The sequence below is a fragment of the Sturnira hondurensis genome, unplaced genomic scaffold (genome assembly GCF_014824575.4).
Source record: "Sturnira hondurensis isolate 20B ecotype Veracruz unplaced genomic scaffold, ASM1482457v3 Scaffold0014430, whole genome shotgun sequence".
Classification (NCBI taxonomy): Eukaryota; Metazoa; Chordata; class Mammalia; order Chiroptera; family Phyllostomidae; genus Sturnira; species Sturnira hondurensis.
This window is the reverse complement of record NW_028087061.1, coordinates 1,707,309-1,771,647: the sequence shown is the minus strand read 5'-3', so window position 1 is coordinate 1,771,647 and position 64,339 is coordinate 1,707,309. Positions and strand designations below refer to the sequence as shown.

Genomic DNA, 64,339 nt, shown 5'->3' with positions numbered 1-64,339 from the left:
CCTGAGACGTCCCCTGGCTCCCATCTCACTCTTTTGGAAAAGGACTGACTAGGCTGCAGGCTCTGTCCCCACCCCTTTTCCTGACCGCTCCTACTTAATCATGCCTTTCTCTGCCCCTCACTGGCCCCACTCCAGCTACAGTGGCCTCATGGGCCCCGCAGGCTCCCGTCTCAGGGCCTTTGTATCCGCTGTGCCCTTAGCCAGGAACACTTGCTTCTGGGTCCCTCAGGTCTCTGCCCAGATGCCCCCTCTGACCACACTGTCTAACACACTGTCTTGTTGCTCTCATCCTCCTGGTCTTCCTTCACTTTTCCTCATAGCATTATTCTTGTCTGTTCCCTCACCAGAACCCAGGATTATGCAGGCGAGGATGTCGTCTTATCCGCTGTCTCATTACCAGTTCCTAAGACGGAGCCTGACATGGAGTATGTTCCCAATCTGTCAAATAGCAAAATGAAAAGTCCACTGCCCCGGACACATGGACCCTTTCATAACAATTCTTCAAACAGGGCCTGAGTCCCTGCCCCCACCCCGATGCCTCCCCTAGCCTCCGTCCAGCAAACATTTATTGAGCATTGCCTATGAATTCAGTTGTTGAATTGACAACTATCAGGTAGAGAATCTCTGGGCCCTTGTGGCCAAGACCACAGACAAGGGAAGGGATTCTTATGAATTTATTTTTGCTTACTGAGAACCTCCGATGTCATAGGCACAGAGGTGAGAATGGGACATCCATTGCACATTTAGTGCTCACAGCAAGTCCATTCGACAGACCTGTACTTCCCCGTGCCATGAGCTCTGCTAGACGAACTGCGAATAGAGATGAGAGAGACCAGTCTCCTTGAAAGCTCTATCTAGTGGATTGGAGCCCTTGTTTTGAGTCTTCTTCTAGGAATCTGTAGAATAATGGGCATTATCTGCTCCATTTTATAGATAAGAAAAGTAAAGTCTGAAATAGTTCAGTAACTTAACTTGCCCAGGCTCACACAGGTAAGTGGTAGAGACGGGGTACAAACCGAGGCCCCTGTCTGTGCCCGACGCCTGGCTGCCTCCTTCCAGTCCTTGCCCGGGGCCTGTCCAGGAGCCTCAGTGTCCCCCAACGTGGCCTAGGCCCCCGCCCTCAGAGGTCCGCAAGGCCCAGTCCAGCACATGGTCTGTGCTCGGGGCCTTGACCCTTCCACTTTTCACTGTGTCCCACACAGACGGTGGATTAAAGATAATCCAACTCACCTAGATTTTACAGATTTGGAAACTGAGTCCTAAAAAGGAAAAGAAATTGGCCCAAGATTGTTTTGCCAAGCAGCAGCAACTACAGATAAAAGGGAACAGGACCTCTGATTAAAATCAGTTTCCAGGATCTTTTCTTCTCTCACTGCAGCTCTTTCAAGGGATAGGCCCCCTTAAATGTCTGTTCATTGATAAATGCCCACGTGCCACCTCTGGGCCTTCCACAAGGGCAGAGGTGACTATACATCTCCCATGCCATCCTTCCGGCTTTTACGCCCACCCACAGCCAGCTGCCCCAGCTGCCCTGGCTGTTACTGCCACTGCTCCCTCTCCACCAGGCCTGTCTTCCCCATCTCACACATACTGTCTCCTCTAGGGAGCTGGCCTGAGTTCTCCCAACCTGACTGTATTTCTCCTTCCACTGAACCCCCAAAACACTTCTCTATTTTCTCCTCTCCCCCCTAGCAGGGGGTATGTCTGAAGACCTCTGTCCTTGGACCTTGGTCCTCCAAAGCCTGGCCTTTCCCAGACTTCGGACTCCCGCTTTTAGCTGGATTTAATTACATCTGAAAACATTATCGCCCAGTCAGCTAGTCTGCTCTTGGGCTTCCTGAACTCTCTCTCCACTTGATATAAAACCATTTCCTCTTGTTTGAGCACCTTGGGAAATGGAGACTGAGTCTTCACATTTCTTCAGGAGCTTAAAAGTGCACTGCACCCCTCCCTGAAGGCCCGGCCTCCCACCAGCACACTTGATGCCTGGGTGTGGGGAATAGCTGGATTTTCACCTGAAAGGCTGTGATCAATTCCATTCACAGAAACCCCTCTCATCTCTCCCCTGCCTCAGTTGCCATGGGACCTAGGCCTCAGGACTCTCTGACCTCCTCACCTCAGGCTAATGCCCCTGACATTCTGTCACAGCTGCTCCTTAGCATCTCTCCTGGCTGTATCTACACTGGGACAGCCTGGAAAGCTACTGTGGGTGAAACAGGCTTTTTTAAGCTATAAAATCATTTTCATGCTGAGCTGCCTGCATTTGCCCGCCTGCCTGCTGAAGAAAACGGAAACGTGCACAAAATGCCACCAGCCTGGCTCTGTGCAGAAGCTGAAGTCCTGGCGGCCCTGCCCCTGGAGCTCTCCTGCATCTCCAGCTGCCTGCTGTGACTTCCCTGGGCTTCATTAACTCCGGGCCTTGCACTGGAATGGGGAGCTCATCAGACACACTTCACATATTGCCTCCTCCACCCCTGGCTAAGAAAAGTTGCCCTGATTACAGGAAGTATGTGTTCCCCAGTTCTCTGATAATTCTGTCAGGAGCCAGGGCCAGGCTCAGGTGTCAGGCTGGGGGAGCTGCTGCTGGCTGACAGCCTCTCAGAGGCCGCCTGCCCGCCTGCCTGGGGGCAAGAGGTAGAGTGCCGGTATCTCTCCAGTCTCTGGTTCATGTTGTGACCTTGAACCCCTCACTGTACCTCCGCTTCTCAGATTCCGCCAGCTTAAAATATGGGGTTACTAGTACCTATACTCCCATTCCCTCCAAGTGGGTATGAGATAAGGATGTGCTGGGAGTTACCTAGAAGAAAAATACCATCAGAAAATTGTCCAACTTGAGACTAGAGGGACCCTTCTGGCCAAGGCCCCTTGTTCTACAGATAGAAAAACTGAGTTGGGGGGAAGGTTGTCAAGGTCACACAGTGATCTGACTTGAAGACCAGTTTCCACACTTTTTGAGCTGGAGGAGGGAGGAAAGAATAGTAAGGAAGCTGTCCCTGTGGGAGTTTAGGGTATGGCAGAAGGCGACAGCAGACCCTGGGCCACCTGGAGCTCGCAGCCATGAAGGGGACTCATGTATGCAATGGACAGCACACTGCCTACGCACAGGCCTCAGAGGATCAAATGGAATAATGCATGTAAATCTCTGGCCCCTGGTATGTTCCCCAAACACGAGGTCCTTCCTTTCTTTCTCTGGTTTTATCTTTTACAGCATCACAAATGCTTTAAACATTTTCTCTTAGAACTGAATGTTGCCAAAAAGACAATCTTGAACCTTGGATTCCCTTTCCCTTGGGGACGTTCCTTACACAGTGAATGTAAAATGGCCATTTTCCCCATCAGCTTAATGAGGAAGCAGAAATATTGCTCCCCCCTCCCCTACTTCTGCTGTGTGGAGCTTCGTCACAGGTACGGGGCTAGCAGCTTCTAATGGAGCTGTGGCCAGGTCCTCGTGGAAAGGAAAGTGATTTCTGTGATTAGATGAGTGGTGAGGTGAATAGTTACGACCCAATAACACACTGATTAGGGCCATTTGCGGATGTCCTTCCCTTCCTCCATTCCTCCTGCTAGGCCTTGGCAGGCCTGGTTCAGGCTCTGCTTGGAAGGACCTTGGAGACAGCCAAGGCTGGGGCCTCCCAGCCAGCTTGGCCTGGGGACCCTTTAAGACAGGGCAGTAGGTATGACAGTGTCGCCTGTGAGGCAGGACATCCAGTTCTAACCTCTGCTTTCCCAGAAAGTCATCTTTCTTTCTTTCACTTCATCTTGCTCGTTTATATGTCAGAGGAGGTAAGAGGGCTGAACTTGGGACTGGAAGTTCCCAGTTCAAGTCCTCGTCCTGCCTTCTACTAGCCATGCGATCCTGGGCCCATTATTCCATCCACTGATCACTCTGAACAAGCCACTGGGCTGCCTGCTTCTGGTCTTCAGTTTGCTCACCTGCAGAAGGACACAATAATGCCAACCTCAGGGGCTAGTTTGGGGGATCAAGAGAAAGATATATATATGATGATTCCTCAAACCATGGAACAGAGAAAGGGCAACAATAACTTCTCATTTTCTTCTAAGGCCCCCTCTGGTTGACTATCTCTGATTCCATGAAAATATGTGCTGTTGCTGGGATTAAAAAGGGCTCCAAAATTACTTGTTGAATAAGGGAATTCGGCTGCAAAGTGAACTATTAAGTGGCCTATAGGGAACTGTCTATGAGGAGGCTATAGTGTCGGGCCCCGGTCACAAGGGCTCACCCGGCCTGACTGTGGAGAGGCTTCTCCACCATCCAGCGCCAAGACAGGAAAGGGGGCTGGTCAGACTTGCCGACAGAGCACCATCCTCAGCCTGCTCAGTGCCAGGCTGACACTTCAACCCTGGGCCCTCGCGGTCTGAGCAGTGGCTGGCTGGTTTTCTCCCTCCAAGGGTGGCAGGCCTGGTCTAGAATCATGGAAGGTATTGGGAGACCTACCTTTCAAAGAAGCCGTAAGGCTAAACTGTATTCGCAGTGGCCTCTAGTGGCCAATTTTCAGAATACCATATATGCTAAATGGAAATTGCCGTTGAAGGACTCTTTCCAGAATGAATGACTTAGGTTTAGAAATTCCAGGTTAAAAAACCACCTCGTTCTGATCTTCGCTTGACGAACCAAGAAACCAAGATCCAGAGGTAAAGTGATTCCCCAAGATCACACAAAAGCCTCATATCTCTCTGTCCCCAAACCTTGCCCGAAACTGGCCTTCGGTGATTTCAGATGCAGTCAGGGATCATGAATTACCCATGTGGAAGAAAAAAGGAGCCAGTTTCTAAACCAGACTGAGCCAGCCTTAGAACAAGTCCTTGTTGTCTTCCCCTCTACCTTGCTTCTCTCTTATCTGCAAAAGAAATATTGCTAGAAGACCCCCTATCCTGACACGCACCTAAAGAATTGTAATCTGCTCCATGCAACGGAGCTCTGAGGCCATGAAGTGATTTGTAGGCAGGAGACTCTGCTACTTAAACAAATGTTCTTTTCAATGTTTCCTCCCCCACGCACTGCAAGAATGTAGTGCCAGAAGAGGCCACAGGGACGGCTCAGACTGGCTTGAGGATCTGGGCATAGGAATCCTTCCCCTTCTGCAGGGGAAGCTATTTTGACATATTCTGGAGATACACTCCAAAAATAAATCAAGCTGAGGCCTTCCAGAGGGCTTAGTGGAAAGGCTTTGCTGCCACACCAGCTTAAGCCTGCATTTGGAGACTTGGGGTAAAGCTGTTCTGGATCTCCATCTTTTCCTGAGAGAACAATTTTTTACTTGATTCATTCAGCAGTGACTTCAAAGAACTGCATTAGGTGCTGAGGGGACATATGGAGGGGAATAAGACACAGCCTTTGCTCAGAGGTGGGCCCAGAGGGAGGGAGAGGCCAGGCTGCAGACACCTGCGGATTAAGAGGTGGGAGAGGCCCACGGCGGCTTCAAGGGCCACTGGTAGTAACAGTTGTTTTCTAAATACTGGTCCCTGTTCTAGCTCATTTTATCTTCACAGTAGCCTTACGAGGTTAGGACCATCATCCCCATTTTATGGCTGAGGGAACTAAGGAACAAAGAAATTTAAAAACTATCACTGCTGATAAGCAGAGAGGCTGGCATCTGACCCCCAGCAGGCTGGTTCCAGAGCCCTCGTCCTTCAATGTCATAATTGCTGGTATGTACCCTGCATTTTCTGTAATGCTTACGACCTGCACCACCTTATCTGCTCTGGCGCCCATGGTATACTAAGGTGGGAAGGGAACAAAAGTCACTTAGTCCTGGGAGCCCAATCTTTGCAGCCAAAGCCAAAAACAGTTAAAGCTCATGCTGGCTTTGACTTCTCTCCACTCTTCTAAGACCACTCCTGGTCTAGCAGGAGGAAGACCACATCCTGGGCCTGACTGGCCCATGCTCTTAGGAACCACGCCCAATTTCACATTGGACAGACATGACCTCTAGGATCTCGCCACCCAGAATGTGGTGTCTGAACCAGCCGTCACCACTCCTGGGAGCTGGAAGAAATGCAGAACCTCTGGATGGATGCTGAGGCTGGATCTGCTTTCTAGCACACTCCCCAGAGACCTTTGTGTGGCAGTGTGAGAAGCCTGGGGCTAGGGCCCTTGGGACCACGTACTTTATGGTCTGGGTGCCAACTTCTTACCCATCTGAGGGACACTTGTTTGAAGGCTTCTTTCATTGGCTCGTCTACTCACAACTTAATGCCCTCTCTAGAAGTCTAGAATCTCCTGCCTTCCCACCAAAGCTGTATTTCTCCCACCCCTTGATTAGCTCTGACGGTCCTACAACCTATCTCCATTAATCTCCATCAGAGTTATAGTCATCTTGGCCTTCTTTTCCTCCACCCTCACCTCGACCTGAGATGTGACCTAGCATCCCAGCTTTTATGAGACTTCTCCCAACCTCTTATCTTGAGAGGGTGTGTTGACATTCAGAGGACAAAGGATAACCAGGATTCCCTATAAAGAAGCTCCCTCTACACGGAAACAACGTCTACATCTCTGGCTAATTAGCAGCATCTTTAGAAACTGTGAAACAATTCAAGTTTCACTCTTTGAGGTCACATCCTTTGTGAAAACCAGCCCCGCTCACGGGTGAGATCACCTGGGCACGTTTGGTTCACTCCCCAGAAACAAGGACCTGCGCCAGTGCCACTCTCCCCCCGAGGGTGCTCACAACCTTCTCAAAGCAGCAAGTGCGCCCCACTGTGCTGACCTAGGTGAAAGCGGGATTTCCAGGGTTCTGATTCTGAAAGGTACCTGTGTGAGTGTATCATTCCAATTATGTTCGCCCTGTCCTAGATTAAAGAAATGCATTCCTCACTTCCCAGAACAGTACTTTGCACCCCAAAACCAGCCATGAGAAGTTACAAAGTCATTTACATAGTTTAGTTGTTGGGTTTTCCTTTTTGTTGAGAGAAAAGAGAAAAGGATGGAGAACAGTTAAACATGGGAAACGCTTGGGGAACAGAACCCCGTTAGGTCATTCCATGGGGTAAGTTGCCATTTCCAAAATGTATGGAGTGATAAGAAAACATATTTAAGCTACCAGTTTAAGAAAACAAGTATCACAACACATACTACTGCCTCTGAGCCCATGAGGACAGGCAGGTGTGTCTCTTGCAAGTTTGAGGGATGGTTTAGGTCTCTCAGCACCCCCACCTGGCTAACCTGCAGAGAATTCCTCCTTGCTCAGCAGTGCTAATCGAGATCACAGCTTCTTTTTTGGTTCTGCCTTTTTAAAGTCAGATTTGTCTTTGAATAGAAGTCCACTGGAGGTCCACAAACCTAAAATGATGTGAAATCTTGCAGATGATACTACAAGATAGTTCACAGGTTAAAACAGCTGATAGAATCTCATACAACACTTAAAATCAGACCACTGCAAAGATTTCAACCAATGGCATTTTATTTCGGAAGTTTCTATGTATTACATAGGTATTAACTTCCTTTCTCTCGTCACTCCTACCCAGTAAAAAAAATCAGAAAGATTTCCTTAAAAAACTTAACATAAAATCTGTTAGTTTCTCTACTCTTAGGTTTTGAAAAACTTAAGTGGTACTTCTCCTTTATAAGAATACTGTTTGTTTGTTTGTTTGTTTGTTTAAGAATTCATAGCCTGTCTTTATGCTCACTACAGATTTTTCTTCCTTCCTGGGGAAAAAATGGTCAATGCTTCTGCTTCCTTTAATAAATTCATTTCTTGATTATTACACATTATCATTCTCCACTTGACACCTTCTTAGAAACTTGATTGTTGGATGCATTTTTCATTTGGCAAAAATCCAACGTGGCTTTGCGTGGGATGTCTAAGTGTCAGAAACAGCAGTGTTGATGTTCTGGTTTTGAGAGGGAAAGTAGACAGGAAGATCAGACACGCCCAGGAAGAACAAATGTAGGAGACTGAAACAGGGTGTGCAGAGTTCAGAAGGCTGACAGACACTACTTGGTTTTGAATTCTGTGGTCGTCAGCCACCAAAGCCTGCAGTGTAGGCCAGAATATAAATCTTTGCAGAAAGAAGTTTGGCTGGACACTGAGAAATGACTGAGTTTGCTTCATTTTGTTGCAAGTGTATGAGAACAGATGCACACATGCAGGAGCAGTCTGGGAGGTCCGCAGTGAGCAGCAGGCTGTGTGTCACCATGCACGGGCATTTCTGCAAGTGCTCTGTCAACCTAGGCTCAGGGAGCCACGGACAGACATTTCCATCTCTAACTCACCCAAGACCCCGGGCCTCCTTAACTCCATGATTTGCAAGGCCAAAATCAAAGTCCAGAGTTATTTGTCATTTTAGGTCACTGGAAGCTGGTTTGCTGGGCCAACTCAGAAGACCTGGTGCGCCCCCCAGCGCGGCAAGACTACCCAGAAGGGTACGCCTTGATGATCTTCACATCGTCCACAGGGCGGTCCTGAGAGTTTGTCTCCACCATTCCTACTCGATTCACCATTCCTATACCCTGGCACACACGGCCAAAAATGGTGTGTTTGCCATCAAGCCACTGGGTAGGAGCTAGGGTCACAAAGAACTGACTGCCATTGGTATCTGGCCCTGCATTGGCCATTGCAAGAATTCCAGCCCCTGGTGGGAAAAAGGAAGAGAAGAAAAAGTATGAATAACCCCGACAGCTTTAATCTGGAGCTACTACACCATTTTAGGGATGAAAAGTAGTCAGTCTTTATTCTGGGCTCTATCATCAACCGCCCTACCGGGACCACCTCCCCCCAGGGTGCTCTCTGCCCTCCCAGAGAGCCCACCTGCACCACCCTGACTACCTTGCCTTCCCCCGCCCCGCCTCTATCCATGATGGTCTTCACAGGTCTTCTAATTGGACCATGTTCCCAATTACCCTAAAAAAATCCATCAAGGTCTCCTGCTTCTCTGAGGAGGCATTTGTTCCTATTGTTATTTTTAAGAGCATCATTCAACAAGTAGAGTCCACAACACTCAGACGGGCACTCTGAATCGCTCTGAGAGAGGCGCCACTTTGGCTAATCCTCCAGGCTCTCTGTGGCGCCGCAGCGGGGCAGCTACATGGCACCACGCCACCATGTCTGGCATTCACCTTGAATCACAACCAAAAGAATGAACTTTTAAAATCTACTCTCCTGCTCTGACCAGTGTGGCTCAGTTGGTTGGGCATCACCCCAAAAAGCAAAAGGTCACTGATTCGATTCCCAGTCAGAGCACATGCCCGGACTGTGGGTCTGGTCCCTGGTCAGGGCATGTATGAGAGGAAACCAATCAATGTTTCTCTCTCACATCAACATCCCCCCGCCCCTTTCTCCCTTCCTTCCCATCTCTCTAAAAATAAATAACATCTTCAAAATCTACTCTCCCTTCCTACCCAGTCCAGCCGGATCATATACTTACCTGTGAATTTCAAGTCTGGATGAAGTTCATCTTCAAACTGCTTGCCATAGATAGATGCACCTCCTCGACCTGCCACATTAGAAGATGAGAAGCCAATCAGCCAGTCCCACATTCTCCTCACATCAAGAACCACGGGCCAGGGTTAAAGGACTTTTCGGAGTACAACAAGGCAAAGGCAGAGAGCGCGCCAAGCCCCCGGCTAGGTATCTGCAACTACGCAGCCCAGCAGCGGAGTCGAGCGCTCAAATTACTGGTTTCACTCAGGTAAGATGTTTCTTTTCAAAATAACACCAAGAGTGTTTTTCTTACTTATTAAAGTAATACATGTTCACTGTCAAAAATACAGAAAACACAGAATGTTATCAAAAGAACATTAAAGGCCCCTGTAATCTAACCATCTACAGATAATCACCATTTATAGTTTGATGTGTTAAGAGGTTTCCTAACTTTTTAAACGTTTTCATGAGTACTTCAGATAGCAGGGCCACAGCCCACCCCTGCTGCCTGCCACAGCACTGCCAATCAGTCAGTACTCTTTCCTGCTGAGCTCGGACCTGCCCCTGGACCCCAACCAACCCAGAGCTCCAGGCAGCCGGTTTTAACGGATCAGAGATGAAACCCATTTGCTGTCCTTACCCTAGATGAAGGAACATAAAATTCATTTAACTCAACGACATCTAGCTTGTGGAGAAACAGGGGCAGTGGTAAGTGGCAACGTGGCAGAAAGGAGAGGCGGTATGCTGCAAGAATGTGAAGAAACATGGGATTGGGAGGGACTTGCCGCTGCCGTCACCACCTCAAACTGCTTGTATTACAGCACCACAAGAGCGTGGTGCTATGCTGGGCACCGGGTTTGGTTATCAGAGCAGAATGATTTTTGCTGTTTATTTAGTCTGCCATACATGTTGCTGAAGTGCTTTGGTTTCTCCAAGTTGACCAGCCAAGACAAACTGCCTAGAACAAAGTGAGCACTGGATTTACCAGCTTCCTCTGCCTGCCTTGCAGCCAGAAAACAGCCCGGCCGGCCACAGAGAGCTCGCCTCCTTTTATGTGGCCTGCTGTGCAAGTAGCATGTTAAAGCTCCATGTCCATCCCCAGAGGCCCCCGGGCTTGGGCTGTGGTGTTTCTATGGTAAAAAATCCTTTGCTTTACCTTTTAGGATGCTCCACCACAGGGAGCCTGTCACAGCCCCCGGCTCTTTGCAAAGAGGAGCAGGGATGAATCCTAAAAGACTCAGAGGAAACCTCCCACCTGGCCCACTCTTATGCCTCTGGAAAATTACCGAACTACGAAACTCTGTAAAAATCATTCCAGAAATTCTAACCTGCCAGTATACCTCCAAACAGCAATTATGTAACCAATCTGTTGCTCCCTCCGACTACGGAGTCAAGGCTCCTGACTGAGGTTTTGGTGTGTGTGGTGTGGGGGGTGGGATGTTAGTGAGTGGAAATGCTAGGGCTGAAGATGAGAGAGGTCTCTGTGGTGGCAAACTGAGGTCAGGCCCTACACCCAGGCCTTGAGTGAGGAAGGGGGGTGAGGTTAAGTCCATCTGTGAGCTGAGCCTTGGAAGTGTGATCCCTGCAAGCTGAGGGCTGCCAGAATGAAACCTCAAGGCTGCTGAAACTCATCACATAAATGGCAACAGAAACAAGAGGATTTCAGGAGGCACAGGTGAAGCCTGGGTGCTCAGCCATCAGAAGGAAAGGAGGCCCCTCTTTACACACGAGGCAGAGTTTGACCAAGTGCAACTAGTGTGGGCATCTGCAGCACCACTTACTCATAATACACTATCTCTTCATAACCCAGTTTGACTCGGTAGGGTTTGTAGCAAAATGTCAGCAAGACAAATGACTCCAATCAAAACATTCCTCTGGGCATGTCGAATAGGGGAGTGTTGGGAGGGGGACAGAGAGTGATTAAAGAGTCTCCAGCGCAGAGCAGCCTACACAGATGTCAATAATTACTTACAAAGCTGACAATTTGAAAGTGCTGCTGTCACTTTCTCTGTGCCTGGCCCAGCACAGAGAAAACAGAGAGGCACAGACCTGGTTCCAAAACTCTGTATTCTCAAAGTTCTTGTATCCTCCTGTTTTCTCCTTTAAGCATTTATTCAATGTATTTAACATTTCAGACATACATAAAATGAAAATAATAAGACGAACAACTGTACACCCTCTCCTTAAGAAACACAGTGTGGCAAACCCATCGCCAACCCCATGCACACACACCCTGCATCCCTCCCCAACCCCTCTTTCTCCAGAGTGAATGTGCTTCAAAGAATCACACTGTCTTCTCAGGTACTCACTAATCTGATCAGGAGTTTGTCACTTTCATGCATTTTCTTTTTTAGTACATATTTATGCATCCCTAAAGAATGTATTGTTGTTTAACATGTTTTCAGGTTTATATAAATGTGTTATACTCTATGCATTCTTCTGCACTTAGCTCTTTTCTGTTCACCACTGTGAGAGTCACCCACTTTGTCCCATTCAGCTTCCTTGAACGGAAAAAAAGAATAGCAGCACTTAAGCCCCTCAGGACTGCTCTGAGAGTTAAATGAGGTAACACACCAAAACCACGCAGTCGGAGCATAACGTGAAGCAGACGCAGTAGTATCTGTGATGATGAGCTTCCTTTAACAGAAATAACCTGAGCATTTTCCGTGAGAAGCAACTGTGTGTTGTGATCCCGGGTTTATTTCAATCCTTCGGTCCTCAAACCTCCGCCACTCCTCGCTGTGGATAACTTCCTTCTTATTTCACTGAGAAAAAGGCAGAAGAGATCCGCCCGTGTTCTTACCACCAAATCCACTTCCCTCATATATCATTACCCATTTACCTCCCTCCTCCATTATTAATATGGTATGAATAAACTGTTCTTATAACTGTCTTACCACCATGTGCTTAATGAATCCCATTAACCTCTAAGGAACTTTGCAACTATAATTTCCCCGTCTAACGATTTTTCTTCCGAATGGATCATTCCAGCAGCATAAAAACACGGTATGCATACTTCCCACCTTAAAAAACAAAACAACTCCAACTCCTACTATCTCCCTATGTTTTTGCATTTCATTCACAGAAAAACTCCTCAAAAATGCTGTCAATGTGGTGTCTCTGCTTGCTCTCCTGCCTCTTGAATGCTTTCCATTCAGACTTTTGTCTCCACCACTCCAACAAAAGTGCTTTTGTCAAGGTCATCAGTGACCCACGCCATTAGACCCAATCGCCAATCCTCAGGCCTCACCTTGCTTGATCCATAAGCAGCATCTGACAGTTGATGTCACCCTTACTGAAAACCCAGCTTGCTGACGGCTCCTCATTCTCCTCTTCCTCCCGCTCTCCTTTCACAGGTGTTGTACCTGCATTGATGTGTGAAGACCTCCTCTTCCAGCCCCTCCTCCCTCACCCTTGTATCATTCACAGGTGTTACCCCAATAAAGCTCTTCAGTGTCTAACTCTGTTTTGGCATCACCTTCCCAGAGGACCAGAACTCACAGAACCACTATCACCCTAGACCAAACTATAAGCTCAAGCTTTAAAACAATGAAAGCTTTCAACTGGTCTCCCTGCTTCCAGCCTTGCCTCTCCCTTTTCACACCAGCCTATTCTCCACCTGGAGGCCTGAGGGGTCCTTTTAAAACAACTTATACTGTGGCAGTCCTCTGTCAAAATCCTCCGGTAACATTTCAGCACACTTAGAACAAAACCCAAAGTCTTCACAACAACTTACAAGACTCTCCACAATTCAGGACTCTGCTACCCTTCAAATCATCTCCTGCCACTCTCCCCCTCACTCACCTAGCTCCAGCCACACTGTCCTCTGTGTAGTCTCTTGCCAAGCACATTCTGGTCTAAGGTCCCTGACTGCTGTTCCCTCTGGAGTGTCCTTGCCCCCGACAGTCTCATGGCTGACTACTTCCCTTTATTTAGAATTCTGCTCAAATGGCACCTTATCAGAGAGTTCTTCCCTATGACACTATCCCAAATAGCACCTTGCTCACTCTCTATCCGAGTGGTTCTCAACCAGGGCAGACTTTGCCCCTGGAGAATCGGACAATATGTGAAGACATCTTTGGTTGTCACACTGAGGAGTTCTACTGGCATCTAGAGGGTGAGGTCAGAGATGCAGCTAAACATCCTACAATGCAGAGGACAGCTCCTCACAGCAAACATTCAGCCCGAAATGTCAATGGTGTCAAGGTTGCAAGTCCCCGCTCTACCCCCATGCACAGTATTTCTTCCATGTTGTCTGCCATGACCTGGGAGCCCCTTATGTACCTACCTGGTCATTGCCTGGTAGGTCGTTCTCTCACTAGAACGACAGCCCCACAGGGGCTTCCTTATTCACTACCGTGTCCTCAGCTTTAGGACAATGTCTGGACCACGGCAGGAGTCTAACAAACATTTGCTATATGAACTAAAAAACAAAATTAATAATGACCACACTTTTTTGAGCTCCTACTGTGTCAAGCCTGTCTAACCATCTAATGACGATCAGCTCATCTGCTAATCGCAACACCCCCAGGAGGTGCATATAGCCACACTCCTCACTCATGGATAAGAAGGCTCAGCAAGGTTACATAACTAGTCTACATTTAACAAGTGTTCCTACGAAGCCAAGATTCAACCCCAAGCCTACCAGGCCACAAACCCTGCTGTTCACCCCCACACCACACTACCTTGCCATATCCCAGGGCTGGGTTAAATTTCCTCGCATGGGTTTCTTATCCCAGACTCAAGAGTTCCACATGGTCCGCAAATGATGCTAAATCAAATCTGAACTGCTGTTTGGGGTGGGGGGTGGGGTCCTCCATGACCTGGCCTTATCTAACCCCCCATGCTATCTCCTACTGCTCTGCACTCTGCCCCCCAATTCTCCTCCACTGTCCCCTAAACATGCAGTTCAGGGGCCTTAGAAACCGTATCTGATGCATTTGACCCAGACATGGAGAGGTGGCAGAGCCAGTCCAGCAGGTGAGCTGTGACACCTGGCATAGGGGCTCTCCTTCCACACCCTACATGCCTGTCACTTGCGTCTCCATTCTGTACTCATTCTTCTTCCCAAATCCACAATGCCCTTCCCTGACCTCCCAGAAGTTAAACTTCTACATTCCCTCAAGGCCTACCTCAGAATGTGCCTCGTTCCTATGTACTTCCTATGTACAGTACTCCCCTGTACTTTTTCTCTATTAGTTATTCCAACCTGTTACATAATACTCCATAGCATAGCACCACACATTTGCACACTGATTACATTATGACTTTCTAGATATTCCCTATAATATCTTGTCTTACTGGCAGCGCTAGGAGCTCTGCAAGGAAAAGAAAAATGCCTTGGCTTCTAATGCTTAGGTACCCTGCATAGGCCTTAGAATAGCACAAGATGCCAAGCAGACTCTTAGCAGATATTCATCAAATGAGTAACATTAACAATGAGCTTGCTGCTCAACATGTTACAATCAGGTGTCCCTGGGGCAAGAGGAGAGACGAGATCGGAGTGAGGGTGACACACAGCATCGGGAAACATAATTAATCACTGTAGTCATGGCAGCCAGTGAGCACTGCGAGGCTAAGGCAGAGCAGGGGAAGCCAAAGGAAGCGCTGGGTAGTATGTCTTGTCTCACAGGGAGGAGAGGAATGGCAGTTCTTAAAAACAGATAAAAGACATTCAGAGGGCTAAGAGCATAAAGTAAAAATTTAATAGAAGAAAATGATTTAAAATAAAGCAGGAAGTCAAAGGGTATTTGAATTGAGAAAACATCTGGAAAAAACATATCAGAAAGACACTGAAAATAGGTGCACCAGACTGAGGGACAGCTGGGGACAGAAGTGGTACACACACTGACTTGCTGAAGAACCCAGGATACCAAATGCTGCACACCTGAGATGTTTAGCCAAGAATGTACTGTATTACCGCATCAGCTAGCAGTTCATACTTGTGACCTGGGAGGACCTAACTCTGGTTTGTCTTCCACCACAGATCTGCCAGCAGGCTGAGCTCAATCATTCATTATACTTGAGATTGGATGCAATTATTTGCAGACCTTTTTAAAAAAAAGATTTTATTTATTTATTTTTTGAGAGAGGGGAAGGTAGGGAGAAAAAAGGGAGGGAAAGAAACATCAATGTGTGGCTGCCTCTTGTGTGCCCCCTACTGGGGACCTGGCCCATAACCCAGGCATGTGCCCTGGCTGGGAATAGAACCAGTAACCCTTTGGTTCACAAGCTGGCACTCAATCCACTGAGCCACACCGGCCAGGGCTGTAAATCTTCTGAGGGATTAATTTTCATCACAATTACAACAAGGAAATGTGACGATATGAAGGATTCAGAACTACAGAAATACAGGGAAACTCTGGCATGAGCAACTCACATGTGAATCGCTTCCAATTCTTTTACCCTAATCATTGATTCCTGCAGTTCACTGGAGTTATGAATTAAAATTTTATCTCATAGCAACAATGAGAGAGAAGAAGATGACAGGAAAAAAACATACCAAAGTGCTGGCAGGACACTTTCAGATAAAGAATGTGGACTCTTTCTCTCCCAATACCTGATGAAGCAAACACAAAATAAAAAGCACAAATTTAAAAAGCAAAAACTGCCCTGGCTGGTGTAGCTCAGTGTTAAGCACGGGCCTGCGAACCAAACAACCGTGATTTGATTCCCAGTCAGGGCACATGCCTGGATTGCAGGACAGTTCCCAGCAGGGGACGCACAGCAGGCAACCATACATTGATATTTCTCTCTCTCTCCTTCCCTTCCTCTCTAAAGATAAATAAAATCTTAAAAAAATAAGAAATGTTTAAAAAAGCAAAAACTTCACCAGCATCAACCAAATAAGAAAAAGTAAACAAACTTTACTCCAAGAATTCTGAAGAGTCAACCAGGAAAGAAACAAAAGTTTTGTCTGCTTGTACTCCCTAAAAGTTGTATCCAGGAAAGGAGGAGTCACCCACAGAATGCTCACAAGTACCCTCCAGTTTTAAGATGCCAACAGAGGAAATGGGTGAGTAGTCCTGAAAAAGTGAAGGAGAGGTCCACATATACCACAGGAGTGGTAGGGTGGGCTCCCAGCGCTGACCACCAGGGGGTGGGGGGAGCGCTGGGTTCCTGGGGTGGCCCAGGAACTCAGTCTGGGAGAAAACATAATCCAAGAAGGACTTAGTGGCTGTCTCAAGCTACTGACACTTTAATAAAGATAAGAATCCAATAAAATAAGTTCAAAGACAAGATAATAAATCAACAGAATAAAGCAAAAAGATTACAGAGCTAAGGAAAAAGATTTAGAACCAAATGACATTAATATAGCACTAATAAATAAATCAGAGCCATAGAGGACAGAATAGACATGACTAAAAATTGAATAAGGAACAGAATGTCTGAAATTATTTTAGTAGATGCAGGAAAAACTGGAAATCATCATCTGAAGATACTCAAAAGAAATACGATAGATATGGAAGGCAAGGTGACGGACGAAATAAAGAATTAGTCTCCTGAAATACAAAATCTAGTAAACATAACAGAAAATATTCAAAATGCAAATAAAAAACTTTGCCTGAATTAAAGGAAGAAGTCAATCTGACCTCAGTATTCTCCAAAGCCATCTTCAAAATCAGAAGGTGATGAACAAGAACTGCCTAAAAAGATCTGAGGAAATGAGAGTACCCCAAGAACAGCATTCCCGATCATGGTCTTTTTCAAGTACAAGGGCAACAGGCAGAAATTCTCAAACATGATTGAGTTCAAAACTATAACAGCCTCCAGAACCTGCACTAAAAACCACTTGGAAAGCAATTCTGCCCTCTAGCACTTGTGAATGGAAAAGCCTGCTGGCGAACACCAAACCCTCTGAAACGCAGAACCCACACTGTCGCTGAAGGAATCACGGTGCAGCATGGAAAATGCCATACACTCTGACAAGGGAAACTGTAACTAACAACTAAAACCGGGAGTGAGGAAGGGAGGGTAAGTGTGAGATCACTGGAAATACATAACTTGGCCCCTGTTCCCAATTCTTGGCACAGGGCTACTAAAACCCTTGGAAATTCCTAAGTGATAAGAGCACCAGGAGCATCTTTTGTTCTAATGAGGAGACTCTGGGAAGGTTCCTGATGGCTCCTCAATGGGGACTGGTCACAAGAAAGACAAAGCCGTGACCAGAGGCCTGGAGTCCCCAGCAGCCCCCAGGAACCACCACCAGTTCTTCAGAGTTAATAACTGACCACGCCTCCACAAGGAAACCTCCATGAAATCCCAACAGAGCCAGGCTCGGAGAGTGTTGGGTGGGCGAACACACCTACACCAGGAAAGTGACACACTGCACCTCTAAGGGACAGACTCTCTGGCACGCCCAGACCTCCCTACGCCTCTCTCCATCAGTATTCTTTACCATCACCTTCAACAAATGCAAATGTAGGTGTTTCTCTGAGTTCTGTGAGCCACTCTAGCAAAGAAATCAAACCCCAGAAGGGTTGTTGGAACCTTCTGTCTACAGCCAACTGGCCAGAGGCACAGACACTTGTACCTGTGTGTGTATGTGTGTCTGCGTGTGCCAGGGGGCGGTCTCATGGGACTGAGCCGTTAACCATCTCCAAGTTAAATTGTAGGACACCTAACTGGTGTCACAGAGAATCGCTTACTGTGGGACAAAACCTCCTTACGTTTGATGACCACTGGCAGAGTGAAGTGCTCTGTGTAACTATGTGTAAGTAAAGGAGAAGCACAGGAGGGAAGAGCTGGATTTCCCCCAACACAGGAATTAGGCAAAGCTGAGTTTTTTCTAAACAATAGGGAGGGGTAGAAATTAAAATACTAATTGCCTCATCTCTCATAGCAGGAAGTCAATATTTTTGTTAAGTATACACAAAGTTAAATATAATACTTTGTTTAAAAAGCAGAATCATGCAGGACACAACCTGTTCTTTTTGTTCTATCCTATTAAAAATTATTCCCACTTAGTTGTTCCCCCATCCCTTTAACCAGGTACCTGATAAGAAAGGTTCTAGAAAAACAACCACCACTGGTTAACACTGTTTCTCAGCGGCAGGGTAACAGGGGGGTAATCAATGGTGGTCAGGAATCTCTGGGAGGTACACTTATGAGTGATTTTTGTTCTTTTTCTCTACTTTCCTGTATATCTAGATTTTGAAATTTGTCCATGTATGTTGAAAAATTGAATGCCTGTGGTCATAAAGGATAAATGAAGGACAACTGAGAATGATAAAGAAAAATGAGACTGAGAAAAGACTCTGCTACAGAAAGAAGCAAACTATTTAAAGGCAGAAGAGCAGGAACAGGAATTAGCAGACAGAAAATGCAGACTGAGAAGTAATGGCCCTTAAAACGAATGTTATTAGCATTTCAGTAATAAATCTAAATCCCATCTAAATGATAACTCCCAAATTCATACCTCCATCCAGCCCTTCCCATGAACTCCCACATTTATATGCCACTACTTATTCAACATCTCTACCTGAAGATCTGACAAGTATTTCAAATATAATGTGCCCAAAACCAAAACCAAAGTCTTAATCTCTCCCCCCAAAGATGCTCCTCTCTTAACTTTCCCCACTACACTAAATTCAAGTCAAAAACTTGGAAGTTATCCTTCATCCTCTTTCTCTCACACACTTACCATCCAATCCAATCTCAGCAAATCCCATTGGCTCTATTTCTAACAAAACATAACCTCTATCCCATGACTTCTCGCCACCTTCTCTACTATCGGCCTTGTCCAACCACACGAGTCCAGCCTGGAAGACTAGAGCAGCCCTCTAACAGGTTCCCAGCTCTCACTCTTACCCTCTATCTGCTCTCTAAACAACAAGCAGAGTGAGATTTTTAAAGTGTACATCAGATCATGTCACTCCTTTGCTCAAAACTTTCTAATGGCTCCCGTCTTATTCAGAATAAAACACAATCTGCCCTGGCTGGTGTGTCTCGGTGGATTGAGTACAGGCCTGCGAACCACAAGATCGCAGTTCGATTCCCAGTCAAGGGCACATGCCTGGGTTGTGGGCCAGTTCCCAGCAGGGGACTCACGAGAGGCAACCATACACTGATATTTCTTTCCTTCTCTCCTTCCCTTCCTCTCTAAAGAAATAAATAATAAAAAAATCTTGAAAAAAAAATCTAACATCTTTAAAAAAAAAACCCACAATCTTTACCACGCCCTACAAGCTCCCATGTGATCTCCTACACAGGGTCCTGCCTTACACCTCTGCACCCGCTCTTTCCTTCAGCCATGAGGTTCATTCGCTCACTTCATTCTGATCTCTGCTCCGTTAATAACACCTACTCAGAGAGGACTTCCCTGACCTTTCCATTAAAATAGCACCCACACATCCTTTTCCTGCTTTATTGGAAGCAGGAAGGTTTTTTCTCTTTGTTCATGGCTGTATCTAAGAGCTTAGAAAAGTATCTGACCCAAAGCAGGTGCTCAGTATTTGTTAAATGAATGAATGAATGAATCAAAGAACCCGGTATTCTATTTCTCTCACAACACTGCAAATGTCTTTCTTTACTTCTGATTTTCAGACTACTCTATATATTACTATAATTCAGGCAGATATTACTTGCTCTTAGCAAGCAATACATGGAAGTTATAAGAAACTCTACAAAGCCCAAGAGTCGAGATTAGTTTCTGGTCAATCCCCCATGTGTGTGTTTGGGGGAGGGTGTACATGAGTGAAGGCAGGAACAGTCGCCAGAATCACGAACCCGAGTCCCTGGTGCGTGGAAGACAGCCCTGGCTGCCTTACATCAGTTACAACAGAATGGAACTTCAGAAACTAATAATGTTGGCTCAACTGTACCTGTCCCTGTAGGGTCACCTCCCTGGATCATGAAGTCTTTGATGATTCTGTGGAATTTGGTGCCATTGTAGTAACCTCGACGAGACAACTCAGCAAAATTCTTACAGGTCTTCGGAGCGTGCTTCCAGTACAGCTCCAGCACAATGACCCCCATGCTGCAGGAGGAAGAGGGCGGTAGAGCTCCGGTCAGGAACAAGGTCACGGGAGACAGAATAACATGAGACCTCCAGGACTCTTCATTTTCAAGCTTGTAAGTCATGAAATTGTGATAAACATCAGATTTCATGCTCAGCAAAGGAGAGCAACACAAGGCAAACAACATAAACATGGTCCTCTTCTCTGTGTAAAACATACAGGGGTTTCTGGTACTTCTTTTAAGCAACATAACTGTGGACAACTAAAAATTTTAACTGTATACACAAAAAAAAATCACTGCTCATCAAAAACTAATATAACCAACCCCTAAACTAGGAAAAAAATCTTACACTTAATTTGTAATTTTTTTAAAAGAAGACATTAAAATATCAGGCATTCAAATTATCTACACACGTGAATAAGTTTCTGGGTAGGGGTGGAAACTGGGTAAATGGAAGACAGGAAGGTTTTCAATGAATATCTTTTTAAATTTTATATTTCTGAACCATATAAATATATTATGTCATAAAAATTTTTAATGAAAAAAAAGAGATACAGTTTGTGTGTATTTAGGAAGGGCCACAACAAAGACAAAACCTGATTACTTCAAACCTTCATACCTACCCAAAGCGATGATTACCCCCTCTCCCACCCAAAATACTGCTGAGGAAAAGGAAGAAGGAAAAGATGTAGATGTCTCCCCCTCCCCATCACTCACCTAGACTTTAAACTTCAAGAATGTGAGAAATGATTCAACTCAGTATAGACTGAATACCCAGTGCCAAGCACAGTGCAAGTAAACAGTTTATAAATACTATAGATAGGTTCTTGGACACTGACTTCTAGGGAAACAATGTATAGTGAAACCAATTTTACCACAGGCTAATGGTACAAGACTTAAGTTCCTGTGGCATACTTCTGGTCATAAAAACATCACCAAAGTTCTAAATAAAGACCCCAAACGCTTCTAATATTTTACATTGAAATAAATCTGAACCATACATCCTCTTAAGACTAATAAAAACAAGTTAAGATAATTAACTTCCAATCTGCTCGTTCCAGGTCAGGTTCTGGGGTGGCTGGAGCCTTATCCCAGCAGCTCAGGGTGAAAGGCAGGAATGGAGCCTGGACAGGACACCCTTCCATCCAGGGCACAGTCACACACACACTCATTCAGACTGGGGTGATTCAGACACGCTAATTCACCTGATATGAACACCTGTGGGATGCAGAAGGAAAGCAGAGTACCTGGAAAAAACCCATGCAGACATGGGGAGGACATGCAAACTCCGAAGATACTGGCCCCGGGTAGGAATCTTTTTTTTTCTTTCTCATTGTTGTAACAGAAGCACATTGAAATGAAACTTTATTCAAGGATCTTACTGTATATGTGGTATCTGCCAGAACATAGCTTTCTACTGGCAATTCATCCTTCACATTACTAATATGCAACCCAGATGAACAATTACTCTGTGCAAGGCATGGTTCCAGGTGCTTTTCCCTTCATGGAGCTCACAGTCTGGGGGGTATTTTAAAAAGTAGAGTTAGGACCTTTAGAATAGCAATCAGAAAGCACCTATACAAATTTAAAACGTGCACACTTTTTGACAGCAGTTTCAATGTCTAAGTGTCTATTCTATAGAAAAATTTACTAAAGTGCTTGAGGATACAATGTGTACAAGGATGTTCATTCCAATTATGTATCATAACAAAAAAAAAGAAGCAAACTGATGCCCTTCAAAGAGGGAATGACTAAAATGTGAAATAGCCATATTATGGAAGGCTGCATGTATTATTGAGTAAAAGAAAATTATAGGAAAAAACAGGGATACAGTGTGATCACATGATCTTATGTTTGTTTAACAAAATAGAGCATAGCCCTGACTAGCATGGCTCAGCTGGTTGAGCATCATCCCAGAGGGAAATGTAGCTGGTGTGAACCCCGGTCAGGGCACATGCCTGGATTGTGGGTTCAGTCCAAAGCTGGAGTGTGTGCAAGAGACAACAGATCGATGTTTCTCTCACACATGGATGTTTCTTTCCCTCTCTTGCTCTCTCCCTACTCCTCTCTCTAAAAATAAATAAATAAAGTTAAAAAATAAAAATAAAAAATAGAGCATAAAAGACAGATGTTTATATGTACAGAGAAAAAGACCTGGAAAATAATTCAACAAACTATTAAAATGTGTTTTTACAGGAGGGATGGCTTTCAGTGCTTATTCTACACACATCTACACTTCTTGGATATAAATTTCAATTTATCTTGTAGTTGAAAAAAAGGTAGCCAGGTGAGTTCAGAAATTACTTTCACATTGGTGGCTGAAGAAGAATTTTGCCACATAAGGTGAGGAAAATGGTCTGGGAGCAAAAGCAGCATCTGAGAGAACTGCGCTGTGGTGGAAAGCAGCGCAGGCCAGAACAAAAAGAAGGCAGAGATGGTGGCTGGACCCTGGCTGCTGACGGGAGGTAAGAAAAGACCAAATGAAGAAAATCACTTGCATGTCAGACTACAAAGTTTTAGTTTTATAGTGCTGTAAAAGTAAGAAGTTACTTAATTTGTCCTACTTTGGAAAGATCACTTGAAACTTTTTCCTAAGAGGAAATGAAATGAATGAGGCTAAGGAAACTAGGACATGAGGCAGACATACCAGGCTCCAAATATGGCTCCCCTACTTACCATGTGGCTTTGGTCAAGCCATTTAATCTGTAAGTTTTGACATTTCACTGCTAAAATTGAAGGAAAGTGGAATAATACATATATAATTTGAGTTGTTAGAAGGATTAAACTAAAGCCTTGTGATGTGATGCTGGTTGGTCAGTTATATCTCTTTTGATAGTGGGGGAAATGTGTTTCTTCCTGTGTTCTAACAATTTGTTTATAAACTATAGCACTTACGATGTTACAACCGTACTACTTATCACGTTGCTATTTATACAGCTTTCTCCTTCACTATACCGTCAACTCCTAAAGGCGTGGCTGTGTGTTTTATCCACCTCTGTATCCTCAAATGCCACAGCCTAGGTCCCCAGCCAGAAAGTACGGATGAACCGAGGGGAGGGAGCAGGGCAATCAGGCAGCGGTCGCTAAGGCCTCAGCCCGAGTCGGTGCGGAGCTCGGATGCTGGCGGTGATGGTCCACACTCAGCTCTCACGGCCGCCGCTCCAAGGTTCTCCAGAGGCAGGCTAGCCCACCAAGCCCGGCGAAGCCCGGGCTCTGCGTCGCCCCCGCCAGCGCAGCAGCAGAGACCCGACTCCCCCTCACCTGGTCTCCAAATATACGTTGGGCGGCTGCCAGGAGTCCGGGGGAATTGCCGCCATAACGGAGCCGGCGGAATCTTTCTCCAGCAATCACTACTTCCGGCTTCGATTCGCTGGGGACCCGTCGGTACAGCGCACACTTCCGGTCCCCTCCGTTTCACCCTTGCGTTACCAAGATTTGGGGAATTGAGAAAAGAAAAAGGAAAGACCCTACCTCCACTGTTGGGAAGCTGCGGTGCGCGGCGAAAACAGACTGGTCGCAAGGACGCAGAAAAATGCAAGCCGCCTTCGAGGTGGTCTCCGCGTGGAGCTACCGCGCCTCTCTCCGGACGCCTGATTGGTTCGTTTGGGCGTGGAAGGCGGGAACAACCAGCAAATATACACTCCAATTGGAGTCCCGTCCTAACTTTCAATTCCAAGAATTTCTTAGCCCCATAATAAGTCAGGGACCTTTAGGAGAGGAAGAGAATGAAAGGGAATAGATATGAGAGATGCCAAGAACTAGCTTTGACAAGGCTCTGTACAATTTACGTAGCACCCGCACTTTATTATCTACTGTAAAAGTAAATATTGTTAGTCTCATATTTTTGCTTAGAATGACTTTTTTTTGTTAGAAAACCTTGAATATAATCATCAGGTTCCTCTGTAAAATTTCCCAGTTGACGTTTAATGGTGTGTTAAGTCCTGCATGGTGAAGGAACCTTGACCCTGACGCGCTATGCGATCTACCTGTTTCCTGCGGTGGGCGCAACCTAGAAGGCTGTCCCAGTCGCGGAGCGCTGGGAGTGAGCCCTGGGTGTGGAGGGGCCGGTTCTGGATCATGAGTCTTTGGGTATGTGAGGCCTGGCGGTCTCCTATGTGGAGTTCGCGGTTGAGCACCTCAGTCTTAGGTCCGGCCATCTGGGTGATCACTTCCAAAACTTCTGGGTCTATTTTACATCCCTGGCGTAGTCTGGGGGCGTTTCTTAAAGCCAGGAATGACCTCACATAAGGAACCTCAGTCCTCTTGCCCTGTTGGCAGCAGAAGAGTTCTAATTGAAGGGTAGTATTGTAATTTAGATTGCCGTTTACTGGCCAGACTTCCTGGTCTCCTGACTTGTACTGCAGCCAGGCAGTGTTACCAAAAAAGGCTAATCTTTTTCTTTTTAGGGTTTGAAGTCAAACTTGTCCTAATTCTTAAGGATGCATCAGCCATGGGCAAGTCCTGAGTTTTGATTTTCCATCAGGGTAGTGATGCAAATCACTGCACCAAAAAAATGTCACCTGATCACTGGTGGTGTTCTGAAGACCTTGGTTCTTCTCTTCTCCTAGGAAGGAATTCAGTCAAGAGACAAACGTTGCCCAAAGCGAGCAAGTTTATTAGAAAGGAGGAGAGTACACCTGGGAGATTTCAAAGCAGGCGACTCAGAGCAAACTGAGTGCCTGTTGTTCTCATTTTTCAGACGTGAAAACTCAGCAGTTAGATGACTTGTTTATTTGTCCATATATATATATATAACAAATCCAAACCTTCAAACTCCAAAAGCCGAGATTCTAGGGAGAAAGGAAATGGTCTGGAAGAAAATGAGAGTTAAGGAAAAGGAGTGAAGAATAAACAGCCACTGCTTCCTCACTATGTAAACTGTTTCATAACAACATCTTTGAGCCTCATTCCACGTTGGGCTTGAATCCTCCCAGTTTGCAAACTGTTGTTGTTGTTGTTGTTCTTTGGGTTTGTTTGTTTGCACAATAAATTTTTGCTAATTATTCCAGTGATCCAGTGGTCTTACTTCCACTATTTCTGAACTTTTGGCAACACTTAATCTTCAAAACCCCATGAGGTAGATATTATTATTCCCTTTTTACTCTGAGTAAACAGTTAATAATTTGCTCAAAGTACCACCGCTGTGAGCCTGTACTTCAAGCACAGCTCAATCCTAGTTTCCTTAATCGTCCAGTGGGAATAAGTTTAGATAGGTTGTGAAGATCAAACCAGACAGCGAGTTCCTTGAAAAAGGCCCCAGTCAGGTAGCTCAGTTGCTTAGAGCATGGTCCCAATATGCCAAAGATGCAGGTTTGATCCCTGGTCACAGCACATACAAGAGTCAGCCAGTGAATGAATAAATGAGTGAACAACAAATCAGTGTTTCTCTCAAATCAGTAAAGAAAAAAAATTTTAAAAGAGAATAAGGCAATGTCTCACTGTCTCATTCCAAAATCCTTCCTCAAGAGGCTCAATATTTGTTGATCTTTTTGTCCCCAAGAGAACATTGGGTGTCAGTGACTTCAGGAAAGAGTTGGCAAAGAGGCCTAGATTCCTTTTCTTAGTTATAACTAACAGTTCACATTAAATTAGAGTGATTTGTATTTACTTCATTTACCCTGTATCTAAGCTTACTGTATAATCCAAATAAATGTTTTTTATTTAAAAAAATAAAAACTCTTACAGAAGCATAATTTTTCAGGTTGGAAACCTTAAGATCATCCTTTCTCTCCGATTCCTCTAAGGGATGCATCATCAAGACTTGTTCAATTCTTATTCCAAAGATCCCCCAAATGTATCCCTTCCTTCTGTTTCAGACCCTTCTGTTTCAGGATTAACACCAGGATTATTTCAGAACCCCCCTGGCTGGATTCCTTGCCTCTGGATTTTCCCCACTCATCCATCCTATACACATACAGCAGCAAAAACCTTCCTCCTGAAATTTCTTGTAGAATGTCGCTTTGCCATGAAATGCCAGGTAGTTTCCCTTTGCCTATTAAAATAAAGTCCCAAGCCACTTGACTTGGGCTTAAAGGCCCTTACTGACTTCTCCTGCCTGATTTACTACTGTTTTATCCACGTATAAATGTGCCACCAACATTCCCACTCCCAGGCCTCTGCCAAGGCTGTTTTCTTTATTTGCAATGCTTCCCAAACCTCACCCATGCCTTAGTCCCAGCTCCTTCAGAAAAAAACTCTCTGTTTTCCCCATCTTCAGTAGGCTTTCTTCCCTCTCTCTTCTTGGTCTTTAATTCGATACCACCTTCCATTGGTGTCTAACTGCTTGTGTCAGATTCTCTTCTCTCCAAATACAGTGTTAAGAGCCCACATTAGGGACCATGGCCTAGTTCACTTCAGCTCAACATACACACAGGGCCTTTTCCAGACCAGCACAGGGTCTCCAGTGGCTGAGAGGAGCGAAGACACCAACCCAGAAACAAGCAGTTCTGTTACCCAGGGGAACATTGTCAACTATTACCTGGGAACTTTGTCAACTGCTTTTCTAAATCTCAACAGAGAGAAGCCAACACTAAAGAAATGAGATTTACCCATCATTTCTTTCCTTATCCTCTCCCCCAAACCAGTTCCTCCTCCTGTGTCTCAAATCACTATTGTCCTATTCATCAGATGCCACTTTTTAAAAATTATTTATTTATTTATATTTAGAGACAGGGGAAGGGAGGAAGAAAGAGAGTAAGAGAAACACCGATGTGGGAGAGAAACATTGATCAGTTGCCTCTCACATACCCCCTGGGACAGGCCAGCATCCCAGGCATGTGTGTAACTGGGAATCAAACTGGTGACTCTGCCAGATGATGCCCACCCACTGAGCCACACCAGCCAGGGTCACCAGACTCCTTACACTCTCTCAGCCACATCCCCCCACACACTATTGGTTACCAAGCACTTACATACTCATGATCTGTTCTCACTCTACACCAACCAGGTTTTAAGTGGAAGACTCTGAGTAACAGGAGAAAGCAATCAGCTTCCGAGCCTACCAGGATTTCTTGTGTCCTAGAACCCACGCCTTTCTCCTGCTGTCTTCTGAGCTTTTTCTCCTACCTGGCAGCATTTCTGAGCTGTTTTACCTGGGAAATGTTTCTTAAGTAAATTCTCATTCTCCCATCATTTTATCTAGATCATCAAAGTTGTTTTTTCCCTTGAACTTTCCAATGTTAATTTTTTCTTTTCCAATCTAGCCTTTCTCCTCCACTGGATGTGTATGTCCATAGCAGAGCTCTGATCATGTCACACCCTTGCTCAAAAACCTGCAGTGGCTCCCCATTGCCCACAGATTAAAGTCCTAACATTTAAGACCTTCCTGTCTATGCAGAAGTGATCTTTAAAGATAGTTTTTTCTTCTATGAGTAGCCTTGGCCTCAGCCAGATAGATTAACATACCAGGTTCCCAAAATGCCCCTAAAATGTTCATTTTCACACTCTAATGTCCAAATCCTTACTGGCCATGTCCAAGCTCAGTTTCTCCCTTAATCTTTTCCTGGCACACCTACCAGCTGCTAGGTCCTGAGGAAGATAGAGGTGGGTCACATGCACTGTGCTCAGCCCCAGAGGAATTCATGTTCTAGGAGAGAAAGACAGTTAAACTCACAGCTACAGGAGAGTGACATGAGAGCTGTAATAAGGAAGCACATTGTGCTTCCTGAGCTCTGGTTGCTCCAGAGCTGGCTCTAGGTGGTCAGAGATCTCTTTGGGAGTGATTACCTGAGCTGAGATCTGGAAAATGTTGAAGCCAGGAGAAGTTTCCAGATCTTTGAAGATCTGGAAAATTATAAAAAGCCTGGGAAGTCAGAAATTTCTTTGGCTGTCCTAGAGTTGAGTGTAAGGGAATCATAAAGGATCCTGGATCTTGATTCTGAGGGCAACAGGGACTCGCGAAATGACAGAATCAGATTTGTATATTGGAAGTGTTGCTCAGGTGATACAAAGGGCCAGAAAGACATGGGCTTTTTAGGGTATCTGGAGCCCCCAGAGCACTTTTTTTAAGTGAAAATTTAAACTGAAGTATAGCATAAATCCAGAAAAGTGGACAGGTACTAAGCGTCACAGTTCAGTTAATTATTACAAAATAAATCCACCTGTGCAACCATCATCAAAACAGGCAAAAAAGTGTTCCAGCTCCACAGAAGCACCCCCATCAATCATTGCTTCTCCCCACTCCCCAAAGGTAACTACTTTCTAAATTTATAGATATTTTAGGACTATAAGACACACCGCACCGTAAGACCCACCTAGGTTTTAGAGGAGGGAAATAGGAAAAAAATTTTTGAAGCAAAAAATGTGGTAAAATATTTAGTAACCTCCACAGCCGCCACGCCCCTCCTCCACAGCAAGCTACCCTTTTCCTCCCAAATTGGGGGGATGCGTCTTATAGTCCTAAAGCACGGTAGTTATAAATTAGTTCCCTGATTTTAAAATTCATATAAATGGAGTCATAAAGTATTTATGTCTCCATATTCTTTTGTTTAACATATTTGTGAGATATATCCATGTTGTTGTATGTAGTGGACATCGTTTCATTTTTTCAGTGCTGTGTATTCTGTTGCATGAATATACTATGATGTATTTATTTTATTGGTGATGGGCATTTGGGATATTTCCATACTGTGTTATAAATGATGATGTTATTAATAATATTTTCTTGTATGCATTTTTTGCACTTGTGCATGAATTTTGGGAGGTGCATACCTGGAAGTAGAATTGCTGGGTAGTAGGTTAAGTATATATTACAATTTGGTAGTTAACATCAGATTGTTTTCCAAAATGACTGTAGCAATTTACAGTCCTACCAGCAGTGTGTGAGTTGCTGTTGCTTCGCTCCCTTGCCAACACTTGCCAATCTTTTTCATTAAGTAATTCTGGAGCCTGTATATTATCTTATCTTAGTGATCACTTGCCTGACAATTAATGATTAATGAAATTGAACACATTTTCACATGTGTATTTGCCATTTAGATGTCCTCTTTTTGTGTTCAAATCTTCAGACCATTTTTCTATTTGGCTTTTTTAAAAATTTGCAGAGTTCTTTTATATATCCCAGACACAACCTCTTTGTTAGTTTCTTTTACTCTACAGCTTGCCTTCTCATTCTTTTCATTGTGTCTTTTGATGATCAGAGGTTTCTAATTTTAATGTAGTCCAATGTATCCATTTTTTCTTACAGAACATCTCAATTCCTACTAGCCACGTTTCAAGCATTCAGTAGTCACTTGCATGGTGACAGTATTGGATAGAGCTGCTTTAAAGTTTTGCTTTGTTTTTCTCATATGGATCTAAATAGAATTTATTTTAGTACATGATGTGAGGCAGGAGTCAAGTTTTATTTTTCCCTATTGTATACGCAGCTGACCCAGCACCATTTATTGAATGTATTATCCTTTCCTCACTCCTTTGTTAGTCTTTGTTAGTCTCTTTGTCATGAAGCAAGTGTCTAAATATGAGTGGTTCTGTTTTGTTTTTTTTTAATATTATTTATTTATTTATCTTTAGAGGGGAAGGGAAGGAGAGAGGGAGAGAAATATCAATGTGCGGTTGCTTCTCGTGGTTGCTTCTCATGCATCCCCTGCTGGGAACTGGCCCCTGCGGGGAACTGGCCTGCAACCCAGGCATGTGCCCTGACTGGGAATCAATCCACGATCGTCTGGTTCACAGGCCCGAGCTCAATCCACTGAGCTACACCAGCCAGGGCTGAGTGGTTCTGGTTTTGGTTTCTCTGTTCTGCTTAATTGGTTTGCCCATTCCTGCCACAATATCACACTGCCTTTGTAGCTGTCGCTTTATTAGTCTGAACCCAGAAGCAGATCTCTTGTAGAAAAGCAATTTTGTTTGCAGATCTCTTGTAGAAAGCAATTCAAATCTTCAGCACTGAAGGCAGGGCAAGATAAGTAGCCTGGGTTCAAATCACAACCCGTATGTAACCTCAACGAGTTAACCTTTCCATAAGCCTCAGCTTGAGGGAAAATGTTGTAGGGTGCATTTTTTCATAGGGTCGTTGGGGCGATTTCACTAATATAAAGTGCTTAGCAATGTTCGGCACAAAGTCAGTCTCAAAAAATACTGAGTGGGCCGTATGTAAATTTGAGTTATATGCTCTATTTTTTCGTTTTTAGACATGGAGCTCCCCTAGGTAAAGGCCTGCCCTCCATTTACGTATTCGTTTCCTACCTACCCCTTAATGCCTGTCACGCTACCTGGCATGCAGTAGAGGGCTCAATTAACGCTTGTTGAATTAATCAATTCGGGTACTTAGTCTGTGTTAGCGGAGGTAGACCACAGAATCTGACAAGGACTGGGAAGCACTGAAAAGGAAAAAGTGAACACCAGGGGGAGCAAGAACCCGTGCTCTCCAGATATCGCGAGAATTCCCGACAACGCACGTTCCGTTTTTGGCGGAAGCGCGAGTCTGAGTGAAGGAGCTACCCTAGAGCAGGCGGTATCGCCTGTAGCTTGGGGGTTGCTTCCGGGTTGTGCGCTGTGAAGCAGGAAGTGATCGGCTTCTAGCCCGGCAGCTGCTGTCCCGAGGCGGGAGGAGCGCTGGGGGGCGCGGGCCCTGCATGTGAGTGACTGGGGCCCGAGGCCGGGAGGGAGAGGTCGCTCAGTGACAGCGTCGCCGCCGCGCCCGTTTGTGACATTCTCGCTCAACCCCTCCCCTGCCCCCACAGCCACCTCCTGTCCCTACGCTGACACCTTTTTTGAGCTTCTGGCGTTTTGCAGACTGATGGCATCCCCCAGCAACTGTCCGGAGTCCACTCCCTTAAAACATCTCCCCTATTTTCCTTCGTTCTCCCTTTAATAGCAAAGTGAGGTCGACCCTACTTGTTTCGCAGCCACTGCAGCGGTGTCCAAAACATGAGAGATGCTAGCGAAATGTAGGTTTCACTGCCCTTTTGACAGATTTCTATTTTTTTGTATATTGAGGTAAGATTCTCTGACCCCCTCCGAAACATCTTTCTAGTTGTTAAAGAGGGTTTTTTTTTTCCAGTGTGAATTTGGATTGTGATGAGCATGGCATTTGAACTTCCAAAAGGAGTATGTATACACCCTGACTTGGTGTATTGACCTGAATAAATGAGCTGTTTGTAATCGCCTTTTATTTTTCTTAATTTATTTTTAGACAGTGGGGGAGGAAGGGGAGAGGGAGAGAAACATCACCGTATAGTTGTCTCTCGCACGCCCCCTACCGGGGACCTGGCCCGCAACCCAGGCATGTGCCCTCACTGGGAATCCAACCGCGTTTGCAGTCCGGTGCTCCATCCACTGAGCCACACTAGTCAGGGCATGTAATTGCCTTTTAGTACAAGGAATTCACCTACTTCATTCCATAGTATTTGAAGGCCAATAACCTTACAAAAGCCACGTTTTCTGCTCTGAGAGCCCACATAGCCTTGGCATTCAAAAATATATTTCCTCATCACCTTATAGTAGAGACGACTTTGAGGTATTATGACTTTATCTGGGTGATCATTTGGTTGTTCACATGGTGGAACCTCATATGAACATCTCTTTGTTAGTTTGTTTGAGTTTTGAGTTATCACACTTTCTAAGGAACAACATGCCTTAACCTAAATTCAACTTTGAAATTGTGGGGGTTATAATATAAAATATAAAGTGATATTTTCCCTCCCATCTTCTAAGTTTTTCTAGCCGGGCTAATAATCAAATTAACAGGAGAAGACCAAAATTTTAGTACGTATGTGCAGAGAATTCACATAAGCATGAAATGCCCCAAGACAGTAAGGCAAATAGGCATATTCATCATTTTGGACAAAGGTGGGGGGTGGAATCTTAGATTTGAAAAGTGAGGTTGAGTGATTTACAAGTAGTTGAGGATGAGTGGAATACCCTTGGCAGGTTAGTTTTTGCTAGGCAACCCAGAAAACAGTTGTGGTGGTGGAAGGGATTGGCTCCTGCTTGGAGTCTTCCAGTCTAAAGCTAAGGTGATTCTATTAAGGTTCCCTTCCTGAAGCTTGTTTTTCCATCTGACTCTCTTAGGTAGGAAAGTGAGGGGAGGGGCAGTCAAAGGTGCTTTAAGTCTTTTAATTACCAACTTAAAATTAATATCCCCAAAGGAACTTTAGGGTAGCAAAACTCGGTCTCTTTCACTATATCGAAGTTTTGACTGAAGTTCATAGCCCAACTTGCATAAACAGACTTGCTCTCCCAAACAGAGAGAGGCCCTGGTTGCCCTGTTAGGCCCTTTCTGCTTTGGACCAAAGCAATTTTCAAGACCCAGGTTTAATCACCTCCTTCACAGCTAACTGACAACACCACAGAAAATATTCAATATAAGGGTCCTGACCTGCCCACCCAAACCTTCATTAGGCTAATATATATTTTAAAAATAAAGGAATAGACAGTGAAATGAATAAATAAAAACGATTTTATTTATTTGTTTTTAGAGGGGAAGGGAAGGAGAAAGACAGGGAGAGAAAATCAGTGTGTGGTTGCCTCTCACACAACCCCCCACTGGAGACAAAGCTCGCAACCCAGGCATGGGCCCTGACTGGGAATCAAACCAGTGACCCCTTGCTTTGCAGGCTGGCACTCAGTCCACTGAACCACAACAGCCAGGGCTTAGGTCCTTTCTGTAAATTTGTTCCATAGATACTGATGAGGTTCCACATTTCTTAGGTGAATTTGCATGTCTGTTTTTAGTTCCTCATGTTGTTATTGTCCCTATTTATCTCTGCTTTCGAGAAAAAATTTAGTGTGTGTGAGAGAGAAAGATAAGATAGATGTAATACAAAGTGATAGAGTTGTGTTTAAGGTTCAAAGTTGGAAAGGTTTAAAAATCAAGGTTGGAAGAAAGAGTTCAATCGTTGGACAAAGAAGTGGGGGCTAGGCTTTGTAGGCAGAGGGAATTATATGTACAAAAGAAAAAGATGCGAAACATTATGTTAGTGAAGAAGGAATGGGAAATGAGACTGAACAGGTAGGCAGTGACCACATTATAAAGGGCCTTGCTAAGTAATTTGGACTTAATCTTATAACAAATAGTAAGTATTTAATTTGAGTATTGGGACACATGTTTTACATACATCATTTTAGAATTCCTTAACAACACTGTTGGAAAGACGTGCATACTTACTCCCATTTTTTAAATAAAAACTGGGGCTTAGAGAAGTTCAGTACCGTCTCCTGGCCACACAGTAGATGGAGAATCTGGTATTTCATTCAGCTTTTTCCAACTCCAGTGCCTGTATTCTTAACCACCATGCTTAATTGTTCCCCAGCCGGGCATGTAGAATCAAGGAAGGAGTTTTAAATAGGTGAGTAATGTGGACCAATTTGTGTTACAGACAAATAACTTGTGCAGAGGATCAAGGGTAGATTAGCCAAGAGGAGATAACCTGAAAGTGTAGGGATTAAATACATCTTTGTGATGGTCCTTGGGAGAGAGGTTTATGGCCTTAACTGCCGTTAATGTAGAGCTAAAGAGGAGGTGATGAATGTGAGAATGATAGAGGTAGAATTGATGATTTAGTGATTTATTTACTGGTGAGGATGAGAAAGGAGGAGGAGAGGTTTTAAATTTGGAGAACTGATGTTTCTATTAAGAGAAGGCATGTAGTTGGAGAAACCAGTTGCAGAGAAAAATAAATCAGTTATGGTCACATTACATGTAGGGGACTGTAGGAAATTTGGGTCTTGAGTTTGGGAGACTTTTCTAGATTGGGGAAGAGATTTGGGACTCACTAATAGCTGGTTGTTAAAGCCATGGAGGGAATAAGAAGGTCAAGGACAGCTATGATTAATACCAACATTCAGGCACATAGACTCTGGGAAGAGAACTAGAGAATTACGCCAAGGTTTGAGAGCACTTGAAAGGGTTAATGGATAAGCCACAGCAGCTGCCGCAGGGCGATCAGGTAAGTTGGTAACTAAAAAACGTCCTTGGGACTTGTCATTAGTGGCCTTAGTGAAAGCACTATCAGTGGTGTGAGGGGGACAGAAATACGATTTTAGCAGGTTAATAAATGAATGGAGACTTAAGATGAAGTGATGCTTTTTTTGAGCTTGGCTCCAAAGAGAATAGAGTGCATGCATTGGAAGTCTAAAGGGGAAGCATTATTATTTTTTAAATAGTGAAAAGTGGAAAAGGTGAGGATAGGAGCAAGTAGATATAAATTTTGTAATGTGGGGGCTCCTGCTTCAAAGATGTCGATGTCATAAGAGAAAAAAGAAAAACCAGAATCTGTTCTAGATTTGAGTAGACCAAAGAGACCCAACAGCTAACTGTAATGTGTGACACCTTGGTTGGGTCCTAGATTTCTAAAAAGAAATGTGGGTCCTAGCTGGGTAGCTCAGTTGGTGAGAGCGTTGTCCTGATACACTGAGGTTGCGGTTCAATCCCCGGTCAGGGCACCTACAAGAATCAACCAATAAATGTATAAACAAGTAGAGCAATAAATTCATGTTTCTCTCCCTCCCCCCTCTCTCTCAAATCGATTTTTTTTAAAAAGCAATATGGCCTTTTTGGAGGGACAGTAAGGGAAATTGGACTATGGACTGGATAGTAGGTAACATTAGAGAATTAGTCATTTTAATAGTTATGATAATGATGCCTAATGTTCTAGAAAATAATGTCCTTATTCTTAGAAGATACATCCTGAAACATTTAGAAGTGATTTTGTGATGTGTCACAACTAACTTTCAAATGGTTCTGGCAAAAACAGAGACAAACAAAAAGCAAATACGGCCATGTGTTAACAATTGGTGAATCTGAGGATATACAGATGTTCACTGTCTGTTTCAGTGTTTCTGGAGGCTTGAAATTTTCAACATAAAAAGTTGGGAAAATAACGAAGAGGCATATTTTCAGCGAGTGGAGAAAGTCCCAGACTCTTCAAATCTCATTGGGCAGATGGCCAGAAAGGGGACCGTTAGGTTCAAGTGATGATAAAAGTGAAAATATAGAATTCTCTCAGTTGTAAAGTTTAAGTACTTATTTTAGTTTTCAATTGCTACTCTTTTAAGTTATGTTTTATCAATTAATTTTTCTTTAAATATGTCTGTTATTTCTTAATAGTTTTTATTATAATCCAAAGACCACATTTTTCCCCTGTAGTAGAACGTATCTTCAATTAATGGGAATCATTGGACAAATATAATAGAATATATTATAACACTAAACAATGGATTATCATACTACATGGGTAGCATAATACTAAAGAGCCTAGTAGGGGAGAAGCAAAATATTTCTATGGATATTGCGCCCATTATTGAAGATTGGGATGTATTTAGATGGGCTTTTGGAACTTTATTTCTCAACTATAATGTTTCCTCGTTCATGTTTTATCTAAATGAGTCAGCATTACCTCTGAGAGTGAGATATAGTTGAGCTGGCATAGTTGTTCAGTTTGGAAAGCTGAGACCCTCCAGGCTTTTGTTACATCAGTATTTAGGACATATTTCTGTCCCTAGAGGAATTCTGCATTAAACAGGGCAAAGGAGTTTACATTTAGTCTGATCTCTTAACCTGTTTTCTGCCTGAAGCATTTTTATTGATAAGTTTTATTAGAGTCATTCTATTACAACTCTGTTGTTTTTTCCTACAGTTAGACCCAGAAGGAGTTCTGGAGAACATTTCATTAGAGCTCTCAGTTTCTTCCTCCTGTTCTTGAAGTACTCCTTCAAAAGTGGACAGCCCCCTGGCTTACCTCCCCCAGCGCTCTCTTGAAAGCAGGCTTTAGCTATCTCAGTGATCATTTAACGTTTTGAGGAGGACAATTCCTTGTTGTGGGGTCTGTCCTGTGCGTTGCAGGGTGTTTAGTCTTCACCCCCTAGTACTCCCTCAGTTTTGACAATCAAAAATATCTCATATATCACCAAATCTCCCCTGGGGAGCAGAATCACCCCTAGTTGAGAACTGTTCCAAAGCAGTGTCTCCTCGTTGCAGGGGTTCCTCTGGTCAGCAGGGAGAACCACTCTCCCAGCGGTTCTCACAGTTCAGCATGTCCAGGGTGGGACCTGCGTGAAACCCTATTTTTTGTAATGCTGCTAGTGATCCTGCCTATGCCCTGGCAGGTACAAGCCACTGTTAAGAGTCAAACTCACTCTTCAGAACATCCCTCTATGGCAAAACTCATTTCTGCCAGAGTTGGACCTGCTTTCTAGATGTAAAGGGATTATAACAAGCCTCAGCTGATTTCACTCAGTCTCCACATACTTGATGTTTAGCCATGACTTTATATTTGATTTTTTTAAGGGATATGGTTTTATTTTTATACAAACTGTTGTGTCTGAGGGCTGACTTTCAGTAGATCGCAGGGAGGGAGCTGCTCTGGCAGTGTGAAACCAACCTAAGACAAGGCTTTTGTTGTCTAATTAACATCATATCCACTAGATGCCAGTAGAACCCCTCAAGTATTGCAGTAAGAAACATCTGCAGACTTTCCAGAGGTCCCCAGTGGGGGATCGGGGGCAGGATCCCCCTAGTTGAGAACCAAAGGCAAAAGGAGGGCTTATTATCAAGACTCCCACATGCTCTTAGAAATTTCACTAAATTATCAGTGACCACCTTTCTAATAACTTGGGAAGTATATTAGAATATCAGGGAAGAAGGATGTACAGTTTGCAAAAAATACATTCAGTATTGTAATGTCATTGTGTACTTGGATTATAAAAAAGAAATTATTGTTTTTGCAATTTAAACTAGGAGTTTAGTGAGATTGTTATGTCTATCAAAAGTGGGCAGAGGTTTACCAAAGTTGTAAGAGTCGTCAAAAATGATGATGGTTGCTCCTTTTAGCCTCACTCTGTTGCATACACCAGTGTTACGTTCTCCTCTGCCTGGGGGTCCTACGTGTGCCCCACCGCCCAATTCTTTCAAAAGTTTTTACTATATTTTTTCTACAATTCCCTCTGCTCTCCACCAGCCTTCTACGGAGTTTTAATTGATTTTGACTAGGTAATGTTGGATAATTTATTGTAGTGTGCTTAAATGAACATTATGCCTGCTTGGTTGGTTGCTTAGAACATCTTTGTTAATTTACTAGGAAAAATATATCTCTGGAATCATTAGTCCGCAAAACCAAGATGTGAAAACTGTTGTAATAAGTAATGGCTTTATTCTTTTTCCAGGGCTCTTTGTTGCTGGTAACTGCCCAGTTCTCAGCCACTCAGTTGTGATAATCAAGGCCCATGGTGCTGTGGTTTGGAACCGCCGTCTCAGAATAGGAAAATACTTGGTAAGGGTGGCAGCCTGCATACAGGTTAAAAGCACCACGCCTGAAGTCACACTTGGGTTCGTGTCCTGGGGAGTAATGAAACCTTTTGAGCCTTAGGTTCAGCATCTGTGAAATGGGATTAATCACACCTTCCGTGTGGAATTGCTCTAAGGACTTGACTGAGATAATGTTTCTGGAGTGCTTAGCACAGACCGTGCGCAGCACATAGGACCGCGTAACTGGGAATGGTCATATGGGAATGTGATTGGACATAAGTCTTTAGTTTCTAGTGAATTGAATTTGTTCTCCTTCCTGAAGTGTTTATACATTTCTAAAATTTTAGAGCTACATTTTTAAAACCTTCTGGTTCGATCTTCTAATTTTGGGGTTGAGGAAGTAGGTCAAGTAATTTAGCAGAATCACAACAACGGAATAAATGCCATAACAGGGGTAAGCTCAAATTCTATAAATATACATTTAAAAAAGTCTTTATTGAGGTGTAATGTATATGCCAAAAACTTCACCCACTTAAAATACACAATTCAGTGGTTTTTAGTATATTCACACAGTTGTGCAGCCCTCACCGCAATTTAAATTTGGGACATTTTTGTCACTCTAGACAGAAACCCTGTAGCTATCAACAGTTATTTCCCATTCCTCCCCACCCTCTTCTCTAGACAACCACTAATTAATGTACTTTTTTGTCTCTATAGATGTGTTTATTTTTTACTTTTTATATAAATGCAGTCATATAACACGTGGTCTTTTAAGACTGTCTGCTTTTACTTAGTGTTTTCAGGGTTACCTGTGTTGTAGCGTGGGTCAGCACTTCACTCCGTGTTACTGTTCGGTAACACTGTGTGGGCGGACCTCATGTTATCTGGCCATGCAGCAGTGCACGGACATTCGGATTGCTTCCATTTTTGAGCTATTATGAATAGTGCTGCTTGAACATCTGTGTGTCAGTTTTTGTGTGAATATATTTTAAATGCTTTTGGGGTCATACTTAAAAGTGGAATTACTGAGTTATATGGTAACTATGTTTAAATTTTTTGAGGAACTGCCAAATGGTTTTCCAAAGCAACTAGACCATTGTACATTCCCAGCAGTGTACGAGAGTTTCAATTGCTAAGCATTTTGGCCAACACTTGTTATTATCTGACTTTTATGTTATATCCATCCCAGTAAGTGTGGAGAGGTATCTTACTGTAGGTTTGATTTGTATTTCCCTGATGGCCAATGATGCTAAATGTCTTTCATGAGTTTATTGTCCATTTGTATATCTTCTTTGGAGAAATGTCTGTTCGAGTCCTTTATTGGATTGTTTGTCTTTTTATTACTGAATTGTAAGAATTATTTTTTTAAGATTTTATTTATTTATTTTTAGAGAGAGGGAAAGGGAGGGAGAAAGAGAAGGAGAGAAATATCAATTGGTTGCCTCCCACACACGCCCTGACTGGGAACTGAGCCTGCAACCCAAGTATGTACCCTTACCGGGAATTGAACCAATGACCTTTTGCTTTGGAGGAAGGACATCACCCAACTAACTGAGTCACACCAGTCAGGGCTGAATTGCAAGAATTCTTTAAGTACCTGAATATAGAACCTTATCAGATACATAATTTGGAAATATTTTCCCCCATTCTGTGGGATGTTTCACTTTCTTGATCATTTGCAGCACAAAAATTGTTAATTTTCGACATAGTCCAACTTATCTTTTGGTGCTTATGTTTTTAATAATATCTTAGCCATTGTGTAATCCAGTTTCAAGAAAATTTTCCCATTTTCTTTTCTTTTTTTTAAATATATTTGATTGATTATGCTATTACAGTTGTCCCATTGCTGCCCCCTTCACTCCCCTCCAGCCTGCACACCCTCTCCTACCCACATTCCTCCCCTTTCATTCATCTCCATGTGTCATACATATAAGTTTTTTGGCTTCTACATTCCCACACAATTCTTACCCTCCCCTTGTCTATTTTGTACCTACCGTCTATGCTACTTATTCTCTGTACCTTTTCCCCTCTTTCCTCCTCCCACTCCCCTGTTGCTAAGCCTCCATGTGATCTCCATTTCTATGGTTCTATTCCTGTTCCAGTTGTTTGCTTAGTTTGTTTTTGTTTTTGTTTTAGGTGTAGTTGTTAATATTGTGAGTTTGCTGTCATTTTACTGTTCATATTTTTTATCTTCTTTTTCTTAGATAAGTCCCTTTACCATTTCATATAATAAGGGCTTGGTGATGATGAACTCCTTGAATTTGACCTTATCTGAGAAGCACTTTATCTGCCCTTCCATTCTAAATGAAAGCTTTGCTGGATAGAGCAATCTTGGATGTAGGCCCTTGCCTTTCATAACTTTGAATACTTCTTTCCAGCCCCTTCTTGCCTGTAAGGTCTCTTTTGAGAAATCAGCTGACAGTCTGATGCGAACTCCTTTGTAGGTGACTGTTCCCTTATCTCTTGCTGCTTCTAGAATTCTCTCCTTCATTTTAACCTTGGCTAATGTAATTATGATGTGCCCTGGTGTGTTCCTCCTTGGGTCCAACTTCTTTGGGACTCTCTGAGCTTCCTTGACTTCCTGGAAATCTGTTTCCTTTGCTGAATTAGGGAAGTTCTCCTTCATTATTTGTTCAAATAAGTTTTCCACTTGTTGCTCTTCCTCTTCCCCTTCTCATACTCCAATAATTTGGATGTTGGAACGTTTAAAGATGTCCTGGGGGTTCCTAAGCCTCTCCTCATTTTTTTTTTCAATTCTTGTTTCTTCATTCTTTTCTGTTTCTTCCTTCTGGTCCACTCCATTGATTTTAGTCCCAATTTTCTTCCCATCACTATTGGTTCCCTGTGCATTTTCCTTTATTTCACTTAGCGTAGCCTTCATTTTTTCATTTAATTTGTGACCAAATTCAACCAATTCTGTGAGCATAGTGATTATCCGTGTTTTGAACTGTGCATCCGATAGGTTGGCTATCTCTTTGTTGCTCAGTTATATTTTTTTCTGGAGCTTTGATCTGTTCTTTTGTTTGGGCCTTATTTTTTGTCTTGATGTGCTATGTAGTGAGGGGTGGGGCAACCCAAGTCATGGGGTTGTGTGTGACACTGTATGTGGGGGAGGGGTCCGAGAGAGAACAATGGCACTTGCTCCACTCTCTGCCGGATTTCAGACAGTTCCCCTGCTTCCCCCAAGCAAACTGGGCCCTTCTGGTCCTGATTCCCATGTGGGTGGGTTTGTATAGGTTCTAGGACCCTGTGGGTCTCTCCAAGGAACTCTCCTGTGAGGCTGACAGTTTCTCACAGGAACTGTTGGCACTTCAACCCCCCACACGTGTTTTCAATTGGTGTTTGGAGGCTTTATTTCCTGGCGCTGGGACCCTAGGTTGTGTGGTCTGTCTTGATCCCCATTGTCGTCCAGTTTATCTGTGCGTGAATGTGGGTCCACCAGGTCTGCCAGCTGCCTTGTGTGCCATGCCCTTCCACAATCCAACGCCTCACTGGGCCCGCCCACTGCCGCCTTGTGCGCCTGTCCACCTGTCTGCCAGCCACCGAGTTGCTACCCCTCTCCACCCGGCTGCCTGCCTGACCCAGCTGCCTGACGCCCCTCCTACTGGTCTGGATGAATGTTTCTTCTTTGACTCCTTGTTTGTGGGACTTCCATAGAGTTTAATTTTTTGTCAGTACTGGTTGTTTTTTGTTTTTAATTTTTTGTTGTCCTTATTTTGGTTGTGCGAGGAGGCACAGTGTGTCTACCTATGCCTCCATCTTGGCCAGAAGTCTGAAAATTTTCCCATTTTCTTCTAAGAGTTTTATAGTTTTACCTTTTAAGTTCAGGCCTTTGATCCATTTTGAGTTAATTTTTATGTAAGGCAGAAGGAATGGTCCAGCTGTATTCATTTGCATGTGGGTATCAAATTGTCCCAGCAGCGTTTATTGAAAATACACATTTTTAAATAGAGTTTATGCTATGATTTTATGTAAACCTTGAAATGGAGGTGTATGTAGTCTTAAAAAAGTTTGAACAAGAGCACACAGTTTGGGGAAAGGATGTACCCTCTTTTGTGCGTGGTATTCCTCCTGCCCTTCCCCAGGTCCTCAAAGTCTAGATGACCTGCCATTAGAAGTCTGAGTCTTATTTAACAGCAGTCGTTAAAAGCTCTGTAGGTGAGTCTAATGTGGAGGCATGCTTCAGAACCAGTGAGCTAAAAGGTTTACAGTCACAAGGAGGACCAAACAGGAGTCCTTAGGAGGTGCTGTTGGAAGAGAGAGATGCTGAAGTGCACTGCCTCGTGGCCTTCAGGCCTCCTTGTCTCTGCTGGACCTACATGACTGTTGTCCTCTGCTCTACAGGTGGTGGCATGTCCTTATTGAAAAGCAGAGTTGTACCATGCCAGTAGTTTTTGAGATTAGATGCTCTTTGAGGAGGAAGTGTGTGAAATAATAGGACTTTCTGCATTAAAAAGAGTATAGAAGAGAGCATAAATCCCAAGCACTGTTTTTCTTACAATAAGTCAAGAAAAATAATGTTCTGTAACAAAAGCACTTTTTTAAAAGAACTAAATTCATTTTACAAATGATACAGGGAGAATTTTGCCATTTTACCTTTGATTCTATAGACATCTTGAAACTATTTGTCTTTAAAATAACTATGAGAATAAATTGGATCTTGAAATTAGTTACAGATTTTTGGTCTTTTAAGTATGTCAAATACAAATGAAATGCCCTTTATCATCTAAAATTGTATTTGTGGAAAAGCGTGAGGGGTGCAGCCTGCAAGGTCTGAAGAGCTCCCATGCCCTGGCGTTTGTGTTGCCTGAGATCCTTGCTCTGCCAGGAGCAAAGCAAACCAGCCCCTTCCCCGGAGTGAACCTTGCCTTCAGTGATCAAGTCCTCCTCTTGTGTTGCTAAGAGGTCTGTTAAGGAGAAAATTCTGAGATGTTCTAAATTAAGTTACAGGGCCCAAGCCTGAGAGTAAAAGAGGCAGAATTGTTAGTTTGTTAATGCCTGGGGGTTAGCTAACAAAAGACTGCTCACATTTTTTCCAATGCCTGTTGGAACTTCGATTAATTTCTAGATGGCTGTTTGCTGGATTACTTTAGCCAGGCACCTGAAACTCCAGGAGCCCCTGCTTGTTGTTTTCAGACTGCTGCCGCAGCCAGACCACAGGACACTTCTCTGCCACTGTCCCAGAGTTGGCCCCGCTTCCCCCTCTCCTACCCCTTTGCCCATAGCTAGTGTCAATTTTTTTCACAGTGCCTCTTCTTCCTTTGCCATTGCTTGATGTATAAAAATGCTTGCAGAACTCTGGGACAATGAGCATGTTGTCTTTTCTACCTGTCCATGCTGCTGGTGGTTTAAACTCTATGCACCGAGACCGCTCTTCTTTTTAGCTGGTATTTTTGTCTCAGTAAAACCTTACTTACAAAAAGACTTTTGGCCTTGGAAGTTAATTTTGTTTGTTTGTTTGTTTCATGGGTCTCTCTGGTATAAATGGAAGGAAGTACTTGATCAACAACATTCTCTGTATTCTATTTCTTTTTATTTTAATAAATCACCAATGCAGATCTTTTGTGATAAGTTTCAGAAATCATTTGGGATGGCTGTTTCACAGTGCTGTTGGACACTTACTGTGCTGGAGGCCAGTGTTCCTCAAGTGTCTGGGTCCCAGCCCTGGTCTCTAAACCGTTTGTTACCAGCTTACACTTAAGTCACACCTAAAAACTTGTGTAGCACCTTGAGATTGTCTTACATATTCATCGTGTTTTAGAAAAGTATTGGCCTGCAGTGGATTGGGAAAGCACAAAACTGTTTTTCCACACGGATGGTCAAGAAGCATTGTTTGAAAGCAAGTAGCTTTGAAAAGAAAGTACTTTAAAGAAACTATCTTTCCTTTTCCATTTGCTTTCTCTCAGGGATTTTGCATTGGAAGACATGGATCTTGCTGCCAATGAGATCAGCATTTATGACAAACTTTCAGAGACTGTTGATTTTGTGAGACAGACAGGCCATCAATGTGGCATGTCAGAAAAGGCAATTGAAAAATTTATCAGACAACTGCTGGAAAAGAATGAACCTCAGAGAACGCCACCCCAGTATCCTCTCCTTATTGCTATGTATAAGGTAAAAATGTGTTCTGCTTGGAAAAGCTTAGATGGGGCACAAACTCCTCAACTTTCTCCCCAAATAGTGCTGTGACCGAGTCCACCATTGCATCTTGGTCTTTCTATGAGTAAATTGGCCTTCATTCTTGTTACCGTGTGTTACTAGGAAGTTTGACTATTTTTGTTAAATGTCCTAGATGAAAGCTGTGTATTTATAGTTAAACTCTATTTGTGTATGTTTTTGTTTGTAAATATACCACCTGGTTATGTGATAGAAGCTTGGTGAGCCTTGCAGTCCTCATGGTTCTCAAACTTTAAATGCTTTCAGAAGTGAATATAAATGGCTTATTGAAGAAAATGGATTAGTTCTTAAAGCACATTGGAAATAGCAGAAGAGGACTGTTATTTTCTTGGCATTAAGTATTTTGTTTGCTGGGACTAGTACTAATTCTTTTCCTGTCTTTCCTTGTAGGTCATCGGAACCCTGGCGTTAATTTTGCTCACTGCCTACTTTATGATTCAACTTTTCAGCCCGTTACCACCAGAACCGGTACTTTCTGGAGCTCACACCTGGCGCTCACTCATCCATCACATCCGGCTAATGTCCCTGCCCATTACCAAGAAGTATATGTTAGAGAATAACGGAGTTCCCCTGCATGGTCACAACGAAGACAGATCCTTTCCAGGTAGATGCCACATTACTACTTAAGAGATACAGCCTTCTTGACAATACTGTATAAGATGGGAAAGGAATAACATTTATGGACATCTAATGAGAGGTACTTTTCCTATATTGTTTCATTTGATTTCAGTCCTTACTAAACTCTGGGATAGGTTTTATTTTCTGCATTTTGCATATTGAGAAACTAAGGCTCAGAGCGATTAAGAAACTTGTTTGAAGAACATATCTGATAGAGCCAAATTCAAACCTTAAATCCAAAACACACGTGGTGGGGATGAGTACTTTTATTCATAGGAAGGATTTGAATGTATCTTTTCTATCTTTTTTCTTTCCTGTGATCCCAGTCCATAATAGACACTTTGATAAGTAGCTGTTGATTTATGGGAAGCACCTGAGTTCAGCTTGCTTTCAATCAGATCCTCTGACAGGACATAGCCTATCGGGCTGGTTTTTCGACTTGGTATCTCTGGCATTGAAAGAGTGAGAGATATCTCCGTCTCACAGTGTACTTAGTGCTCCTAAATGTACAATTTTGCCAATAAGTTGAATTTAAGAAACATTTATATTTGGTAACATTGCATCAATGACGGCATAGGAATTCCTCGTCTCACAGACCCTTTGAAGAGGTCCTTTGAGAATGGTGAAACATGTGGTCAGACTTAAAATTTACTTTTTGAGAAAGACTAGAAGATATTATTTGGGAATTTTGCTTTTTTGGTGGTCTTAATGTTATTTGCCCATATGAAGGGATGTGTAAATTAATATCACAAATGGTTACAGAACTTTCGTGTAACTGTGAAACCTCGAGAACCAGCATCATAACTGTTTAGAAAATATGTGTTCTCGTCAGAAAACATATTTGTTATCTTCAGAAAGAATGTACTAGTTGAAGCTAAGCTTTATCCTCATAATCAAAGACCTAATCCATCATAAAAATCAGTTGGCTGGGGTCTCCTTTGAAGACTTTTGTTGTATACTTGAGGAAATCATGGAAAGATTTCCAAAATTATATCAAAATTAGAGGAAGGAAACATCATAAATCAAACAGTCACCTCACAAGTTTTTGTTTTTAATTTGAGTTTTTGTTTTTAATTAGAGTTTTTAATTCCAAATATAACTAACTTCCTATATTAATTGGGAAAGTTGTTTTTGAAAATTCATCAACAAAGTTCAGAAAAATGAAGTTTCCAGTTCCTATCAGGAAGGTCCGGAGCACATGAGGGAAAGAGCCCGAGTAACCCCTCAATCGGGCCAGCCTGTGCTGGGCCTCCCACGGCCCCGGCTCCTGAAAGGCACCTTCTGTGCTGTGGTGCATCAGAGGGAGTCAGTGCCTTTTAAGGCCAGCTCGATGGTGGCACTCACTTTGTTTTCCCCTGCCCTATAAAGTAAATCTTCATAGGCTGCTGAGTTAAGAAATAATGGGTTGACCAAAAAGTTTGGTTTTTTTCCCATAAGATGGCTCTAGTAGCGCTTAGTTGTTTTTAACTTCATTTGAAACAATTTTGATAGATTGTACTGTGACAACTGTCATATCAGAGTGCATTAAAAAAAAACAGATTGGTGAACTTTTTATATAGCAATTATAATATTGAAGATGGAAGAAAATAACAGTTTTCAGCATATTATGCTTTACTATTTCAAGAAAGTTAAAAATACAACTGAAATGCAAAGAAAGATTTGTGCAGTGCATGGAGAAGGTGCTGTGACTGATTGAATGTGTCAAAAATGGTTTGCAATGTTTTGGGCTGGAAATTTCTCACTGGATAATGCTCCACGGTCACATAGAGCATCAAATTGAGTGAAAGTTGAAGTTGATAGCAATCAAATTGAATCATTACTTAAAATAATTGTTATACCATATGGAAGCCAACATACTCAAAATATCCAAATCAGTCAAATTATTGGTGAAAATGAAAATTGTGTCTTTTATTTTACAGAAAAAACCACATGGAGTTTTTGGCCAACCCAATAATAAAATGGACATGATTGCTCATTTTTTAAATTGGAGTTCAAAAATTCAAGGAATGTTAGTGTCTTGTCAACAAGCCTGATTTTTTTGGTCCACTCCAAATAAATATTTTGCCATGCAGATGGAAATAAAATGAGTCCTTAGAGCTCAGTTGTAAAGACAGAACATTGGAAGGGTGTGGTTTTAGCTCTTAAATGTTTTTGATTCTATTCAAGGACTGCTTTCTTTTACTTGTAATGTGAATATCGACACCCCTTATTTTCCTGTGTGTGACAATTCTGGGAAGCTGTAGACATTTAAAGGTCACAGGATTTGCATAACATTTGGAAAGAAGCTTAAGAATGCATCATGATATAAGGAATAAAAAGGAGTATATTGGGGAGAATTAGTTTAAGAGAGCCAGGAAAGTAAAAAAGTTAAACTGTCATTCCTAATGCCATGGTACCGAAAAACATCTGCCCTTCAGGTCACATGACTTTGCAGTGATGGTGGCGGTTAGAGTGCTGTGGCAGAGTCAGCTCCCAAAGGAAAGCCCTGGGCTGTCTTCTTTCCTTCAGGGCTGGCCTGTCTAGTGTTCTCCAGAGACATCTGACACTCCTTGTAGTGGCATTTTGGGAATGGTGGTGGGGCATCAGGAGCAGCGGCCATGTACCAGAGGCACCACCGGCCAAGGTGGTAGGTGGGTAGTTTTCTGTCTTGACTCCACCCAGGGAACAGAAGGCAACAGAAATGAGGTTGTTTCTCTAGGTTTCAGCCCTGGGCAGGTCATGCACAGTTTAAATTTTAATAAATACTAACTACCAAATTGTCTTCATAAATTTGCATATGTTGATCATCAGCACTGGGTATTGTCATTGTGTTGCCAATTAGAAAACTGAAGAATGATATTCGTTTTAAGTTGCATTTCTTTGATTAGTAGTGGTGTCAGATGTCTTTTTCTATATTTATAGGTCATTTATAATTATTTTTCTGTGGATTACATATTCATATTCTTTTCCCATTTGAATCTTTTTATCAAATAGGAGTCCACTACATATTAGAGATATTAATCCTTTGCCTCTTATATGCAAATACTGGTCGAATTTGTTCATTCTGTTCTTATGGGTTCAAATGGTTTATGCCTTACTTAAGAAGACTTTTTTGCTCTCCAAATTATAGAAATCATATTATATTTTCTTCTAATTTATTATTTTTTAAATTTAGTTTTCTCCATTTATATCTTTAATTTATCTAGAATTTATAAATTAAAATTATAGTGAAAGAGCCCTGGCTGGTGTAGCTCAGTGGATTGAGCGAGGGCCTGTGAACCACACGATCGCAGTTCGATTCCCAGTCAGGGCACATGCCTGCGTTGCAGACCAGTTCCCAAAAGGGGACTCACGAGAGGCAACCATACATTGATACTTCTCACCTTCTCTCCTTCCCTTCCCCTCTAAAGATAAATAAATAAAATCTAAATAAAATTCTAGTGAAAGAATTTTAAATTTCTTTCACTAGAAAGAAAGAAATTTATCTTTCTTTGTGTAGTGAAAGATAAGGATTAAGCTTTATTTTCTTCCAAATAGGTGGTTACTTATCTCAATATAATTTACTGAATCCATCCTTTCTTTAGTGAATTATAATTCACCTTTATCATGAATTAAATATCCATTTATATACAAGTATTCTGGATCTCTTTCCACATTCTTTATTCTGTTTTATTAAGCTTTTTGTCTGTTGTTTTATAAGACCCTACAGTCGGTTCTCATCGTTTGCTGTAGTTATGTTCTATAAAGTCCCTGCAAATACTGAATTAGTGAACACTGACCCACTGCCCCTTGGGGAAACAGAGTTAGGTTCCTGAGAGCCTCGGGCCACGTCATCATCAGCTGGTTGATCTGCGACCTTGTTTATGTGTGTTTCTGTTTAAAGACACCTCATTTTACATTACTGATTCATCGACACTGAATTCAGCCAACGCACTACAGCTCGTGCCTGAACAAAGTGTATCTGACACTCGTGGTTTTCTCTGTAAGGCGCATCCCAGCCTGGCACTTAGGGACGCTTGACAGTACTTCAGCACTTGGCTCAGGGGCTATGTTTTAAATATTATTATTACAAACTATTTTTAGACAATTTTAAGTTCACAGCAAAATTGAGCCCAAAGTACAGAGAGTTCCCCTAATACTCCCTCTTTCCACAAATGCACAGGCATCTTAAACAGCAAAATCACAGACAAAAATGCAGAGAATGTGGCACTAAATAGATGGTGTTAAGGACACTTGATTGTAGTGGGAGGGGCGGAGCAGAAGGCAGCCTGTGGCCCACTCCCACCTCTGCTGGGGTTTGCTGCTCTGCGCCTTTGCGGGTGCCTCTCAAGCCAATGGGGTGTCGCTTTGGGGTTATGGATACGTGTTAGGGAGTAGGCGATAGGAATCTGTGAATACTGAGGGTTGACTGTAACTATTTTAATTATAGCAGCTTTATAGAATGCTATTATATTTTTACATCTGGTTCCTCACAATTTTTTGTTTTTTGAGAATTTGTCTACAACTCAAGTTTCAATAATAGAAAGACAAACAATCCAATTAACAATGAGCAAAAGATTTAAATAATTTCTCCAAAAAACATAGGTAATAACATGCATATAAAAAGATGTTCAACATCATTAGCCATCAAGGAAATGCAGATCCAAACCACAGTGAGAAGCCACTTCGAACCCACGACCATGGCTATAATAAAAAGATAGACAATAGGAAGTGCTGTGGAGAAATTGGAACCCTCATACGTTGCCGATGAGAATGTCAAATGGCACAGCTGCTTTGGAACACAGTTTGGCAGGTCCTCAAAAAGTTAAACAGAGAGTTAGCAAATGACCTAGTCATTCCACTCCTAGGTGTGTACACAAAAGATCTGAAAACATATTCCCACCCAAACACTTGCATGCACATGTCCATAGGAGCATTATTCATAGTGGCCCCAAAGCAGAAACATCCCAAATGTCCCGCAACTTACGAGTGAATAAAGAAAATGTAGCATGTCCATATGAGAGAACGTTACTTGGCAATAGAAAAGAATAAAGAATTGATACAGGCTATAACGTGGATGAACTTTGAACACATTATGCTAAGTTAAAAAAGTTAGACACAAAAGACCATGCTATCGTGTGATTCCATTTATATGAAATACCAGAATAGGCAAGCGCACACTTAGAGCGGCCGGGAGAGAAGTTGGAGTGGGAAGGGGCTGCTAATAGGCACAGGGGTTTTTTTAGGGTGATGAAAGTGTCATAACCTTAGGTTATGGTGCTGGTTATACTCTATGAATATATTAAACACCACTGAATTGTGCACTTTGAATGAATTTTATGGTCTGTGACTTAATCTCAATAAAGCCGGGGTTTTTTTATGTAATGCCTATACAGAGAAAGCAAAATAATGCCCTTTCCCTCCGGTCTCGCCCTCCTGCCCCGCCCTCCTCCTGCCCAGAATGTCACGGTTAATCTTCCGGTTCTCCGTGTCTCCGGTGTAGGCAGCACCCTTAGGGGAGGAGCTCTTGGAACTGTCAGCCACACAGACATTCTTGGAAGAGCTGCTCAGGTGTCTAGATTGTGTCAACACTGCGCCTGGAATCACCTTTCTTCCCAAGCCCCCTGCCTTCGTTTATTCTCATTACATTTCACCTCTTACCACAATACAGCCCCCCCCCCCGCCCCCGCAAAAAAAAGGTCAGAAGCAAAATACAGCAGGCCTCCCTCTTCACAGCCCCTCTCTTCTAGGACACCCTAGTCACAACCGAGAGTAACCTTCCTATAGCATCAGGAAATCCCTCCTCAAAGGCCTTTGTGGTTCCTTGTTTTGCTCTCAGTTGAGTCGAAGGTGCTTGGAGCCCTTGAAACCCCCATTAGAGCCGTCCTCAGCCACACCCTCCCCGGCCCTCTTCCCCCTACTTTCGCCTGAGTGCTTCATGCTCTTCCCCACCGCACTCTGGTGCCTTGGAAACTCCTGTTGCCTCTCACTCTGCTTATCTGTAAAATGAGAATAGTGATGTCTCCTCGATAATTACATGGAAAAAGTAAGCTGTGCAGTAGGTGAAAATGACTAGCGTAGGCCCTCATGCTTAGCCCAAGTTCCCTTTCTCCCTCCTGAAATGCTGTGTAGTTGTGACACGTCGTCATTATGTGCGCCTCGTTTTATGTCCACTACCCAGAGTTCTTGTATTTTGGCAAGAATTCATATTTGGCCTCTAATAAGGAACACTTTAAAATATTTCAGAAAGGGGTGGAGCATGTGGGGTAGAAGTCCCTCTCAGGTAGGGTGCGGTGGGCCCGGGTGTGCAGTCTGCCCACAGGCCTAGACAGGTGAGAAGGGTAGGTGGCAGCTTCCTCCGGAAGCGCGGAGGAAACAGGTTCTCTGCCAGAGGTGGAGAGTGCCTGGAGGTGCTTAGGAGACGTGCTGGGAGCAAACAGAGGCTTTCCTGGTGGGGTCCTCTCCATTCCAACGCTGCTGTAGGAAAACCAGGAAAAAGCACTTGCTGCTACTACAGAAAATATTCTGTGGTCGAGGGTCAGTTTCCAAGTGTGTTTGTTTAAAGAACTGACCTCACATTTTAGCCACATTCAGGTGTCTGTTGTCTTTTGTTCTAAGCTCTCTCCTGATTTTGGTTTTAATCAGAAACCATCTGATGGAACATTTTGGATTCAAATTAGAGTTTATCATAATCACCTATCTAAGACTACACACATAAAACCCAGAATGGAACAAGAAGCAAACAAGAAATAGTACTATAACATAAACAGAATAGTGCCAGAGGGAAGGAATGGAGAGAAACTGAGAAGGGCTGCATGGAAACAGGCCCGACCCCTCAGACAGGAGCCAACCAGGGAAGGTGTCAGGGAGCTGGCCAGCATTCCCTTCAGCGTCTGGGTGGGCACTCTTCCCTTTCTGACCAGCCTTGCGTCCTTGGGCGGAGAAACTGAGGCTAGTAGCCCCCACCTCCTTCTGAGCTGGGATACAGCGCCATCTAATGGGTGGGTACAATTCACTCTACTTCAAAGCTGGGTGCCTGAAAAGCCCTATCTCCTCTCCATCCCTTCTCTCCGCACCCTTTCTTTTCTCCTCTTCCTTCCCAGAGTCACCCTGGCTCCACTTGGGCTTGTGACCAAGGGTCTAGACCCACACCCAGAGTGCTGGAGAAGACATGCAGTAGGACTCATCACTGATGGTGGGAGCCCCCCTTTCTGCCTGCCCCTGCCCCATATGCTGTAGACTGTTCAGATGTGGGGGGTCACAGGCCAGCAAATGGTGGAAGAACTCTATCTCCAGTCCCATGTCACCGAATATCTTCTCCAGCTCTTTGACTTTATTTATTGATTTATCTTAGGAGATACATGTACATGTTAAAAAATATTTTTCATAAAGTGTAGAAGAGTCTACACAGAAAAGTACCTCTCTTTCCTAGCCTGTCCCCTGCAAACTCTGCTCCCTCTTAGAGGCTACTTATTACATATGTACCTTTTCATAGGCCACCAGTGCTTGTGATTGTTGGCTTTCAAAATTGTTGTTGTATCTTTCCTTTCTACTTCATTGCCTGGGCTGTTGGACTTACCTGCTGTGTTCTTTCTGTATCTGCTTCCTTTGTATCCCTTCCTCGCTCAGAGGAAGACCCCTGGTGGACAAATGACGGTGAGCAGAATGACTCGGACCCCATTCCTGACCCCATTCCCGACAGCTGCACCGGTTGTATCCTGAAAGTGCCTGTGGAGCTCGTGCCCCTGGCAGATGCCCCGAAGACGTTTGAGAGACTCCATCCTCTGTTGATCAAGGTGAGCAAGAAGCCTGACTCTCCCACTGACCGATTACTCGTTTATCCTCACCAGGGGTATATATTTTTTCATTGCTTTAGCGAGAGAGGAAAGGGTGGGGGAGAGAGAAACATCGATTATCAGTTGCCTTCTGTATGTGCCCCAACCAGGGATCGAACCCACCCCCTGGCTGTGTGCTCTGACCCTGAATCGAAACCACGCGGTTCAGTCTATGGGATGATTCTCCAACCAACTGAGCCACAGCGGCCAGGGCTGATTTCCCATTTAATGGCTAGAAATCATCAAGCGCTGTGACATTCCCGATAAGTAATTCTGTATTGTTTTGCATTGCTTTTTGTTTTCCTCCGAGTCAAGACCAAAAGGCCCCTGTTGTCTGAGGAGCTTCAGCATTTTTTGTGCCAGTACCCTGAGGTGGCAGAAGGCTTCACAGAAGGGATTTTTGCCAAGTGGTGGCGCTGCTTTCCTCACCGGTGGTTCCCTTTTACTTATCCATGGTGAGTGAAAAGAGGCTCTTGTCTGTGTGTGTGTGTGTGTGTGTGTGTGTGTGTGTGCAGAAAGGGGCAGACTAGATGTCAGCACTGTGCAAGCACTGTGCAGTACAGCATTGAAGTCAAATGACACTCAGGTGCTCGCTCTGGACAACCCAGTGATGAGAGAGAGAAAGGGACAAGTAGAAGAGCTGTGTCAAGAGGAGTGCCGCCCTGGGTGGGCGCCAGGGTTGCCCAACAGATTTCTCATTTATTTCTAACTATGTGCTTAGCATTTATGTTTATGCAGCATGAGTGTTGAGCGCTGAAGAGAGAGCACAAAGAATGGGAGACTTCATTTCGCTGCACTTGTTTGTGCCAAGCAGCTGCCTTGGTGCTTAGTGTCTGTTGCTTAATGGTGATGCTCAGAAGAGCTCTGGAAAGTGGGGATTACAAATGTCACTTTTCAGCTCAGAAAAATGGGAAGAAGAGAGGTGACGAACCTTGCTTAACATCACCCAGCCAGGATTGAAACTCAAGTCTGTCTCCCTGTTCCTTCTTCCTGTTCCTGTAGAAGACGTGGTCCATTTCTAGGGGTGCTCTTTAGAAAGAAAAGGAAAGCCAATTTTCATCTAGAATCATTCCAGAAGAGCATTTAAAAATTGCTCTCTTGGGCTTTTTGTTGGATAATTACTCGACGCTTCTGCCTTTCTTTAAATTGGCTATTTGTGTGATCAGATACTCAGTTTAACAAGCCCGTCAGGCTTGCCTCTTCATTTCCCTGCACGTGTAGCTCTGTCTCAGAAGAAGGTCCATGACTTTTGCTGCCTCCTCTTTGCTTTGTCTCTTCTTCCGCTTGGCTTGTTATTACTTCAGTCTCTTTTCCAAGACAGAATGAATGGATTGTTTCTTTCCTTCCTCTATATATTGTTTTAGCTGGACTTTATAAACACCCGCCCACATAGACAAATCGTGGCTGAAGAGTTTGTTACAATGAATTAATTTGGCCTGACTATTCTTCACGGACCCAATACTTAAGATATTGTCCTGATATTTTCCCCCCTATCTTCACCGCCCACAGCTTTCCCACCCTTGCTCAGCTCTGTGTTAGTCATGGCGGCTGGCTTGCCCAGTTTAAATACTATTTTCTCTTTCAAACTTTTACAGGACAAGATCTCTGAACAGATCACACATTTTACGTGAGCTTTTTCCTGTTTTCACCTACCTACCATTTCCAAAAGATGCCTCCTTGAAAAATTGCTTCTTTTTTGAAGGAGAACCTATTGAGAGAAATCAGGTAGGAAATTTTCAAGGGACTTAGAACCAGAATTTGGGACCTGGGCCAATGTCATAATCAAGGCCTTTCCTGCATATTAACTTGGAGGGTGAATTAAAGGGATATTCACATAATCCGAAGTTTTCACCTCCTCTTGCTGGCCAGGAGACCTGCAGTGGCCTGCTCTTTTATGAAGGCATGCTTATGGAAAGTCTGGTTACTTCATCAGTTTACCTTCTGCAAGCCAGTTTCTGCATTCAAGTCTATAGAATCCTAAATGTTGAAGGGACCTGAGCATGCAGTTAGTCGGACTTCTCTACCTCAAAGTAGAAAGCTGCAAACTAGAAATGAATGCTATGTAAGTGAACAGTCCAACTTACTCATTTTGTAGTTAAGGAAGCTGAGCCCCACAGAGGTTACAGGATTTACCCAAGGACACAGCAGGTTAACAGGAGGGCTCTCCCTTACTCCCACTCCCAGGTTGACTTTCCCCAGAAATAAATGAGGAACTTCAGACAGACAATTGGAAAAGCAAAGGCTCGAGAGCATGGAGAGATCTGGGGACTAACAGGTTGGCAGGCACGTGCCCGAGGCGGGCAGCGCAGTGTAGGTGGCCAGCGTGTCACCTCTGCCCAGGGCCGAGAACCTGGAGCCCGCATTTTACCTCTCTGCGGCCAGTGGACTCAGCAGAGCTGCTCTGTGTTTGCTTCTGACGACTTTTCTCTGAATTGCTCTTTTGTTGAGTCTCATTCCTGAGGAAGGATTTTGAGCCTGGATTGATTTGGAAGAATTATAAACAGGAATTTTTACTTTGTAAAAAATTAAATTTTTCAAACTGTGGCCCCTACCAACTCTGGGTTGTGTTATTGGCTTCAGATTTGCTGAATCATGTTAAAGGAATTTTAAAGCCTAGAAAAACAATCATTTTGTCTAGAACTAAGGACCGCCTGCCAGCAGCAGGGTGGAGGTGCTGGGCTCTTCCTCAGATTTTAAAGAAGTTTATCTGCTGTCCCTGGCAAGAACCCAGGGCCCTAGTATGATTCCATCTTCATCATTATAACATACTTCTGGGCGAGGGCCTTTAACTTTATCTTGATTTTCCCACTTAAATCTGAAGTTCATTTCACCAGTCTGCTTAACAGGGACACCAAGTAGCTCAGCCAAATGGGCAAATACAGAGTTACTCAGATGCCTATCAAAGTCATCCTGTTGTGGTTCTCAGACATGTTTTGGGAAGGGGAATGGCCCGCATAGGCGAAAATGCTGAGAGTCCGGTTGTCCAGAGCATCCGTCCCACCCGGCCCCAGCTCCCCACAGCCTGTTTCTCCATCCTGTTATCTGTGTCTCTGGGCCCTGGGCCCTGGTAACCTCACAAGTCTGGGAGCTCAGGATCTGGGAGGCAGGGCTGGGGCACAGAAGTGGGGATTCAGTTGTTAAGAAGCACTTGGGAAGGAGGTACGGGGCTCCAAGGCCCCCTTCACCCACCCCACATTGTTGCCCGTGTCTGGCCTGCTCCATTATGGTGTTTGTTTCTTCCCACCCTGGATGTGGAGGAACGGGGTCCTTCCTCCTCTCAGGCTTATGTGAAGAGAAATACATCCACTTGGTTTTGGTCTTCTGGGATTTTTTTTTTCAAGACTGCAGTTGTCAGGGCTTCTGCTGGCACCAGTCAGTTGCAGGCAGTTCAAGACACTAGTTTTCCCTAGTTGTCTTCCGGTCACTGCGGCAACAGTTGAAATGGCTCTAGTGTGTCCGTGGAATTAGAGTCATGGCCAGGGCCTGTGGAAGCAGCAGAGAGACCAGGGTTAGGGTCAGGAGAAGATGGGACCAAAACCCAAGACTCTCGAGGCCCCAAGTGAGGAAGAGAAAATCAGGACATGGCCCAGGGAGTCAGACTTCTGATCTCTGCTTTAGGTGGGCCTATGAAAGGGTTGCCAGAAGGGCAGGGGCTGGGAGGGGAGGCCTGGGGGTTCGCTCTCACTGGGAAGGAAGAGAAGCCTGTGCGAGGTCAGCCTTTCTGTTCACCCTGCAGTGCTCTCTCAGAAGGGCAGTGGTGGCCTCCACAGCTGCATATCCTGGTTGTCTCCTTAGTTTCCAAAAGCAGAGGCCAATATTACCGTCATTAACTGTTGGTCAGTAGCATGACATATCTGCTCACCTAGGTCTTGCCAGAAAGTGTAAACCTGACCACTGTTCCATTCTTATCAAAACTCTGGAAGTGAAAAGTAATATTCCATAGAACACTGCCCAAAGGATGTGTAGACATCTATTAGTTTAAAAGTTTGAATCAAACCAGACCCTTGGAAGACTGCATTCTTAGACCAACATGTATTAGGCTTTGTTAGACTTTTGTTAAATTGCAATGAGATATTTTGTCTTTGGCCTACTTTGAGTCTGTGGCTAGAAATAGCTGTGAGTGATGAAGTTTGTGCAGTTCTACTACAGGACTGTTGTTGAGGTTGTCATCCACTGGGTGACACAGTGTCTCATTAGCAGCCATTACAAGAGATTTTTACCCTGCTCTCAATACTGGGAGATGAGCCATGCTTTGGAGAAACTAATTTGTCTTTGTCTTTTGGACATAATTGTGAATCGTGTTGGTGCTATTTTCCTTTTTGCTTAGGCTGCTAGGAACCTCAGAGCTCTGTGTGTATCAATATCCCACACTACTGGACTTTACTGTTTTCTTTGCCTTCCTTTCTCCTCCCACTTTTCCTCCAGGCACATAAGATGCACGACCTCTTCACCATTGGCAGTGGCGAAGCCTTGCTGCACCTTATCCCCCCCTTCCAGTGCCGAACGCACTGCAGCATGTTGGTGATGCCCATAGGGCCGGGGGACATCGGTAGGTGGGGCCCAGGAGGGCAGGGTCAGCCACAGGGTCTTTTAATTTTTAACTCAAAAAATACTGTAAGAATTAAATATTGCCTTCACAAAGATCAGTGGCATCAAAATTTTTTTTAATTAGCAGGGTCAATATTTATGTTGAAATGGAACAACTAATGAGAAAATGTGGCAGAGGGGAAATGTCTTGTTCTATAAACGTTTAGAATATATGTGTCCAAGTTAGAAAGGATTATGGAAAATATGTAGAGCAATCCTTTATTTTGCAGATGAGGAGACTAAGACGCAGAGAGGAGAGGTGACCATTCCAAGGCCCCACCGTCTGTTAAGCAAAGCTTCAAGTCTCTTAAGTGTCTCATTGAACAGAATCAAGCCAGGGGAGGTACAACTTTAGATTTGAGGAAACCCATTTTGCTGATAAAACAGTGCGAGCAGCATGTGAGGGCACCGGCCACGCAAGGAAGCACCACCTCTGGGTGGGTCCCCCAGCCGGGTCGCAGCCTCCCTCACGGTCGTGACTCGCCCTTGGCTCCAAGACTTCCCAACTGTGACTCGCTCTGTGTGCTGTATTCTAGAAATCTGTTCCAGGAAACAGGTTTAAGTCAACTGCTATTAGTAGCAGTCAGTTTGACTGTAGAGTTTTCTTGGCAGAGCAAATAGACCAGCAAGCGTCCCTATTGCCCTCCTTGTCTTTCCTGCGTAGAGTCCCTGGCATCGCCCAGACTGGTCTTCCACTGATTTCTTTTACTTTACCTGCTCAGAAAACCCCAATCCCTAGAAACTTCTCACCTCATTTGGAAGAAGGGTGTAGACCACAGACTGTGCCAAGGTTTAATTCAAGTTAAATGACTTTTATTTCCATTTACAAATGAAAAAATAAAAACTCGCAAATTAAGCATTGACTGATAGTGGAGCACAGCTGGCCTGGCCCTTGGGAATTACCGCATAAAAGGAGATTCTTGTGTAGAAATGATTCTGAACCTGTTTTCCTGCAGTGGGGTGGCCCTTCCATGGGGCGTGACCATTGCACAAGCCTGTATGACATTTGGGATTGGAAGTAGGTAGTTGTGCATGGAAAAGTTTCTGTCTGCTGTTCTATGAACGCCTGACAGTTCAGATGACTATAGAACACCTTAGTTATCCAAATTCCAGTTTTCCAGCTCCCATGAGCACCTAGAATGCCAATTTCAGGATTAGAGGAAAAGAAAAAAATGGGTGATGGGCCGTGATCAGGGAAGCTTTGAGCACCAAAGTCCAGTGGGGATAGCCCAGAGCAGCCTAAACGTCCAGAGCCGTGCTGTGACCAGCCAGCCTGTGGACCAGAAGGAAAGGAGCCCTGTGGTTGGCAGTGTCCACAAAACACCAGCCATGTGACAGGAATGTGGAGAAGGGACAGGAGACAGAAGAGAACAAGAGGAAGAGAGCAAGTCTGGGACAAGGACGGGAAAACAGTGGGCGTCTGGATAGTGGCAGGAACAGGAGTGACGGCTGCACTGCCTCCGTCACAGAGACAGACAGGAGAGCAGACCTGACAGCGGAGGGTGTCCCCATGGTGTCTCGTGCACCACAGGGACCCTTAAGAATAGCAGTGTGACAGCAAGTTCTGTGTTTTTGACAAAATAAGCACTGTCCTATGAAGGCTGAGGGGAAGGGTCAAGGTTACAGATGGCCAGAAGCCTGTGATAGGGGGTGTTTTCAAGAATGATGATGGGCCAGGAGCTGGTGAGCCCTCACATCTGCCAACACTGTACAGTCGCTGCTCATAGTGACCTTCCTAGTGGTACCAGGTAGAGACTGAATTCTACTCGGTGCCCTCCATCTAAAGATGAACAGCGTACATCATACTCTAGAAAATTTTCCATCAAGAGATTATTAAACTGTTAAAGGTTTTAAGTTTACCTTTCTAGCCCCTTAAACGATACAGACCAGTCTTTCCTAAACAGTTCTACAGATCATTCATGTCACTGGAGGTGGGGACAGCAGCTCTTTGGCAAATGGGGCTCCGTGGGTCGGTTGACTCTGGGAAACACCTTTCTTATTGACACGTAGCACACATTAGTGTTCAAAAGGCTCTGAAATGCCTCGGAAGAACCTACTGTTTCTCACACTTACTTGGCCATGGAACCCATTTTCCTCGGACTGCCTTACAGGATGTTTGCTGAACACAATTTAGGAAATGCTGGGTTGAGTCAATCTAGATGTTTTGCAATAAGGCCCTGTTGTAGATAACCTCGGGAAAATTGCCTAGGGGTCCTCCCCCTGCCCCACAAGCCTGTCTTCTTGCTGACAAAGATGAGATCAGCCTGAGACTGGATACCCAACACCACACCGGGTTACCTAGAGCATCCTGCCATTGTAAACCTGCTGAACTGTAATTCACAGGGACCCAGGTCTGGAGGCGTGATGAAGCATTTTGGTTCAAAGTGGCTCCTTTGGGGTGTCAGGTTACAGAAAAGCCAGATAATAACTGGGAGTATTTATGCCAGAAAGAGCTAAAAGACCTCCGGAGCAAGCAAGATGTGCCCGACTTTGTAGACGTGCCCTGCGGGTGGCTCTGGCAGACCCATCTTGCTCATGCCCACAGGTGCGCCCGGTCCCTGACATTCACATGCTTTCCTGTTGCTGTTTCCTTTCAAGGCTATGCTGATGCCAACCACTGGAGTATCTACATTCTGGTCCGAGGGCTCCAGCCTTTGGTCGTCTGCGATGCAACCACCCTGTCAGAGCAGTAGGAAACGGACTGTGTAGAGGAACAGCTGTGAGAGCTGAAGACCAGATTGAAAGGAGGAAATAAAAATGATGACACCACTCTTCAGGGTTGGTTACTCAGTCCCCTGCCCTGTGCATGTGTACGTGAGCCCCTGTGTGCTGGAGCCGAGGGCCAGAGCCCGGCCCTCCGGGGGCTTGGCCAGCACTTTGCCAGTACCTGTCTGTGAGAGACTGGACTCCTCCAGCTCTTTCTGCCATGCAGCCTGGAGGCCGTCCTTCAGGGAGGGAGCAGGGTGGTGCCTTCCCTCACTGCCCTCTGCTGGTCCCCTGGGCACAGAGAAGGCAGCCAAACCAGCCCCGACTTCAGAGCCATCCTTCAGCAGATGGGCCTGCGTGTCCCGTCTTCCTGGCCACGCTGCCCTGCACTTTTTTAGGAAAGCTATGGCTGCAGATTAAAGAAGCCATTCCATTTCCCAAACAGAGTGGGATCTAGAACCACTGACACAAAGATCAGATAACCTCGAATTGCACTCAAGAAGTGAATTTCTTCCCCAGCATCCATGGCTCTTGAAGTCTCAGTGACACCAGGCTGGGGTCTGATTATAACTGAAATGGTTACTACTAAAGTAACACTTTGCTCCATTTTAACTTTTGGTTCTTTTGCCTCCCCTGCCCCAACCCTGGCCAGTCTCAACTCCTTCCCATCTTCCTTGGCTGTCTGGCTGGTTTCTTGCACTTAGGCTCCTGGTCCCCCTCCCTTGGCTGGGCCAGGGCCCTTTCCTGCTGAGGCAGTGTCATTCTGTCAACTGTGTTGCTTTTACCAAGTGTCTTGAGGGGGATGAGCTACATGCTGGCCTGAGAGAGGGCGCCTCCCTGGTTTGATCTGTAGGGTCTGACTCTGGGCAGGGAATATGTTTTACAGATGTGTCAAGCTGATGTTGTAATGTGGTTGGGGAAGGAACTCCAGACCCCAGATGTTTGCCAGCTGGGTGTGCGACTATGCGATCCTCTGTCTCTAAATGATCTCTCTTTGTACGGGAAACAAGGTGAGGTTTATATTTGTTGTAACAATATAAAGTTGTATTCTTTGGATTGGGTAATTCACTCTGCTCATTGTTTTCCTTAAGTGCTTTTAGTATGTTAATCAAATAGTGTAAATTAGGATGCTCTTTTCTTGTTTTTCTTTTTTCCTTGATTGATACTGCCAGGTATCTGGCCTCTGATCATGCCATCACCAAGATGAAGAAAAAACAAAGCACACTGTGGCCCCTACTTCTGAATGACAGAAGTGGAATGGATACGGGAGATGCCTAGGTCAGAGTTATGAACCAGGGGTGGACAGTGGTAAGGGAAGCGGGTGTCACTCCTTGCCGGGTCCTCTTCCTCTTGGGAGCACGCCTGCCTCTGTCCCCAGGCCCTGTCTCTCTTTGCATCTCCTGGGCAGCAGTAGGCTTGCTGGGCACTTGAACTGTCTGTTTATGGGCTTGTAAAGGACAAGCAGGAGTCACAGGGGTCACAGAGCTCACGAAACACGCAGAGCCTCCTCCGCAGGCTTGAATGAAACTAGGATGAACTGTACCTGAGGGAATTATTCCGTAAAAAAATCAGCGCCTTGTGTTGATTAATGCAGCAAAAACTCGAACATATGCGAGTCACGCTTGCTAAGCAGTTATGGTTTAAGAGGTTTTGAATCCGAGGGATCACTTAGAGGCCAGCTTTGTGCAGACTTCTCAGGAATTTGCCACGTCCGTATCCTGGCTGCACATTAGGAGGGAGGATTATATGTAAACAAGTTCCTTTTTTAAAAATATTTTATTTATTTGTCTTTAGAGGGGAAGGGAAGGAGGGAGGAAGAGAAACATCAATGTATGGTTGCTTATCGTGCATCCCCTGCCGGGAACTGGCCTGCAACCCAGGCCTGTGCCCTGACTGGGAATTGAACCATGATTGTCTGGTTCACAGGCCCATGCTCAATCCACTGAGCTACACCAGCCAGGGCAACAAGTTCCTTTTTTAAAAAATTATATTTATTTGTCTCTAGAGGAGGGAAAGGGAGAAAAACATTGATATGTGACAGAAACAGGGATAGGTTGCCTCTCGCATGAACCCTGACTGGGGACCAGGCCCACCACCGAGGCACGTGCCGTGACTGGGAATCGAACCGGCGACCCTTTGCTTTGCGGGACAGCACCCAGCCATCCGAGCCACACCAGTCAGGGCTGTAAACAAGTTCTTCAGAGGCTGCTCAGTTTGCCTAAATTAGGCTTTTTGGGTTAAGGAGAGAGAGGCTTCCTTAGGAGCAAAGCAACTGTTTTAATGATTGAGATTTCGATTTCATTTTTATGAATTATCCTGTGTCCCTTCCCCATTTTACTCCTGTTCTTCACACCTTAAATGTTCATAAAATATCAACTTCAGTTCAAAACTTTGAAAACTAAGAAACCCTTGCATGTGTTGCAGGCGTCCCCTGGGAAGTGCCCTCCGCCCCTGTCAATGGAGAGTGGTATGGCTGCCGCTAGGAGACTTGTGCACATACTGTTCGTTTGAGTAACATCTGTCCAGTTCAGAATTGAATGTAGGGTTACATTAGGAGAGAAATTCTCCAGAGAGGGCTTTCTGCTCTTAATTACTGAATACATAGAAACCATTTGCCTTCTTCACAGGCTAACTTGGGCCAGCCCAATCTGCCGGTGGCCGGTCCTACAGGAATGGCTTGGGGGTGCCTAGCCAGCCCCTTCCTGGGTACCCGAGGCTTTGTGTGAGTGTGCTGCTTGGTTTTCCATGCTCACCTCGCTCTCAACTCCTTCAAGGAAGAGCAGAAGGCCTTCCGCATGACCTAGTGTGGGAAGGAGGGTCATCTAATGAGGAAGCAGGGTCGGGGGGATGGTGGGGCAACTTAACCAACCCCCACCCCCACCGCCACACCAAGGACAGAACTACAGGGCTCCAGGAAGAGGGACTTGCTCATGAGTGTGTTGAGTGTTTACTAAGAGGTGACTTGACTTCCACACAGGGGTTGGGTTCACTTTCTTACAGGTTCCCAGAGCACACACTCCTCTCCCCAGAAACCAGCTCTCTGGGCAGAAAGGCTGCTTTGGCACCATGTGAAGCATTGTGTCCCGGTGGCCAGAGGCCTCAGGACCAAATATTAGACAGGACACCTGTTCTGGCTTATGAAAAAAGGTGGGGCTTATCCTTTCCCCAGTTTTTTTTTTTTTAGGGGAGAGAGAGACTAATTTAATAATGGTTTGTGAAAACAAAATCTACCTATTTAGCAATATATAAAACCATCTAAATAGGCTGCCTCTGCTTTTTTTTTTTTTAAAGAGAAAGGAATAATAACGTTATATAGTCTGTGGTCTTTTTAAATCTTATTTAATCCTATATAGTGGGTATGAGATGCTCATTTTAGAAATAAAGAAGCCAGGGCTTAGAACAGTTAAGTGCTGGCGCAGAGGTTGTTGGTTCTCAGAATATTATTTTACCGCCTCGGCGCAGTGTGGTGCCCGGCGTGAAGGTGAGTGCTCAGCCCCAGTGAGCCCTCATCGGGGTAGGAGGGCCTAGGACAGGGTCAGCAAGCCAGGAACGCCTCAAGATTTGTTTTGGTTGTAAAACTGTCTTGTACAGAAATGGAGGAGGAGAGAATCTAACAGATGACTTTAATAAAAAGTCTTTCACTTTTTCCCTCCCTGTTGGAAAACTCTCTTAAGAGTGTGTGTGGCTGGAACACGATTGTGTCCAGCCATTTTCCCAACACTCCACGTTTCCAGATGTGTGACCAGAAAAGGGACTCCGCCCATTTCCAGTTGTGGGTCCTCTTGCAGTTTACATCACTTGTTTTTCACGTCTCAATTTTCTATTCCTTTCTTCCAAAATTCAGCATAGGCCTCAGTACAAGAAGAGTTATTTTTTAAAAATCTCAAGTTCCTTAGCTGCAAATGATGGCCTCAGCCATTCTTATATAGTCTAGACGGGTTTCCTCATTAACTAGTGGCTTCTATAGTGAACATTAAAAACCAAGAGCAGCCCTGGCTGGTGTGGCTCAGTGGACTGAGTGCCGGCCTGAGAACCAAAGGGTCGCCGGTTCGATTCCCAGTCAGGGCACACGCCTGGGTTGTGGGTCAGGTCCCCAGTAGGAGGTGTGCCAGAGGCAACCACACATTGATGTTTCTCTTTCTCTCTTTCTCCCTCCCTTCCCTTCTCTAAAAATAAATAAATAAAACCCCAAAATCCCCCCGAAACCCAGAACAGCTGTTCACTTCTCATCTAACCCTCACCCAGCAGAAAGAGGGAAAGCTGCTTGTCTGGTTGCAGGGACAGAGGCGATTGTGTCTGCATCTTGTGAATCGGTTATTAAACGGGGTTTTCGGCTTTGAGTTCCCCGAGCAATGGGAGAGAAACTCCCCTCAGTTCATCAGTTCCACACTCATTAACTTTCCGTGGAGAGCCGTCGCCCATGAACCCACTGATGGGAGGGAGTGCCAGAGATGTGTTTTGAAATAGTAAGATAGGCTGAAATCTCCCATGTTTGGGCCTTTGCATACTGTGTACAGAGCCGACGGGTGTCAGGGTCAGAAGGTCAGGAGGGCGAGGTGCTTATGGAGGTAGCCCTGTGGCAAATGAAAACTGGGAGGCCCTGGGGATGGGCTGTGTCACTGTGGGCATGTGTGTCCCTGGCTGCCTCACCTGCTGGCAGCTTCTTCCACAGAAGCACCTCAGAGAAGATGGACAGGTGCTCCCTCCCATGCACCACATCCAAGCCCACCCGCCCTGGACACAGTTGGCTTTAAGCACTGGCCTTGGTGGGATATCCTCCAGCCAACGTGTCCGCTGTCCATGTCCCTTAGTATCTGGTTTCCCTGCCCTGCATAATTTAAGCATTAGAGCTAAATACCTCTGCCGTTTCCCTTTCTCTGGAGACGTGGAGTCCAGACCTCTTCAGAGGAATGGGAAGAGGAAACGTTACGTAA

At 44.4% G+C, this 64,339-nt stretch overlaps 2 protein-coding genes and 1 long non-coding RNA gene across 8 annotated transcripts; 2 read left to right on the top strand and 1 right to left on the bottom strand.

The window, feature by feature from the left end:
* Positions 1–7,399: 7,399 nt before the first annotated feature.
* On the bottom strand, positions 7,400–23,900 carry PPIL1 (peptidylprolyl isomerase like 1). Its single transcript, XM_037063294.1, has 4 exons — positions 23,601–23,900; positions 20,204–20,358; positions 9,385–9,453; positions 7,400–8,592 (listed from the first exon to the last, which is right to left on the bottom strand). The coding sequence occupies exons 1-4, from the start codon at positions 23,654–23,656 to the stop codon at positions 8,372–8,374; spliced, it is 501 nt and encodes a 166-aa protein (XP_036919189.1). The 5' UTR covers positions 23,657–23,900; the 3' UTR covers positions 7,400–8,371.
* Positions 23,901–30,748: 6,848 nt separating this feature from the next.
* CUNH6orf89 (chromosome unknown C6orf89 homolog) lies at positions 30,749–60,990 on the top strand. 6 transcript variants are annotated; one of them, XM_037063288.1, is made up of 10 exons: positions 30,751–30,915; positions 37,443–37,549; positions 43,431–43,638; positions 44,092–44,305; positions 51,907–52,073; positions 52,428–52,567; positions 53,708–53,837; positions 56,538–56,661; positions 56,930–57,042; positions 59,298–60,990. In XM_037063288.1, exons 3-10 carry the CDS (start codon positions 43,450–43,452, stop codon positions 59,406–59,408), a joined length of 1,188 nt encoding a protein of 395 aa, XP_036919183.1. In that variant the 5' UTR covers positions 30,751–30,915; positions 37,443–37,549; positions 43,431–43,449; the 3' UTR covers positions 59,409–60,990. The 6 variants fall into 6 exon arrangements, with proteins under 6 accessions (XP_036919187.1, XP_036919183.1, XP_036919182.1 ...); XM_037063287.1 differs by lacking the exon at positions 37,443–37,549; XM_037063292.1 differs by lacking the exons at positions 37,443–37,549; positions 43,431–43,638 and having other exon boundaries at positions 30,749–30,915.
* On the top strand, positions 30,922–31,446 carry LOC118998958 (uncharacterized). The gene is made up of 2 exons (XR_005069007.1): positions 30,922–31,228; positions 31,342–31,446. It is a non-coding gene; the product is annotated as an uncharacterized LOC118998958 (long non-coding RNA).
* Positions 60,991–64,339: the final 3,349 nt, after the last annotated feature.

Bases quoted from the DNA above. Each gene is read 5' to 3' on its own strand.
- CUNH6orf89 (XM_037063287.1), top strand. The intron at 52,074-52,427 runs GTGAGCAAGAAG...CTCCGAGTCAAG, and splicing joins TCCATCCTCTGTTGATCAAG to ACCAAAAGGCCCCTGTTGTC. The intron at 57,043-59,297 runs GTACAACTTTAG...TTTCCTTTCAAG, and splicing joins ACAGAATCAAGCCAGGGGAG to GCTATGCTGATGCCAACCAC.
- PPIL1 (XM_037063294.1), bottom strand. From the start codon at position 23,656: ATGGCGGCAATTCCCCCGGACTCCTGGCAGCCGCCCAACGTATATTTG. The intron at 20,359-23,600 runs GTGAGGGGGAGT...TTCCTCCTGCAG, and splicing joins AACGTATATTTGGAGACCAG to CATGGGGGTCATTGTGCTGG. The intron at 8,593-9,384 runs GTAAGTATATGA...TTTTCCCACCAG, and splicing joins TCCAGACTTGAAATTCACAG to GGGCTGGAATTCTTGCAATG.